The following is a 70,729-nucleotide window of genomic DNA, read 5'->3' as shown; positions in this document are numbered from 1 at the left end:
TTTATTTGACGTCCAAATACTATAAATCCAATTGGATAAGATTAGGGACGTCATGATCTAGAATTTCTATATTTAGAGTTTAATTCAGATTTAGACTTTATCTACGATGGAATGAAGAATTTATAGTTTAAGTATGAAACTCTAACTATTTAACTAATCATAAATTATCTCACCAATATCTTCCATTAATCTTTTAATCTTTCTCTATTTTTTTATACAATATCTAATCTTTATTTAATTAATATAGTAAGAAACTAATTAGACATAGTTGTGAGATAATTAAGATTAGTTAAATAACCAATAATAATATAATCCATATTTCAAAAAAAAGAGAATTATTTAATTTGAAATGTTTGATTTCCTCTAATAAAAACTTAACCTATATTGCAACTAAATTATAGTATAAGATATAACAAATTAGCAAGATATTAGTATTATAAATGTTTCTAAAAATTTGAATAGATTAGTATCTGTAACAACCTATCGCAAAAAAATAAATTAAAAAATTAAAAAAATTAAAATTAAATAATTCATGGCACAACGTGGCCGGCCTCGTGCTAAGAAATTTTTGTTGGCACTGGCGTGCGCTGAGGGCGCCAGGCGTCCTCGTCGCTAGCATGGCGAGCCCCGCCGCTAGCATGGCGAGCCCCGCCGCCACTGCAACCACCACCAATACCCCCTCACCGCCTCTCTCCGACTCTAAATCTCTCTCTTCTTTCTCTCTCCTCTCTCAGTCTTTCCCTTTCTTCTCTCTCAAACTCCCTTATTTCCTCCTCTTGCCTGATGCGGGCCTACAGCGGTCGCCGCTATCGCCTCTACCACTGCCATCGACGCTGGTGAGTCTCCTCCTTTCTCTCTCCCCCCTTTCTTTCCCTTCTTCTTCTTCTTTCTCTCTTGGGTTCATTAGAACTGAGCCATCAGCAAGAGACTAGCCGCTGGCTGGCCAGCAGTGGCCGAGCCCCTCCCCACCAGCCCAGCTCTCCTCTTTCCCCTCTCTCTCTCTATCTCTCTCTCTTCTTCTTCTTCTTCTTTTCTTTTTATTCTTCCTTCTTTCTTCTTCTTCCTTTTTACTTCTTCTTCCTTAGGTTTCTCCTTTTTTTGCAACAGTGCTGGACTCGGCCTAGCACTGCTGGTAATGATCTTTTTAATTATTTTTATTTATTTATTTATTTAAGTATTTCTTTCTTAATTAATGAAAATTTATTATTTAGATATTAATTATTGTAATATTATTATAAATTCTTTAGTATGATTATTATTAAATATAATTAGTATAATTAATGATTTTACTATTATAAACTATTACACATAAATAAAGGTAATACTTGTATTTATTTATTTATATTTCTATTAGATTAATAGATAGATTTGTAAATTATAACTATTAGATTTATATACTAATATTCTTATGATATACATTTTAAGTAATTCTAATAATTTATTATATATTATTATTTTGTAACAAATGAAATACTAGGCTTATTTATTTATTTATTATTTTATAAAGTAAAGATTACAAAGTCCCTAATTAATCAAGATAAAGTGAGAACCACAATTTAATTATAATTAGGTTTTTATCTATATTTATATTTTTATTTATAATTATAAATCTAACTAGTTATAAAGATAAGTAGAAATTTTAAAATCTAATAAATTGTCATATTTTATATGAATGGATTTTAATTAGATAAACGGCTAATTTCGCATTACTTGAATATTTTCAGATCTCGAACTCCTTATTTGAGATCCCGTGGACCTTACTAGCAATGAATGATGGTTGATTGACGAATGTGAAGTATACATGGTTTATGTCTTCTGATTAGATGTAAGTAGTCTTTTTTAAATTAAGATCTGTTATATAATTGTACATACATGTTTTGGCCTACAACATAATTATATGACCTTATTTAAAGATGATTTCAGTTGAGTATATTTTATCATGCATTTTATTAGACTGATATGGGATATGAGTATACTGGTAATATATAGAGATAGATAATTGGAGATGATTATACTATTGAAACTTTATGTCGAGATGATCTCTAGTATGAGTATGCATGTGATAGATTAGTAGGGGTATGTGTGTGTTAGATATATTGTTAAAGACTGCATTGCATCATATTTCTCTTAGCTTCTTTACCACATAAATTCTTGAGTTGCATGATTTGTTATAGTACTGAATAAAATATATATGATCTATCATTTAGAAAAAAAAATATGAAAACTAATTGATAGGATAGTTGATAGAAAGCGTGAGGATACCCGAGTGGGCGTAAGGGTTAGGACTTACTTGGTGGATAACTGATCGCTCGACGTAGTCGCGATCCTGTGGCCTTAAGTCCGAGGTTGTTAATCTATGTGTGCAGAAGATATTCGGATATATGCCGTTCGCTAGGGCATATATGGCAAGTTATCTTCATGTAGTTTCTATCAGTTAGAAGGGTGCCCGGTCTAAATGGATGTTGATACCCTTTGCGGATGGCAGGGTATGATTATGATTGAGATACCTTTTACGGATGATAGGATATACTCTAAGCCTTCGGGCATGTTAATGAGACCGGATACTAGGTGCTGATTGTGCACAGTGGTCTAGTATGATGATGACATTTAGGGATGACATTCAGGGATGACACTAATGATTGAGATGTTGAGAAATACATATGATTTTATTATCATCTAATATAACTAATTATTGAATGGTCATTATGCATCATGTGTGATTGCATTTGATATCATAACATGGTCATAGTCACCATGCATCATATGTGTCATATTGATAGAGTTATGATGATGGTATAATATGAAGATTTTTTTAATTCATTGTTGACATTTATATACTTTTATTAATTATGACATGATATCTACATTTTATTTATATATTATTGATGACACATTCATATACTTATTCATAACATGATACTTTTTTTGATTCATATTATCTAGTATATGATTTACTTTCTGTTTGACATCACTGATTCGGGATAAAGTCTATTCACTAAGCTTTTTGCTTATGACTCTTTATTTCTTTTCTAACCCCCATATATTGTGGTTCAAGATAGCGACTTGAGATAAACTATAATAGTGAAATGGTATAGAAGATAGGTTATCTAGATATTGAGTTGTACAATTATTTAATATTTGTACTCCATTGTATAAGCAATTATTTGTATAATACAAATCGGATTATAGTGTACTCATGTATCAATTATTTTAATTATATCTTAATGGTTTGTCGTAGCCTGTGTGGGCCCTGCTAGATTATGTAGCTGTCTAGTATGATTGTTGTGAACTTAAATATTCATATGTTAACATGTTTATTTAATTGATAGTATGATTTATCTCTAAGATGGTTTATGTTGAGTATAAGTGTATCTGTGCGTGACGGACCTCGCTCGTCTTGTCGCGTGTGACGCGCGTACCGTATGGGCTTGTGGCATGCACATGTCTGTGCCGGGCGAGGGCATTACAGTATCTATATTACTCTTCTTATTATATCGCTCTTCTCATTCACTTTTTTTCTAACTATATTTCATAGTTAATTTAAAATTTTTATAAATTAACGATGAATTTAAAAAAAAATTGTGAATTACATAAAAAATTTCATACTTAATAATGAAACTCAAACTAGGAATTTTTTGTTTCATCGAAGATAGTCTAAATATGAAGAATCTCTAAATTTTTCATTCTAGATCATGACGTCACTGATTTTATCCAATTTGTTTCATAATATTTGGACGTCAAATGATTATCTTTTTAAAACTATGTAGAATTGTAAGTTTATACTTAAAAAACTTGAAGGAGATGCAAACTTTCCTTAATAGATTAGATTTAGGCCTTAGCATAGGCTCTACTAGTTGCCCACCACCCTTCCTCACCATAGTTGCCAACCACCACAAGACTGTCACCATCATGGCCATCTCCTTCAACCTTTGAGGGAAGTGGAGAGGAGCCTCAAATCATGACAACTACCACTTCTCTGATTGCGGTAGAGCACCCTCTAGCCCCTGCAAACCTATCCTTTCGTAGCAATGATGCTGGAGCAATCCCTAGCGAATAGTGTATGTTCAAATGTTTATTGCACATACAAACTATTGACCTCTTTTGACATTGGCCAAAGAATCTTAATTCTAACAATCAAACTCTCTACAGGTACTTCTAACCCTAGCGCCCACTTCGATATCCTAATGCTTTCCATTTTTAGAGGGAAAGCATGTAACTAGGCAAGGTATTTCATTCAAGCAATTAGATGTTTACAAGCAACAACACGACATGAAAAGCCTAGTATCAAGCCCAAAAGCATACATAATATAGCAAATTAAATAGCATAAGTCTCTACAATATCCGAAAGATCAAGCTCTGACGATTCTGTCATAATTACTAGAATCTAGGCTAACAAATGAGAAAATTTGCAGAAAACATAGAGAATGAGAATGAAGGTGCTCCTTTGGGTCCTTTTAAGCCTAGATCATAAACGGGGTGTTCGAACGTGACCATCAGAAAAAATTTTATTCCAAAAAGAAAACAAAAGAAACTTAGCTCGAGATAACTAGGTCTCAAGGTGTGAAATGAGGGAAACGATCAATAATGTTCGACTCAAGATCCCATGTAGACTCGTTGGACAGCTTGTTAAGCCACTCCACTAGGGTCTCTGTCTCTAGTCATCTTGCTCGCCGTCTCCGACGACTAGCCAGCACAGGAATTGGCTCTAGAATTCTCATCTCTTCAATCGGCTCTGGTATATTTGACCCTTACTCGAGCCCACAACAAGGACATGTGGAATATGGGATGCACTTGCGACCCCTCTGGAAGCACCAATCTGTATGTGATGGAGCTAACTCACTCTAATACATGAATGGGCCTAAAGTAGCGATGCGCTAACTTTTGATTATGCACAGGTCATAGCATCACTTGCCAATAAAGCTGAACACGCATAAACACAAGATCTCTGACCGCAAACTCCAACTTGCAGTGTCGGCAGTCGTAGATTTGCTTCATGCAGTTTTGTGTCGATGCCAGGTGAGTCCTAAGCCTCCGTAAGGTCACGTCTCAATCAATCAACTTTAGATCTGCCTCCGTTTGCACCGTTGTTACCTTTGTGTCATATGTCTGTAGGGAAGGTGGGGGTCTACCATACACTGCTTCAAAGGGTGTCATCCCTATGCTAGTGTGAAACGCAATGTTGTATGACCATTCCGCCTAAGGAAGGTAATCGCGCCATCTCCCCGGACGCTCTCTAACAAAGCATCGCAAATATTGCTCAATGCCCCGGTTAACCATCTCGGTCTGGCCATCTGTCTAAGGGTGGTAAGCTGAATTTATGTTTAACCGGGTCCCTTAACGTGTGAAGTACTCCGTCTAGAAGTTGCTGATGAAGACTCTATCACGATCAGACATGATCGAGCGCGGCATGCCATGGAGCTCGGCCACATCGCGCACAAACACCTCTACAACTACCTTCGCCGAATATAGGTGCACTAGGGCTAAGAAGTGAGCATACTTGCTCAACTTATCTACCATGACTAAGATGACAGAATACTCACTCACTAAAGGTAGCCTCTTAGTGAAAGAAAACGAAAATTTATGCTATCCAAAATAAGATACACATCAAGACTTAAAAGAAACGAAAATATCTATATACTAAGCAACACATATCTAGACAAATTAAAAGATATGCATTGTTTAACAAAAATTAAAAAATAACTAATAGAAAACTAAAATATAATGCACTCATCTTGAAGGAATTATTGTACTAAGATTGGATAAAACTGGATTGCAGAAATCTGCATCCATTTTGAGCAATAAAAAATTAAAGAACATCATAATATCATGTCCTAAATTAAAAGTTTGCATCTATTTAACAAACTAAATGTAATTTTCTAGAAATTAAAAGAAAAATTCAGAATAGAAAACTAAAATATACTGAGTATGTTGCACTATAAATCACTATTAACATAAAATAATAAATCATAGCACCACAACAATAATAAATTATCACTTGAATAACAATAAATTATCACTAGAATTTGTATCAATTTTCAAAACAAAACACTATAACCATCATTGAGTATATTACACTATAAATCATCACTAAAGTCATCAATAATATAAAATAACAACTTATAACAACACAATAATACAAACTAATAATAACAATCAACCATCACTGAGTATATTACACCATAAATGTTACATCATAAATATGACAATTACACTCCAATTACATATATATATAACTTCTAGCTACTGCCTCCTCTATGCACCAACCCATCATAGGTAATCTTAGTAGTTATCTTTGCCCTAATTTTCATAATATCTCACTAGTGAAAATCACATTGCAAACGTCGTTGTATGCAGTTTTCATATTATAAGACAAATATGCCATAATCTTGCCTATTCATATAAGATGATATTTTTAATTAGTTCATATTAAGGAATAATAAGGGCTTAGAATAATAAGGAAAATAAATAAAACACATACATTCCTCGTTGTTGTGGAATATTTTCAACAGAAATTATATATCAATTGCTTTTTTTCATCAATTTCACATCGGCTGTATATCTCTTTATGCTAATTAGAAAGATTATCCTTTATAATATGTGCCTGCGCAAATAAATATATTTATTAGATTCTAATAGTCATAAATAATTTAACTTACTCAAGTTACTTTATAAGTTACGATATCGTTGGCCTTTTTTATGTAGTTATTACTATGTAGAGAAGTATAATGAACCTTTTTTGCTTCTCTCAAATCAATAAGGAGAAGATGCTAATGCATATCTATGTATAGCAGTAAAAAGCAGTAATCCTTCTCATGAAAACTTTGATCTTCATGAATTGGCTGCATAAAAGTTACAAACATTTAAAAAATTTTGACCTTGGCTGCCCTTTACAAAAAAAAATTGTTATAAATAAATTATAAATATTAAATATAATTATTTACTATAAAAATAACTTATATGGAGTTCAATATTTATAAATAAATAAGGGGCATATATAGCCAAATCCGTCAATCACATATTGTAGAGCATATGTTGGTGTAGACAAATGATATCTTCTCCAACCATATGATGATGAGTGAGAAGATGAACTAACCTCCTTTCTTGACAGTAGTATAATCATTGCACTATATGATCGCCGCATTGCAAGAAAAAATATTATAGGAGTATAATGTACCAAAATATAAATAAGATTTATAATTACATATTTATCTTATATCTCTAGCATTCTTCTAATGTTATTGTACTTATCTTTGGTGACAAATTTTCTCCAAGGGTATCCCAAAATCTTAGGTACTTATTTTTTAAGAGAGGACATTTCAGGAGAGCTTATTGAAATAAGTCCAAAATTTTTTTCTTTTCCAAAACTTTTTCCTTCTCCAAATTCTTCTTCTTAGAAGATGCCCTTTTGTGCTCTTCTTTTTTACTTCTACTTCTCTTGTACTTGGCTGCTATTATATTCTCTTATTACCTTGCTCTAAATTCATATGAACTTTGATACAAAGTAATAGTTTTTGTTTGCACTATTAGCTCAGAGAATTTTACATGTTTGAAAATGCTATCTTTTTAAGCTAATAAGTCACTCGTCACCTTGCCAACTGATAAGTTAGTTGCTGCCAGCACATTAGATATAACATGAGAAGCTTTTGCATGCTTTTCAGTGGCTAATTTGCAAAATTTCATTATTTTTTTTTTCTTTCTAGTATACAACCGATAAAGTTTGTGTGTGCACTTTAGTTGCCAAGTAAGACATTAACAAAGTATAAATCTTGTCTTTTAGCATCTTTATAGTAGTCTCAGTGTCAATCACACGTCGTGTCAATTCAGTTTGCCCAATTACAAGTTTCTTTATATCTTTAATCAATAGCTGGATATAAATATTTGAGGACTCCCCCACCTTTTTTTGACCTTTTTTGGCTATCCTACATTTCAAAATGGATAAAATATTTGTTAGTATATAATAAGAATTGCATATAATTAGAAATACACTTATTATATACCATTCCTTTTTCTACACACCTCTTCTTTTGCTCTTTCTCTTCACTCCCTTTTGAAGCCACCTCTCTGCCTTCCATGTCTCCTAACCACCATTTGGAATAATTGCTATTCACTAGTTTCTCTATTTTATTCGATGCACCATGCTCGTCGATAATTAAATGCATATATCAATGTCTTCTTAACCTATTGTAACACCCAATCCCTAAACATGTGCATGGCACGAGCCTATGGTGCATGTTCAAGGCACCTACAACTTAGTTAGTTATCAATAATCTGATATACTTAGTTAGGATCTTTTCTTATTGCATTAGGTGTTTATTTTCATTAAAATAAAATTTTTGTAGATCGCGTTCGAACGCAGGTGGAGTCGCGTTCGAACGCCCTTGTGAATGCCCGCGTTCGAATGCCTGTGTCGCGTTCGTAAATCCAAAGAAGGGGCTTTTTTGAGTGTGTTCGAACGCAATCGGGCGCGTTCGAACACGATCGACGGGAATCCTCTAGAATTAGGGTTTCAAATTATTTTAGGACTTGTTGGCTAGCCTCTATAAATATGTGGATGGCAACCAACTTCATTATGCTATTGGATTCTTGATTTCTAGCCTCCTATCTTCTCTCTAGACTTCTTCCTCCTCCCTCTTTACCATCCTTCCATATCTACCGTTGGTAAGGTTTCTCTTCGCCTCTAATCTCCCTCGTCTGTCGAGTCATCCCTCTTCTTTGGGATCTCGACCACTTTGTTCTCTTCATCTACTTCCCTTAATCACTTCCATAATCCACCCTTATCTCCATACCCATCCATAACCCTAACAACCACTCCACCCGTCACCACCACCATCACCAACGTTATTCCGTATTTTTGTCCCTGCTACCGTTTGAATCTACCAAGGGCATAAATACGAAAGTTATAGAACAGAAAGTTAAGGATCCAACCCAATTGGTTTTATAATTTTTTGACTACCGAAAAATATCTAATGAATATTTTTCCACGGTTGTGCAGACTGATTCTTGAATAAATTCAGATCTTGAAGGAATCTTAGCGTAGCCTATCTTTGGTTTCAGATCCTATCACCAATATTTATTGACAATGTGGTTATTAGAACTAAAAACCAGAAGAAAAAAGATGGTGAATTGTCATGTACAAGGCATGATAATTAGACCGATGAAGAAGATGCTATTTTATTGGATCTCCTACATTAACAACATGATGTAGGGAGGAGTGCTATGCCCTTAGCAAAACATCGTTGGAATAGAGTACACATTGGCTAGATACAAAAAGATGTATGATAAGATAAGTAGATAACAAATAAAAAGTATATGAAAAATGCTATGTAGCCTCTTCGGACAATACAAGACCCTAAAAGAGAAAAGTAAATGAGATTTGAATGATACTTTGCACAAGCCAGTGGCACCTAGTGAAAGAAGCATGGGAATATATGATACAAGTATATATTTGTTTTTAATATTTATATATGATTTATATACATTGAATGGATAAATATATGTATCTGATATTTTTTTTAACCATTGACTAGTTTAGGAGATCTTATGGGTAACAACACTCCTACAAACAGTTTTGCTTTTGCCTCTAGCAAACTATTTGTACAAAGAACTATTGGAAGTAGTGATTCTTTTGATACACCAATAATGAATGACGTAATATTAGAACATGATGACACCTTGCAATGTGGTGATGACATGTTAAATTTAAACTAAGGGGCTTCTTCTAGGATAAAGAAGCAATATCAAAGTGGATCACGTAAACAAGGTAAGAAGAAAAAGTTGACCCTTAGTGATGATATATGCCAAAAATTAGCAGAAAGCCTTTTGGAAAGAAATAGAACAAGTGATAAAAATGCGAAATATAAGTTGAAGATATTTTTTGAAAAGATGAAGTTTGAACAACATGCAAGCCTAATTTAGGACATACAACTGATTATGTCATAGCATAGCAATTTCCTGGTATGGATATTAAGAAGATCATGTTTCTTTTAGAGACTTTGTTATAAGATGAGAATAGAGCAATTGTCAAGAGCCTACAATCTACACATGAAAATATGTTTGACACCATGATACGATCTCCCCGTAGACTAAGGTTAAATTTCTTTTAATTCTCTGATCTGGATTGGATCTGACACGGAACTTTGAAATAAGATCCCAAAAGATGTCACCGTCGAATCGATGTGAAATTTGGATATGTTATAGCCCCAGAAAAGAGCTTTCCAAAAAATCAAGTTTCAGACCAATCGGATGTGGAGATCTCGAGATATTATCCAATTAGTGGATGAACATCAGGATGGTCTGTTTAGGATCTGTGGATGGAGGCACGAGATCCTAGGTGATGGTGGTTGGAGGCGGACTGATGTTTGTGGGGTGGCATCGGTGAAAAGTGGTGATGGAAAGGTTATGGTTGATAAAAGGGTTAGGGCAAATTTGGATAGATTGGAAAAAAGGGGAGAAGAGGGCCGCCCCTAAAGGTCTAGGGTGATTGGCTGGTCGAGAGAGGTTAGAAGCGGCGTCGCCGGGGATTAAGAGAACGAGAATGAAGAAGACGAAGGAGGCAAGGCAAAACTCAACCGTCGTTGGGTTGGGGTGTGCACACGTTGCTTCATGAAGTAAGGTAAGCTACGCTAGTCCGTGCGAATAGTAAACCGTTGGCCAATCAAGTAGGGTCGCCATTTGGTGACGGCGTGTAGAATCGCTAACATTTCACGCTCGTAGGTGGATAGCTGTCGCGTCTGGTTTGACAATGCTTTGCTCATATATGCCACGGGTCTACCCTCTTGCATCAAAACTGCTCTAATGTCCTCACCCGAACCGTCGCATTCCACCACAAAGGGCTTGCTAAAATCCGATAGTGCTAGAACCGGAGTGGTAGACATAGCTATCTTTAAGGCTTTGAAGACCTCCGTCGCCTTGCCCGTCCATTGAAACCCACCTTTTCTGAGTAAGGAGGTCAGCGGAGCAACAATTTTGTCATAGTTGGCAACAAATCGCCGGTAGTACCCCGTCAACCTAAGGAATCCCCTCAATTCTCGCTGATTAGTAGGAATCTGCTAGTCCACCATATTCTTGATCTTGCTTCGATCGGCTTCCACTCCTCTTGCTAAGATTATATGCCCCCAACAACTCTACTCGTGGCTCTCCCCAATGACACTTGCTCGTCTTGACTTTTAACTGGTTTTGTCGCAAGATATTTAATACCTCCCGCACATGCTGCAAGTGCTTGCTCCAATTCCTGCTATACACTAGAATATCGTAAAAGAAGACGAGCACGTACCGACACAAGAGTGGGCGGAAAAGGTCATTCATTAGCCCTTGGAAGGTGGCCGGTGCATTAATGAGCCCAAACGACATGACTCGAAACTCATAGTGTCCATCGTGAGTTCGGAACACCGTTTTTTTGTCAACATCTTTCGGGTCAATGCGGATTTGATGGTACCCCTCTCTTAAGTCAAGTTTGCTGAAGTAAGCCGACCCTGTGAGTTCATCCAGCAACTCCTAGATCACCGATATTGGATACCGGTCCTTGACGATAATTGCATTCAAGGCTCGGTGGTCGACGCAAAACCGCCAACTCCCGTCTTTCTTCCGAACCAGCAGTACCGACGATGAGTAGGCACTTCTACTCGGTTGAATAATCCCTTGCTCGAGCATTTCCACCACCAATTTACTTATCTCTTCCTTCTGGATATGCGGGTACGATAGGGCCGGACATTTGCTAATTCAACCCCTAGAATGATCTGGATATGATGGTCTGCCGACTGGTCGGCGGTAGTCCTCGGGGTTCCTCGAAGAGATCTTGGAACTCCTGCAGCAGCTCTTGCATGTCAGTGGCTATTTTCCTTGGTGGTGGATGTTCTGGTTCAGCAATAGTCATTTGCAATAGTAGAGCTCAGTCCCCTGCACAAGGAATGCCCACAAGTGGTTGCAATGTCAGCCCTTGCCGCAGTTGATTTCCATCTAGCAGCACCTTTCGACCATTCCTCCGAAATATTAGAGTGAGGTTTGAGAAATCAAATGTTACGGGTCCCAAATTTTGAAGCCATTGAGTCCCCAAAATAATGTCGGCACCTTGCAAGGCCAACGGATAAAGATCTAATGTGAAAGTTTGGCCTTGCACCTTCAATTCCACACCTCCATAAATAAAATCCGCTCGTAATGTGGTGCCATCTCCAATCATCACATCGAACCCTTTCGTGGGTTTCGACTCGAGTCCAATCTTCCTAAGGAGCCTCTTGTCAATGATTGTGGGTGGACCCGGTGTCAATCAAGATTCTCACTATGATTTTCTTGACTACACGGTTCACCCGTAAAGTCCTTGGCGCAGCTGTCCCCAAATAGGCGTGGAGGGAGATTTCGGCTATCATGTCCTCCACAGGTTGCTCCTCAGCCTCTTCTTCTTGATGTCCAGCCACACTTGCATTTTCAGCTGCAAACTCATCCTCAGCCTCCTCTAATCCGTTAATTAGCATCACTGATCTTATCGGTTTAGCGCAGCGATGCCCGGGTACAAACTTCTCATCACAACGGAAGTATAAGCCTTTGGCTCTTCGTTCTTTCACTTGAGCATGTGTGAGTGCTCATCCCGAACCTCTAGGTGCATACTTCACATCTTGGGATGGCTTCAAGGGTGCTCAAGGAGGCACCATCGCAGCAGCGGTTCTTAGTACTCCAATAATATTTCCCACCGCTATGGTTGGTTGAGCTTGATTGCGGCTCCCTTAGCTCGTCCAATTCTATTTTAGGTGTAATTTCATGGCCCTATGTTTATCTTCCATAAGCACCGCATCTTTGAAGGCCTCCTTTAAGGATCTAGGCCTTAAAGCCCTCACATCGGCTTGTATGTCTCCCCGCAGCCCGGAGATGAAGGTGCTGTGAAGTTGCTGATCCATCCATAGTGGATGACATCGGCTATTAATCCTCTCAAATTCTTCTTGGTATACCCCAATCGTGGTCTTTTACACCGTCTTTAAGAGGAGAGCATCAAAGTCTTCATACCCCAACGCTCCAAATCGCTTTGTGATATCGGCGCAAAAGTCAGCCTAAGTTTCTATAGCCTCAATGGCACTGGCTGCTCAAAACCAATGATGCGCCACATCCTCAAGGTGGAAGCTCGCAAGCGTCACCTTGTATTCTTTCGCCGTACCTTGGTATGTGAAAAATTGCTCCGCCCTGTACAACCAATCGATCGGGTCGCCACCTTTGAACTTGGGAAATTTGAGACGCACAACTTGTCCGCGGATGCCGTTGTCTCGTTCCGGATCATGTCTAAGTCCTTGTTTAACCGGGGGAGGATGCACCATGAAGGGTTGATGATCCCTCCTTCGGTTTTGATTAACTTGCCGTGGTTCCAGATCGTATTGACCCGCCCACGGATCTTGATCTCCAAGGTGATCTCCATAGTGGTTCGCTCGTCGGATGGGTTCACCTGCAACTGGGCCTGGTGGAACCATCCTTGCCTGCCTCTGCCCATAGGGTGGTGGCAGTAGCGGCTCTTGTGGTTGCAAATTCTGAACCGGTGGCGGTGGGTTCATGGAAGTGGACTCGCGTTGTGGAGTCGATGGTGCGTTCCCGTTCGCCATGGCTTCCCTCGTCGCCCGTAATTCCCGCATCATCTCCATCATCATCTGGTTGTTGATGGCTATTTGTTCGGAAAGAGACCCCAACATGGCTTGAACACTAGGTTCTTTCGTATTCCGATTAGATCGAGCGGTTCCGCAGATGGAAGTCCCTGCAACTATTTCCCCCTCCTCTATTGGGAGAATCCCTTCTTCTTCATCTCGCCGTGTAGCCATGGATCTGGTTGTTGTCATAGAAAGTGCATGTCTGAGGAACGGCGGCTTTGATACCAAATCTTTGATACGATCTCCCCCTAGGCTAAGGTTCGATCTCTTCCAATTCTCTGATCTGGACTAGATCTAGCACGAAACTTTGAAATAAGATCTCGAATGATGCTGCTATCAGATCGACATGAAATTTGAATGTTGTAGCCACAGAAAAGAGCTTTCTAACAAATCAAATTTTAAGTGAATTGGATGTGGCGATCTCGAGATATTGTCCGATTAGTGGACAAACGTTAGGGTGGTCTGTTTAGGATCCGTGGATGGAGGCACGAGATCCTAGGTGATGGTGGCTGGAGGTGGACCGACGTTTGTGGGGTGGCATCGGTGAAAAGTGGTGATGGAAAGGTTATGGTTGATGGAAGGGTTAGGGCAAGTGTTGTATAGATTGGAAGAAGGGGAGGAGAGGGCCGCCCCTAAGGGTCTAGGGTGATTGGTTGGTCGAGGGAGGTTAAAAGCGGCGTCGCCGGGGATTGAGAGAATGAGAGCGAAGAAGACAAAGGAGGCAAGGCAAAACTCAATTCTTTAATAATTATCTCTGGTTGCCATCCACATCTATTTTAGGGGCTAACCAAATAACCCAAAAATAACGCTAAACAATACAATTTTGCCGACCGTGTTCGAACGTGCCCGACCGCGTTCGATCGCACCGAGTTCGCTCTTCTTTGGATTTGCGAACGCGATGCAGGTGTTCACAGTGCATTCGAACGCGGCGTTTGAACGCACAATGTACACTCTCACAACCACTCTCACAACCGCGTTTGAACGCACTTCAGCCGCGTTCAAACGCGACTTACAAAAACCTTATTTTCTTGGAAATTAAACAATAAAACTAGAAACAAAGACACTCCTAAAGTGTATCCATGCTCGAGACGACATCGGTAAATTCTGAATTGTATCTACCTCATCTACTCCACTAGAATCTAGAAATATAGGCGCTAATTTGCACAATTTACATTTAGTTTATGGATTAGATTGGCTTATAACATTCCTCTATTTACCTTGTCTCTGTAATAAACTTATTAGGTTCTTATTAGTCTCTCTTAGCAATAAGAACTTATTCATGTCCCTGTATTGTTGGATTGTCATGTTGTAGTAGTAATAATGTATTAATTAGAGAGTTATGCATGTCTTTCGATATTTCAATTGGGAGTTTAATTGTTGTTTTTCTCTGGTTATTAATATTGTGGGAATGCATATTTTTATTTCTATTTGAAATATGCAAAAAAAAAAAAAAATGCATGCAATGAGTTGTTTTACATACATGGTAAGTTGTTCACATATATATGAAAGTGATGGAAAAGTTTTATCCAATTAGATTGAAAGGATTATCCATTACGGATAAAGATATTATTGATAAGATTAATGATGTCCCTAATTAGTAATATTAATTTATCCCATCTATTATATTTTTATGATTATGATTGAGTCAAATTATGCACGAAGCTATAATCTTCCATCTTTTTAATGATGTTTATAATGCTGTCTTCTTATTTGATAGTTTGGATTATATTTAAAATGATGGATTCATGAATTGCAGAAGGAAACATGTGATGGATCAGCTTTACTTGATTGTAGATGATGTTATTTGTATAAGGCAAAAGATGTGCCACGGTTGTGCTAAGTTTCAGAAGAATATGCTCAATGTTGTTTTATGAATATAGACTTATATGTAAGTTATTATTAATTTCTCATTTTTTACTTCTTACAATATATTTGAACTGAAACATTGTAGAGGTCTTTGAGCATGAAGTCAGATCTCTCAACCAATCATTAAATAGGATTTATGGCTACACAAACCGCAGAGGATAGTTCTAGAACTGGGGCAAGGCCAAGACGAACTAATGTAGGGAGTTTATTGAAACCATTGAATTCAGAATATGCTAAAGTAGCTCCGGGCAGGGGGACTACACCACTTATGGGAGTCACAATGGCAATGGTTGAACATTGTGTATCTAGTGCTCTTGAAGGTGGAAGCCTAAGGAAATGTACTAATTGAATGATTCCATTGAATACAACTTGATATGATCCAACCACGTGAGTTAAGTCAGTCAAGTCAATTGAGTTAAGTCAAATTGACTTAGTTGCTTAGATTTATTTTGAAAAAATCCTTAGACACACGTATGTATCTAAACACTACGCAATGATATCGCTCGTTCGCTTAAGTAAAAGTCCGAAGAAATATTAAGAACGAAAGAAGAGATGAACGCCAAGATTTTAACGTGGAAAAACCCAAAACGGGAAAAAAAAAACCACGGATTCAAACTCGGATCAAAACCAATCACTATGATAGTAGCAGTTACAAGACTGACTCACAAAACAACCCGTCGATCCAAACGACTTTGTTCCTCTCAGTCTTGATCGCTAGAACCCACGATTCACTGCTTCTTGTGATTGAAGTCCAATCTCAGTAGCCCTCGACATTGATCTTTCATCTAGATAGCCATTAAGACGAAAGATTAAATTCTTGTAGATGAGTAGAACCTTGTTCATTGAAGAACAGATGTAGCCTCAAGAAGTCTCATTCAATAATCTTCTTCCACTACCCTAGAGATAGGGTTTCATAATCCTTATATATGATATTCAAGATAGAGCCAAATCCGAGTCTTATCCGTACTCATGATCTTCAAGATAGAGCCAAATCCGAGTCTTATCCGTACTCACGATCTAGATAGAGCCAAATTCGAGTCTTATCCGTACTCATGAAAGTCCAAGATTTTCAAACTTCGTTGGTATGACTTGATCTCATCAACTTTGCTTCAATAATTTTGCAATTCTTCAAACCAGAGATTTTCTAGATTTGTGTAAAGCTCATATACATGTAAAAATACACTTAGAATATTTTGTACACAATTGCCAACAATTAAAAACCTAACATATTTTATTACTTTAAATTTTAAATAAAATAGAAAAATCAGTATGTTGATCCGATCTACTAGGATTTTCTATAAAATAGGAGTGGTCATGACTTATGAGTTGATTATTATCGTGGAATGAAACTTAAGTTTAGCCAATTTATTTTTATTGTCTTTATATTTTATTATGTTGTTAGATGGTATTTATCTTCGTAGGAGTATATGGTAACCCTAGATCTACCTTTAAGCACCGAAACCCTAGCGACTATCCTCTACTATGAGCCACCCTACTATGTACACTATTCCACTACCACCCTAGGTCGTCTGCCACCCTCTGACGATCGTCGTAACATCAGATATTTATTGATCTATCTCATTGGGATCTACTTCTACTATTTTATCTTTAACATTTCATTCCGATCTTCAATTTATGGCAAACCAAATGCATTAGAACGCTAACTTTTAAGGCCACTACCAATAATATCATAATTTTCTTACTTCCAGATCAGTCCAAATATGGTTCATAAGATTGGTATAAGAGCTAACATTCCTATGGGAGTTTCTCTGGCACCTCTACTACTAGTAGCCACCAGCGCGGGCAAAGATATTTTTTAAAGAATTTTCTAGTGAGGTCACTAGATCCATTGCAAAGAGTGCTAAAAGGATGGGATAGGCTATTCAAGCATAGTGGTAGCCTTCCTAAAACAGCAGGCCACCCCGTTGATGGGATGGTACCAAAAAATAGGCTACATAACGATTCCTTCAAGATCTAGATTTATTACAGAAAATAGTCCGCGCAATTGTAGAAAATATTCACCAAATATTCTCCAATAATAAAAAAATTATGAAAACTAAGTTAATTAGATTCGTAACTCCTTGATCAACAATTTTTATATTTATGCCCTTCACAGATACGAACTACAACTAAGACGAAAATATAAAAGAACGTGGGTGATGATGATAGTGATGGGTGGAGTAGATGTTAGGGTTATGGATGGGTATGGAGATGAAGGTGGATAGTGGATGTGGTTAAGAGATATGGACGAAGGGGAAGAAGTGGTCGAGATCCCAAAGAAGAGGGAGGACTCGACAGACGAGGGAGATTAGAAGTTAGGAGAGACCTTGCCAATGGTTGAGGTGGAAGGCTGGTGAAGAGGGTAGTGGGAGAGAGAATAGAAAGAAGATAGGAGACAAAAAATTTATAATCCAATAGCATAATAAATTTGGCTGCTATCCACACCTTTATAGAGGCTAACCAAAAGCCCTAATAATAATAATAATAATTAACCCTAATCCTAGTGCAATCCTGCCGATCGCGTTCGAATACGTCCAATTGCATTCGAACGCACAAAAGACGTTCTCTGTATGTGCGAATGCGATGCAGGCTTTTGAATGCACCCAACCGCATTCGAACGCGCTTTTCGCAATCTCTGTATTTGCGAACCTAATGCAAGCGTTTGCAAGGGTGTTCGAACGTGACCTCTCCTGCGTTCGAACGCAACCTATAGGAATTTTATTTTAATAAAAGAAAATAATTAATACAGTAAGAAAAGATCATAACTAAATATATCAGCCCATCACACTTCTCCCACTTTGCCTTTAAGGTGAAAAATTGGGAAAACACTCCAAAATATCAGTCTCCAACTCCCAGGTTGCCTCATCAGATGGCTTGCCAAGCCACTCGACTGGAATCTCCATCTCTAATCTGGTATTATGTCATCGTTGGCGCTTAGCAAGTACACAAACTGGCTCTACAATCTTTATCTCCTCCAATGGCTTCGGTAGAACTGATCCAACGACTTCATGATCTCCAATCCGCTCCCTCAACAATAAAACATGGAAGACAAAATGCACTATCGACTCCTCTAGCAGCTCCAAACGATATGCAATCGGACCGATCCGCTCCAACACCCGAAACGGACCGAAGTAGCGATGTGCTAACTTCTGGTTTTGCATCGGACACAAGGTCACCCGTTGATATGGTTGCACCCTCACAAACACCCAACTGCCAATGTCGAACTCCTGCTCCCTATGGCTATGATAATATCCGGTCAGCCCCAAAAAATCCTCTTAATCCGGTGATGGTAGTAGGAATAGGCCAAACGGTCATACATGCAACCTTTTAAGGATCCGCCGCTACACCATCCGTTGAAAAGATATGGTCTAAATACTCCACTTGTGGTACTCCCCAAAGGCACTTGGACTTCTTTATCTTCAATTGATTTTGCTTCAATAAATTCAGCATATCCTCCAAATACCGCCAATGCTCCAATTATGTCCTACTATACACCAAAATGTCGTCAAAAAATACTAAGACATACCTTCACAATAGAGACGGAATTATATCATTCATGAGGCCTTGAAAAGTAGCAGGAGCATTGGTAAGACCAAAAGGCATCACTCGGAACTCGTAATGCCCGTCCGGAGTCCGATATACAATTTTGTGCACATCCGCCGGATGAACTCTAATTTGATGATACCCAGCCCTCAAGTCAAGCTTGCTGAATATAGTCGCTCTTACAAGCTCATCTAGTAGCTTCTCTATAACAAGAATGTAATACCGGTCCTTGACGGTAATAGCATTTAGCGTCCGATAGTCGACACAAAAACACCATGTCTCATCCTTCTTTCGCACGAATAGCACAAGCGATGAGTATGAGCTATGACTTGGTTGAATAAGACCTTGCTCCAACATCTCGGCTACCATCTTGGAGATAACTTCCTTTTGTATATGTGGATACTGATATGGCATCACATTCACCGGTGTAGCCCTAGGTACAATCTCTATGCGGTGGTATGCCGTTCTCATTAGTGGCAACTCCTTTGGTTTCTCAAATAATCCAGCAAATTTGTCTAATAAATTAGATAACTCAATAGTAGTATCTAGACTCATTTGATGCTCATCTCCTATTGGTCCTAATTGAAGAAAATAGGCCAAATCACTTACACATGGCAGCCCCACCATAGGCTGCATCGTAGGAATCGACGGAGATCGAACATCATTAAGTCGCACATCTTTGTTTCCTTATTTAAATTTCATCCACATACTCTGAAAATCAAAAGTGATGGGTCCCAAGCTTTGTATTTACTGAGTGTGAAGTACAATGTCGACTCCTCGGAGCGCCAATAAATACAAGTCCATAATGATGTCGTGTCCTTGCACCTATATACCGACCCGGCGACACAAGCTCTTCGCCTCAAGCTTCGTGCCGTCTCCAATAGCAACGTCAAACCCCGTGGTCGGTTCATCACGTATTATGGCACGTCTGACTACTAGAAGTGAAACACCCAAACCTCCAAATAAACGTGTAAACCACGTGGGTAAATCACTCCACGCGGTGCATCACATGACCTGTCAGTACAAAGATTTCACAAGGCATACAATAGCATAATTTCACCATAAATAAACTCAACTATAAGAGTTCGGATACAAGTTCCACAGGCCACAACAAGCCTTCCAAATATACATCCAAAATACAATGCTAAAGTCCAAAATACAACATCATCATAACGCCCTCTTAGGGGCTTAATACAACTAACATACATACTGAAAAAGAAAAGCAGTTACTCCTCGCTACCCGCGCCTGCGTCCCCCAGCTCTGAAATAATGCCACCAATCTAAAATAATGAAATCACATGTGTATATCCAATATATGCCTATATTTGTTAACAATAACAATACGCTTGTTGAAATGACTTACCACAAATTACTAAATCAATACAATTGATAAAGATTACCAGTCACTATCCTGGAACATGCTAGTTCCTAAACGTATCACGATAAGTCCACACAGATATAAAGCTTGATACAATTTCTTATTCGTACACATCTCAATCATAGGGTTTACATGTTATGCATAGCAATAAAATAGCAGTTTAGCCATCTCATGCCTACCAAAGCATTAATCATACTTATCATCGCTCATCGAGCTATTCACCACACAGGGTAAATACTCTCAAGAAATAATCATCCATCATCTCATACATCGAGGGGGGATATATACACATCTATCGGTAATGCCACCTACACGTGTATGGTGACACTACATGTGACCGGTTGTCTGTGGCCATCAGACTAAGGACCCCGGTCGTAAGCCTATATCTCACTCTCTCTAAATCATCATCGCCCTCGGCGGGAGAATCGGGAGCCCTCGGCTCATCAATAGACGCCCTAACCCTACGTCGTCGGGTACCGCTAGAGTTATATCCCCGCCTCACAAACATGTTCTTCTATCATCATAATCTAGTCCTGACTATGTAGTATAGCTACCTGAATGCCACACAGGCTCCTGACCTCAGGTGTAGACCGCTAATAGTATATTCATATAAGATACACTCTACCCTTAACCCTGGGCTGAGTGAGTAAGGGTACTGCATAGTCAGAACCCGACTACTAATGATAGGTGAAAGTGGTGCAGTGTCTATGAGTGTATAAAGCATGTCATAGTCATAATGATCGTTACATTCTATATTCACAACAAATATACATCTATGCAAGGGTATACCATACAGGATACATGTAGAGCATTATCACACTAATGTTTATGCTACATTAACATTCTCCTAATATTATGATGAGCAAGTTGTCAATAACTGCATATGTAAAGATATAACATGGTGTATTTAATACATGCATTAATACCGATATTTCCTACAGTGTCATGATAAGTATAATGACTGTAATTATATTATTCTAGATTTGTATAACTCTACTCGCCTGGGGGTTCTCCACAGTGTAGTAAATCTCATCAGTTAGCCGGCTCCTCCGGAATCCCAAAATCCTCCTCACGCGGTGTCAATCCTATTAATTCATGCAAGTAACGCCATATGTAAGATTAGCAAATTAATAGAATTAATTATCTTACTAGGGCATTTATGTTTGGCACATACATGAGTCAAGGTCTCTTAGGGCTAGTCCTATGTTATCATAAAATTCACATGATGCTAAATTGTCATTACGGGGGGTTAGGCTAATTAAATCAGGTGGAAAAGATAAAGGTAATGGGTAGGCTCAAATCCCACCCAATAAGCAAGAGGGCCTTGGTGGGCTGCAGTCTAATTGTAGCCCACAAGGTTGCAAGAGGTGGGCTGGGGGTCCAATCCACAGTCCACCAAGGCTTGCTGTGGCCTGTAGTCCAACCGCAGCCCACCACAATCGAGCTGGTGGGCTGCGGTCTGCAGCCCACCAAGACTGAGCTAGTGGGCTGCGGTCTGCAGCCCACCCAAAACTAGCTTAGTGGGCTGCAGACCATTGCAGCCCACTAAGGGGGAATGGGTGGGGGTTAAAACCCCACCTTTCCACCCCATCTCCTCTTGAGGGAAGGAGATCGAGGCGGAGAGAGGGATCCACGGGGTTGTGGGGCTGTGGGCGGCGCAGCACGAGGCTGACGACACGGCCACAAGGTTGGCGGTGCAGCACAAGGCCGGCGGCGGCCACGAGACCGACGGGTAAGTGAAAGGGGGAAAGGGGAAAAAAGAGGAAGGAGGTGGACCCGATGGCGACGACCGCGCTCCATGGCCGGCGGCCATGGGGAGTCCATCCTCCCTCCCTTCACCAAGGGCTCGAAGCTGTCTTAGGGAGGGGGGTTTCTTTCCGTCCACCGGAACCCTCAGATTGACGGTCGGACGCAAGGCCGTCGGCCGCCGAGGTTGATTATGAGAAGGAACTAACTACCGAATTTAACAGGGTTGAGGCTTACCGTGATCCGCGCGCTTGGCTTCGTCGGCAACGGCACTTTGTCGGCTCCGGCTTCGGCAACCCGAGAGAGCGAAGAGGAAGAGGTAGTGAGGTGGAGAAAGGGCGCAGTCGAGGAGGGGAAGGTGGGGATTAATGGAGGTGGGGGGAAGGGTAGCGTGCACGGCAAGGGAAAGGGAAGAAGAAGGAGAAGAGAGGACGCGGGGGGTGGGGGTGGCAGGCGCCTGTGACGCACGCGCTAGCATCACGGGATTTTTTTTTCTTTAAATTTGGGGTGTTACAAGAAGGTCTAGCTAGCATCATTTCACTTGGAGGGCATTGCAATTAGGTGGTACCAATCGGTTGAGTGAACTTGACCATTCAAGTCTTGGTAGGACTTTGCTGATGCGATTTGTGCTAAGTTTTGTCCAACCTAATTTGAGAAATTTTAGACCATGTTAACTAAGCTGACTCAGTTAACAACAGTTTGAACTTACCAAGGAGACTTAGTATGGATATGCAACCGAGTCACTAATTGGTCTAACTTGGCCCTGAAGAATACCTTTATTAGTGGGCTTAGGCCTGACATTCATGTTGATGTCAAGGCTTTGAGGCCTACTACTTTTGATAAGGCCTTTTCAATAATTGTTTTAATCATGGAATCTAAGTTGCATTAGTTGAACCAAATCTGTAAGGAGGGGAGAAGAAAGATGGCCTAAGCCTATGACCCACTATTTGTAAACTTTGTAGATGTTGACATTATTTGCTAAGGGTTATCGGCATGAAATTATTTTATTTGTTGTTGTTGTTGTTGTTAATAAAAGGAGCTTTCATAATATACTGTTATTTCTTTGATGTGGTTTTTAACATTTGTTTATTGTTTAATACTATTTGCTACTGTTATTTCTTTTATGTGTTGTTAAGCTTTCTTATTCTTATATCATCATTGATAGGTGTTATTAAGATTTGTTAAGAAATTTTTATTTCCTTTGAAAATCTGAAGCTTTTAATGGGGATAGATCTTTAATTATGTTCCATTTTCTTCATGCATATTATCTCAGATGATGGTGCACAGATATCTAGCAAGTTGACGTAATGTCTTATCCTTGCTTTACTTCTTTGAAGGTTGAGTATGAAAAATCTCTCTAGAAGTTAGCTGTAATTCTTATTGTTAACTTTAATTGCAGTTGTGTCTGCATCTTACAAGATATTTTGTTGAATTTGGTGCAGCCATATGTAGCTATTATGGAGAAGTGGATTATGGTGCAGATATTTTGGAGGAGTGGACTTAGATAATATTTGTTTTAATTCTTTTTCATAGACGAAGTGCTTGTTGTCTAGTAATCATTTATACTTTATTATGATAAATATACATTTCTGGAGTTACAGTGTTTTGAAAGTTTGAATGATTAGTGCAATATCTAGTAACCTTGAAATAGTTTTGAATTTTGATGGCTAAGAATGTTTGACATTTGTCTTGTATCAAATTTTCTTATTTAGTGCTTATATTTTACTCTGACTTATTTTCAACAGAATATATATGCTGAATTAGAGAATATGTCACTGAATATAGTAAATATAGCTTGAAGAATTACTATATATAAAGATTGTCAATTAAAAATTATTGGTTTTCGATAATTTAGTAATGGTTAACTATAAACTCTTGCACGAGTTGGATAACTTTGTTGTTTTTATATTATTTTTTAAGAATTTTACTATAAATGTTTAGTGTAAAGATCTTTTAGTTATATTTATATTAATATATATTACATAATTTCAAATATGACAATTTGATTTAATGGCCTAGATATAGGTATTGCACTAATTTCAAACATAATGTTTACCTACCTGCTGGTGCATAATGCATATGTAGGCTCCACTAGTAGGTGAGAAAAAGCATGATAATGTTTGCTACACACATTGCATGTATATCTATAATATATTACTCTTTTCTTTGTCTATTCTATTAATCTATTTTTAATTAAATTAAAGGGTATTTTCATAATTTTATATTATTTCTTTCTGTTTATATCATATCAAAAATAATTATTATAACTTTATTTAAAAATACAAGTAAACATAAGATTAATAACTATTCCTAAAATAAATTCCTTATTTTATTAATAATAAATTATCCTATGCTATTCCTATTTCACTCTATTTTGCTTGTGGACACAGCCTACCATTTCATACTTGGGAATTGGGATTAACACCACATAACACATGGTCCCGTCCCTGGGCCTGGGAGGTAATCCGACACCATCTTGTAGGCCATGCGAGAGGGTTGAATCTCAGAATACGACGTACCAGATATTAATTCTATCATCTCTGTGTCTTGTGGCTATTTGGCTCATTATCTATGCTTTAAACAAGACTGCTACGTGAACCAAAGAAGTAGCAATTTACGAACTCAAGATGACGATGCTTATATATATATATATATATATAATAAATAATTAAATTGTGCTCCATTAATACCATATATATATATAAATATAATATTAATAATTAAATTGTGCTCCATCAATACCTTGTTAATTTGCATTCTAAAACTGCACCTAAAGTGATAATAGTATTTTTCTGTTACAATTATTTTATGTTAATGAATTATTAATTTAACTATTATGATACCACTTTATCCGTAAATCCGGTATAATAATGCTGCTTCAGCTTGCATGTTCTACAAATAATTCAAACACTCCTACGTAAAAAAAGAAAAGGAAAAAAAAAAAACGGCGGTCAACATCTCGAGCAGTGGACTTCATCATCCATGCTTTTGTCCGTTCCTACGAAACCTACGGTCTATGCTCCGAAACGCAAGAAAAGAAAGACTACTCGAATCTAATCCAACGGTGCAGTTAAAACCAAGACGTTCTTTTCGTGGAGAAGAGATAAACACATTTTTCGGTACATGTCCCGACACGTCGCATTAACATCCAGACGAGAAAGAACAGAAAGACTGGAAGGAAGAACTTCTTTGCAGAAATGGACAGCTGCGAAGCGCATTTCTCGTTTTTGTTGTCAAGTCTCCGGCTGCGCTCCAAGAACGAGAAAAAGACGGAGAAAAATCCTGACAATCTCGTAGGAATTGAACTCCCGACTCAATCGGATCCGGCGGCCGCCTGCCTCTCTTTGGGAGCTCGGGTTTAGTAGTGGGGCGGGAGGAGATGAGGCGGGTCGGGAAGGCGGATTCTCCAGGGGTGGTGAGGGTAAGCGACTCCTCACCCGAGTCCAGCTTCCGCGAGCTCGACGACGTCTTCTTGCAGGTACTGTGGTTTGGAAGATGATCCTCTGAGTAATTTGTCATTATTTTGTGATTGGATTTGGACTGTTCTCCTTACTTGCTTTTGTGTTTGAGGAACTTATTCTTGATAGGGGTAGTATTAGATTGATCGGTTGTATGGAGATAGTGTGAGAGTAAGTTGATGGGCTTAGATTGATGCTTATAGATTTCTTCCTTCCATTTAGGAAGTATTTTATTGGGAAGTGATGGAAAAATAAACCAGTAATGACTATTTTGAGCAAGATGATTTGTTGATAGTTTTGGAGCATGCATGCAAAACAATTGAAGGGAGACGATGAATGTGAAATTTCGTAGCCTTTTCTCCGTCTTAAATCTTGGTGTCTGTAGGGGATTGTTATCCAACTTTGTATGAACACCAAAGATTCTGCAAATAAGTAGATAGTTTTAGCTTGTTAGATTCTTTCTTGATTTTTATGTGGTTATATATGAATTTAGCATGAAATTTTGAGGGTTGAGATCGTTGGTCGAAGATCACGACGTTGATGCAGCAAATTTAGGATCTTTGATGATGACTGGATGACAATTTGCTGGGCTGAAGATGCCTAACTCGAGGTCGATGCCGAAGCACAAGAATTGGGCAAGAGTATCACATGAATTCACCCCTCATACCCTCAGGTTTGAGAGTAGAGATGGAAGGATCTACAGATCAAAGGCATCTCTCTTGCAGTCCACATGCCACAAGCACCACAATAATACATAGGCATCCAAGAGGAGGGATTTAGGTACAGAGAAACTCAAACTGAAGAGTCCTATCCTAATGTTATAAGGGGTACCACTAAGAAATAACCCTTAGGAGCATCTAATCTGATTCGTATAACAGAATTTACGCAGATAGTTGACAAAGTTCGCATCAAGTATAACCCAAAAATTAGTTACACATAATCATATTTTGTCGAGAACTCGTTAAAATTAACTTAAGAAACATATAGCACACCATAAATCATTTAAGGTTGTGGCTTGGCCACTGTTATTGCCCATGTACACTGCTTAACAAGGCAAAGCTTCTTTAGGGATTATCATGTTATTACTTGACACTTCATATCTCTTGACATTAAGATTTCAGTCTTGATTAATTAGCTTTTCCACAATTTTCATATCCTGCCATCATGGACAAAGCTCATTGGCTCTAAAAGAATCAGAAGCCATGATTAAGTTGATGATACAAGTTCTTGAAGAATGCAACAACTGAGGGATACCCTGAAGGGCATAATTGGGATTTAAAGATATAGGGAATCAATGATAAAAGAAAATGCTAGGAAAAAGGTTGTCTGTTCTGAAATATAGGTCATCACTAATGGGAAGAGGTAGTAGCCTGCCTGGAAAGAAGATTTGCCGTTCCACTATATAATAAGGCCTATAGACTGACAGAAAAAATTCTTCTCTCCTCTCTTTCTCTGTAAGGGGGATATTAAACTGTGAAAATCGGGACCATCTTCTAATAGCATTAGTATGCCAGGTTCTCCACTTATAGAGAATTTAGGCTGCATCAAGAACCCATGGAAGTAGAATATTATCCTGGTCATTGACTATAACAGGAGGTAAGGTCCGTATCACAAGAGACTTCATATGTGACAGTGTCTAGAGATTTCTCATCAGGCTCGAAGAGTTTTACAACATGATCCCTTCAGGAACCATATTCCATCCAGATAACTACTAGAAATCTTGGTAAAATATTCTCTCTCTTTGTCTCTTGTCAAAATAGATTAATAAAACACAATTTTAATCTTCCAACATAATTGCTGGAAAAAAATTCTTCTGCCTAATATTATTAGACGTAATAGCATACCCATGTACTCTAAGGTGACATATTCCCAAATTTTCTTCTTATGGTTGAGAAATGTGGGCCATTAGATTATTTGACCCATATAAAAGTTTCCAACTAGATATAGATATATTAAGCTATTATAGACCATAAAGTCTCTGCCACTATATTCAAGTGACTGAATTCGTTGTGCAGGACTGTTTCAGACCAGATCTGGAACGATCCGTCCGTTGGATGATTATGAAAATTTAGGTGGAGGTAGCTTCGTGAGTTAGTGTTCTAATGGCTCTGGTTTCATCTAAATCGGAGGTCGGGATGAAAAGATAAAAATAAAATAGTGGAGATACGCCAGGGAAGGCAGAACGGTAATATCCGACGTTGTGGCGGTCGTCGGAGGGTGGTGGACGGCCGTGTAGTAGGGTGGCTGCTGGAAGTAGGAGGTGGCTAGGGTTTGGAAGCTTAAAAGAGATCTACGGTTATGATCTACTCCTATGAAGATAAAGACAATCCAACGATTAATGTAAAAAGATAAGGACGAAAATAATAACTGGCTAAACTCAGATTTCTCTCAATGATGATTATTATTAACTCATGTCCACCCCTATTTATAGGAGTAAAATCCCTAATAGATCGGATCCACAAGTGGATTATCCGATTTATTTGAAATTCAAAACAGAAAGATAAAGTTAAGTAATTAATTTGACTCGACTCGACTTGATTCGACTTAACCCATGTGGTCGGATCGTAACAGGGACACATCAAAATAACCGAATAGATATGATATATTTGAATTCCAAATATTCTAATTTAAAACCTTTCTTTATTTTGCTATTGTTGTTGGATATTTTCACAAACTCATGACCTAAATTTGGATAGGCTTGAGATACATGAAAGCCTTAACAAATAAATTTTTTTAAATCTATAATATAAAATAATTCAATATGAATCAAGTCAATAATCAATAAAACTCTAAAGGGGTAATAATGATAACCAAATTTGACAACCAATGTCTTTCCAAAATAAGGCAACAGATAGTTTTCAGATGGAACAAAAGCAACTAATACAACTGAAGGTAGAAGATGCAAATCCTAAGTAGAGATAGAGTCCCAGTGCATCGTGCTCATTTGCCATACTAACTAGCATATGAAATATTAGGAAATTTTTTTTAAGTCAACAACTATAACTTAGTGAATGAGGTGAATCCATCTAAAATCTAATAAAATCCATAATCCATAAGCATTGGTTTAAAAATTTAAGGCTCAACAATTTATAATACACATATAACACTAAGCATGCTTATAATAAGAATAATAAGACACAAGTAATAATAATGTGAATAATAAGCTGATAACATGCTTAAGGTTTCATTCTATGGAACTTTTCAATCTCTATAAATGCCATTCTCATTTCGATCTGTGCCTATGGATTATTTCGAGATGATGCTTAAGTATTTTTTCTTTATAGTTGATTCTGTTAGGGTCACCAAACGGCATCACTATATAATTAATGCACTCTGACATCTTCTAAGAGTCACTAGGAGGTGTCGCTGTGTATTGAATGCCTATATTTTCTTTTACTATTGAGAGATATTAGGGTCACTTTAGAAGATTGTTGTTTAGTCTATGAATATTTCTCACCAAACGGCATCACTATATAATTAATGCACTCTGACATCTTCTAAGAGTCACTAGGAGGTGTCGCTGTGTATTGAACGCCTATATTTTCTTTTACTATTGAGAGATATTAGGGTCACTTTAGAAGATTTTTGTTTAGTCTATGACTATTTCTTTGACCATGCTAGAGTTTTCTAAATGGATCATCATATGATTATGAATAGATTTGCTTCTTGGATTTCAAAATAGATTTGAGTCACCATAGAAAAATGCATTAAGAACATCTAGCTTGCGTTCTAAAAGTCATATTTATTCATAACAAGTTTTTCACTAGTCACTCATTCACTAGTGACTCATGATTCATATACTTTCTATTTGCACGGGGAATCGCAATGTACAAACAATAATATTGCATGAAGATAACATGATATTATAATAACACAAAATATGAGACGAACAAAACATGAGTGAACCCTCACTTGTGGTCCACCTAGAATAACTCAAATCAATGATCTAGTATGAGTATAAATCTTCACCTTTACCTAATTACTTTAAATTAACACTATATAATTTGTAAAATTTTTTACTAAATATATTTGGGCCAAAAGAAAGCCAAAGACTTAGGTTGATCCACACACTAAGCTAGCAGACTAGGCTAAGGCCCAAACCTAACAAATCGCTGAGCTCACCTGACCTAGAAACAACACAGATTAGGAACAAGCTCAAACTATCTCCCTTGAAGGTTGTCATCCTTGGTAACAACCAAGACCAGAGAGGCCAATAGGTTCGCCACGACAGAGGCAACATATGCGAGGTGGGTGAGGGAGGTAAAGGCGACCGGCGGTAGAAAGGATATCGTCCATGCTTATGGCCATGGTGATTGTCGATGTCACGACCCGAAATAGGAATCATGATCGGCCATGCATCTCAATATGCTTGAGATACACGAAGCCTTATTAATACTTTCTACGTGTACGATGGCAAAATAAATAAATAAAATGAAGATCTGCTTTATTAAATTTAAAACTAATTGTAATAAACATAAATCAATGTTAATGTTTTTGAGTCTCTAAACGAAATAAATAAAATTTCTAATCTAAAGCATAAAATCTAAAAGAACGGAAAAGTAAATAGGTGAATCCTAAGTGGAGGTGGAGTCCGGGTACATCTCGCTCAGTCGCCCCGCTGACTAATAACCTGAGATAGATAAATAAATATAAAAAAAATAATCCATGAACCAACAACTATAGCTCAGTGAGTGGAATCTACTCGAAAACCAAATAAATTCTAAATTATATTAATGCTGAATAAGATTAAACTAAAAACAACAATATTTATAACAATTTGCAATAAGCATGCTCTTTAAATAATGACAATGATAACAATAGAGAGTCACAACTTGTAACCTTGCACAGTTTTAACGTATTAACATCTTTTCAATATTTATACTGTCATATGTCTCAATGGGTCTAAACCCTGTGGATCCACATCAATTAGAAGTCACCTCGAGATGATGCTTGAGACTTTTCTTCATAGCTGATCTGGTTAGGATCATCAGATGGTATCACTATGTGATCAACACATTCTGTTTTTTCCACTAACCGTTGAGAGAAATTAGAGTCACCTACGAATTTCTCATTCATCCTAGGACTGTTCCCTAACCCCGCCAGAGTCACCTAAGAAAGTCACCATAGTGATCTGATTTAGAACTTTCCCCTGGACTTTCAAATAGACTTGAGTCACCATGAAAAATCGCAAGCGATTTATACTGGGACTGTTCTTTAAGTCTTACCAATATTAGTCTCGTTTTTCTTTTTACTAATTTCAATATTTGCACAAAGTATGCTAGTCTTACCAATACTAGTCTCTAAGCAATTTATACCGGGACGGTTGTCACGACCCAAAATAGGAATCATGACCGACTATGCATCTCAATATGCTTGAGATGCAAGAAGCCTTATTAATACTCTCTACGTGTACGATGGCAAAATAAATAAACAAAATGAGAATGTGCTTTATTAAATTTTATAACTAATTGCAATAAAAACAATGTTAAAGTTTTTGAGTCTCTAAACTAAATGAATAAAACTTCTAATCTAAAGCATGAGCGGAAAGGTAAATAGGTGAATCTTAAGTGGAGGTGGAGTCCGGGTACATCTCGCTCAGTCGCCCCGCTGACTATTACTTAAAATAGATAAACAAATACAAAAAAAAAATAGAACCCATGAGCCAACAACTATAGCTTAGTGAGTGGAATTCACTCGAAAACCAAATAAATTTTAAATCATATTAATGCTTAATAAATTAAACTAAAAGCAACAATATCCATAATAATATGCAATAGGCATGCTCTCTAAATAATAACAATGATAACAATAGCGAGATGTCACAACTTGTAACCTTGCACGTTTTCAACATATTAACATCTTTTGATATTTATACTGTCATATGTCTCGATGGGTCTAAATCCTGTGGATCCACATCAACTAGAAGTCACCTCGAGATGACGCTCGGGACTTTTCTTCATAGCTGATCCGGTTAGGGTCATCAGAGGGTATCACGTTGTGATCAACACACTCTGTCTTTTCCTTTAACCGTTGAGAGAAGTTAGAGTCACCTAGGAAATTCATCCTAGGACTGTTCCCTAACCCCGCCAGAGTCACCTAAGAAAGTCACCGCAGTGATCTAATTTAGGACTTTCCGCTGGACTTCTAGATAGACTTGAGTCACCACGAAAAATCGCAAACGATTTATATTGGAACTGTTCTCTAAGTCGTACCAATACTAGTCTTATTTTTCTTTTCACAAATTTCAATATTTGCACGAAGTATGGTGATGCACTGAATATAATAATTAAATGCACATAGAAAATATAACAATTAAATTTTCGCACGTACGGATGAAATAAATAGATTTGCACATAGAAATTGCAACAATTTAATTTTTACACGTAAGGGTGAAATAAATAAATTACACACAGAAAATTTACATGGTCTGACAAAGATACAAAATACAATAAAATAAATATATGAGTAAACCCACTCACTTGAGTCTAGGCAAGACAACCGAAATCTCAAATCTCTAGCTCACGTACTAAAAATCACCACCTTAAATAATAAATAATAATCAAAATTTTAATTTGAATAATAACAATATTTTTAAAATTTAAAAACCAAAAAGAACTAAAATGGGTTTAAATTTACCCATTGGATTGGGCTGGGCTATTGCTGGCTCGGCCTATTCCAGAAAATGAGCTAATTGAGCTGGGCCAAAGCCCAACCAAAATAATGGATTGGGCTACGGGTCAACCCGCAGCCCATCCTAAAACTAACTAGTTCGGGTCGGATCTGTGGATTCGAAATCCAAACCCGACTCGAACCCGAACTGAATTAAAAAGGGGTTGGCTCAGGTTAAACCCGAGCCCAGCCAACCCCTTCTCTCCTTTCTCGCGACCGACTCGAGAAGAGGACTGAGGGAGGGGGTGACCGCCGGCAACCCCTCGCCGGCGATCCTTCATGACCACCTTCAACCTCTCCTCTCTCTCTCTCTCACTCTTTCTTTGCCGTCCTCACGAGGTGGAGGAGAACTCACCACCGACGGCCGACGCGGAAGCCAACGCCGATCGGAGCCATGAGGGCTTCGTAGAAGACATCACCGACACCGGGCTTGGAGCACGAAGCTTCCGGTGACGATACGGTTGCGACCCGAAGCCGCCGGCCGGCGAGAGTTGCCGGCGAGAGTTGCCGGCGAAGCCGAAATCCCCAATTTAGGTATTTCTAATTTACTTTATTAAATTGAAATTAAACTTGAGGGGTGGGAGAGGGCTTACCAAGGAGTCGCGTGGTGGTCTCCGATGGCTTCGGCGGTGCTCCGGCAGGCCAATTCCACGACGTGACTCCGACGGTGAGTAAAAGATAAGAAAACGAAAGAGGAGAAGAAGAAGAGAGAGAGGGGAGGGGGCTAAGATGGTTAAGCAGAGAGAGAGGTTTTTAATTTATAGATTAAGGATAAAAAATCCTAATCTACTCCGATCCGGATTAGGCGCGATTCTGCCCTGCACCTTGTCGCGTGCCAGAGAGTGAGAGGGGAGGGGCTGCACGTGTAGAGCATGTGCACCCTCCTCTCTCAACCCCAAATTTTTTTTTTCGATTCTGACAACGGTCGACAGCTTGACTCCATGGCCGGCGGCCATGGAGTTGTCTCCTCCACACCTTGAGCCATGAAGACTTCAAGGGAGTGCGCCTGCGACATGACATGAGGTCGATGACGCGAGACTTTGGCACACGAGCAATAGCGACCCGAAGCCGCCGGCTGGCATGAGTCGCCCGTGAAGCCGAAATCCCAAATTAGGTATTTTCATTTTACCCTATTAAACTTAAATTAAATTTGAGGGGTGGGAGAAGGCTTACCAAGGAGTCAAATGGTGGTCTCCGATAGCTCCGGCGGCGCTCCGGCAGGCCGATTCCACGATGTGACTCCGACGGTGAGGAAGAAGAAAACGAAAGAGGGGAGGAAGAAGAGAGAGAAGGGGGCTGAGGGTTTTAATTTATAGATTAAAAGAAAAATCCAGATCTAATCCGCCTCCTCTCTCAACCCCTAAATTTTTTTTTTCTGATTCTTACAGTCGATCTTGTAGCTAGAGTAATGGGGATCTCAAAGTGAAGAATCAAAAGCTTCAACATGACGAGGCAAACATGCTAAAAGGTTTAGACATAGCCGAGGTTGACGATAGCGACTAGATGCGAGTTGAGAAATCGACCCTTGGGAACCTACTCATAGCACTCAGGACATGATGGCAACTATGGAGCTTCCAAGATTGTTCACCGGTGTCTTGAAGTTGTTGGCCCATGAAAATTCGCCGTCGAGGCTACAAATAAAAAAATGAAGTTGTAACTTTATTTATTCTATTAAATAGCATATAGAAGAGGACTCACAAGCATACCTGATATGGTCCAAGTCTAAATTGAGCCTGAGTCTGATTTAGCTCAAGTTCCTGAATTGTAAGTCTTTGCAGTTCAGGGAGAATAATTAGCATATATTCATATAGTATTAAAAAAATATGAAACTAGATGGATTAGATCAATGACGTCATTATCTATGTTTTTCATGTTTGGACTTTCAATAGATTTAGATTCAAATCTAGGGTGGAATCACGATCAAATCCGACGGAGAGACAAAAGTTGGATGTATAAGATTAATTTTTAGTTTGTTTTAGTCATCTTATGACTTACTCTATAAATAAGGCCTTATGGCTTGAATGACTTTCTTTCTTTCTATATAGGTTAGCCTATCATAGCCGCTGACTATCTACTTGCAAGGCCAACCCCTTTGCACGCCAGCCATCATCCAATCGAGAGCCCTACCTATTACGAACTGATCATAGTTGATCCGAAGCAAGGGGGTCTAGGTTTGTTAGACAGAGGAGGCCAATGGGTGGTGATGAATGTCGAAGGTGGTGGAACACGGTTGGGAGAAATGATGAGCGGTGGTGGTGGTGATAAAGGGAGATTAATATACATCTACTACTAGAATACTTTTACTTTTACTCCTAAGATAGTCTAAGGCTAAAAGATAATCTCGATGCTTCAATGTATGCCTAAGATATAAGTTATAAGGCCTTATTTATAGAGAATAAAACAAAAGAGTCCTAAACCTAATAAGACACAAATTGATAAACTTAACTAAACTAGTCTCCATAGTTTCCTCGGATTGGTTCTTTGTTCCGCCCCAGATAGTGTTTGAATCACAAGAAGTTTCAAATATAGGAATTGTAGATAATGACATCTTTGATCTTATACATCTAGTTTCATATTATTTGGACATCTCATGAATATTTGATAAAATTTTTCCAATATTATACAAGTTCTAGCTTAGGATTCTAACTAAATCACATAAGCTAATAAAATAAGTAAGGTAAATAGACTCGATATATCGAGCCCAATGTCCCCATGAGGCATTTCGGTCAGACCCAGATTACAAGCCCACCATGGTTCTCAATTTTGGCTGATCTCGAACCCACCCCAAAACTAGTCTTTTTGGTGGGGTATCCACTGATCCGTATCAGCTAAGTTTTGGCTATTTCGGTTGAAATGAACCAGATTGGCCAAGCGAAAGGGAGAAAGTGAGGGGAGATAGCAAAGAAAGAAAGGGAGAAAGAGAGAAAAGAGTGAAGAGCTCATCGGACATTGATGGAATTATATCTACGTTGGTTGAGTTTGCCAGAGGTTAGGAGAGGAAGAGTTCGCTAGAGGTTGATGGAATTGTATCTACGTTGGAAGAGTTCGCCGAAGGTTGATGGAGTTGTATCTACGTCGGAAGAGTTCGTCAGACGTTGATGGAGCCAGATCTATATTGGAGTAGTTTGCCAGACATTGATGGAGCCAGATCTACGTTGGAGAAGTTTGCCGAACGTTGATGGAGGTTGGAACTACGTTGAGAAGCATCATTCAAAAGAGAGAGGGAGTGGGACTGTAGGAGAGGAAGATGAGTGCGTAGGAGAGAGAGAGAGAGAGAGAGAGAGAGAGAGAGAGAGAGAGAGAGAGAGAGAGAGAGAGAGGGTAGGAGAGGAAGTGGGAGAGAGAGGAAGGGAGAGAAAGAGGGCGAGGTTAGGATCGAAGGTTTTTTGGAGAGGGAGAGTAGACTAGAGATAATGATGAGATGAGAGAGAGTTAGTGGGAGATTTAGTAGAATAGTTAATAATAGAGAGAGTGTGAGAGAGTTAGTGGAATAGTTAATAAGAGAGAGGGTGGGAGAGAGTTAGTGGAGAGAGAGTTAGAAAAAAAATTACTTATATGAGGGGGGGGGGGGGGAGAGAGTGCATGAGTGGTAGAAAATAATATTTTTATTTTTTAGACTTTATATGTGAATAATTTATATTTATAACTTATTATTATTATTTCTAAAAATTTTGTTATTTTTCTGTATTTTAAAGTACAAGTCGATACTGTCGATATGGTTGATATATGTTGTTTTTTAAGACGGTCGATTAAAAATATCCTGATTTCGATACTTGGAACCTTGATCACCAGCAACATTGACTCTCCTCTCTTCCCTGGCTCAACGTCTATTCGCTGACTTCCCCTTTGTGCGCCGCACCTATTTGGTTTGCATTAATGGTATCATAGCTAATGTTCCTCGGCATGGCCATCACACTGGATCCTGATATCAACTCCTGGCCGCATCAATGGTATCATCCCCTTCCCCAGCTCGCATGCATGCACTTGCCAAGCCTCGGTGTGCACATGTCAAACTAGGAAAAAGACCTATAGCTTTGAAAGCTTGGTCCAGCCCTAGCCCTAGCACATTGATAGCCTCCAGCTCTTAGTCGCAGTCTAACCTAGGTAAGTACACCATAGCCTTGCTCATGGCTAGCCCTTGGCCTTTCTTAGCTGATCTCGATTACAACCTCATTGGTAGACTCTATTGCAACATACTAGTTGAGGTGAAGACGTCTCAACTTCGTTCTTTTGCGGGTGCTTTCAACTTGGTATAGGTGATGGAGGAGAAGCTTTAGGAGCCTCGGACAGTCTAAAAACCAAAATAGACATCTTTAGAATAAGGTGGTCGGAAGGGTGGTGGAATGATATGGTCCAAGGCTGAATTAATCCTAAGTCCAACTTAGCCCAAGTCCGTGAATTGCAAGAATTTACAGTTTGCACAATTCAGGGAGAATAATTAGTAGATATTCATATGATGTCGACAAAATATGAAACTAGATGGATTAGATCGGTGACGTCATCATCTATATTTTTTGTATTTAGACTTTCTACATATTCAGATTCTATCTAAGGTGGAATTGCGATCAAATCCGAGGGAGAGATGGAAGTGGGATGGATAAGATTAATTCTTAGTGTATTTTAGTTACCTTAGGATTCTTACTTTATTTCTCTATAAATAAGGTCTTATGGCTTTTATTTTAGGTATCATTAGTGATAATTTAAGTTAGATTAATCTTCTCCCTATCTCTATCATTTTGAGTTTTCTCACTCCTCATCCCTCTCAGCCCTAATCATCCCTTCCCCTTGCACGATTTTCTTTCTTTTCTTAGCCAATTGATCTTATCATAGTTGTTGGCCATCTACCCACAAGGCCAACTCCCTTGTATGCTGACCATCATCAAACTGAGAGCCCCACTAGCTGTCCTCCCTTCCTTCACTATCTCAAACATCTATCCACTGACCTCCCACTCGCTCACCCACCTGGTCCGCATCAATATTGCAGGGTTGTCTTTGCTTGCTCCTGCGATGCTCCAACGATTAGATCCGATAACACACGCTCTTGCTGGGAGGAAGAAAACGAAGACGAAATAGGAGCACAGAAAAAGAGGTTATGACATGAGGAGAAGAGGAGGATGCTAGTGTTTTATAAAGAAGAAATTCTAATGTGTGCTCCAACAGCATTCGTGATGATTTTGGCAGGATTAGTCGTGATCGTGGAATGGGTCAGTTAAGGAAAGAAGAGAAGAAAGGAGAAGGCACGTGCATCGCATATGAACTTTCCTTAATCTTTTTATTTTTATTTTTTTATTTCTGATTTTTACATATACTTTCTAGAGCATAACTATATACTTTATAAATTTGTAAACTTTTGTTGAGTGGTTCTACTAAGACAAAAACCTCGACCTTATTGATGAAATTTCACTAGTATAGAATCCTAGATTCTAGTGTTTTTGTAGCTATATACTTACCATTATGTATGCTTGGTCAGTACTGTTGATATGATTAATAAACTTTATATTATAAACTGTATATTGTGTTAGGAAATCCAGAAGAAGCCAACATAACTCTTCATATAGTTGAGCATATCTTGTTCTGCCAAAACCTACAAATTTACCTAAAACTAATCTATATCCTGGAAATCTTGTGGCAGCATATGTAATCTGGATCATACTTTTAGTGGACCATTAAATTTATAATCAAAATCTGTTTGTTCTGTTCTCCATCTTATATTTGTATTGATTTTTTGTTTCCATTTTGTTCATTAGTATATCATGATAGAGCACTGGAGTCGTCATGGAAGAGCTTAGGCCATGCCTATGTAACTACTAGTTACATCACATCAAGACTTGGTTGAATAAACTCATTCTGTTTTCTCCCTTATCTCCTAATTTTAAGTCCTTCATATGCCCTATAATCCTAAGTAAATTTGTTATCTGGAGTGAGAAGTTTTTGGTTGACTAGTATGCCTACTTGAGTGCATAAAGCGTCATCCCATTATTGTTGGTGACAAATAAGGTGATATTTGATCAAAGTTGCTATTTGTCAGCTGCTCATATAATTTGTTTTTTCATGCATTAGACTCAGGCGAGAATCTGGCTTGGGGAGGTTCTCCACCTTAGATTCAATGAAGAGACATCTGTTGCTGACCTTCTTGCTGATGGGGAACTACTGTATGCTTATTTTTTTCCTTGATCTTGTCCTATTATCAAGTGACTTTCTTCTAGTTTCAGTAATTTCATTTAGTGTTGCTAGAATACTATGTTAACTGACAAACTATACAATTTAAATTTTTAGAGTAGTTGGTAAGTTAATATGGCTTCAAAACAAAGGTCCTGGGTTCAAATTTTGTCTTAGCCTAAAAATACAAAACCTGTACCCATTCAATTTAAGTCCACTTACTGGGTTTATAATAAATTCTCAAAGTAGAGGTGAGTGAGAGTGTTAAAATATAAAATATAAAAACTATCAAACTCTAACAACTTAAACTTTTAGAGCAGTTGATGAGTTAACATATTTTTCTCTAAACAGTTAAAAGTTTCTAATCATGACATGTCCATTATTTGATGAGTGAAATGATAAGTTAGAGTTTTCGATAAAAAAAATCCAGTTTTCAAGTGATTGCTCAGTTAAGTAAATCAAAACTACAACTGAGAATACTGTAATCATACAATTCATGGTACACAACAAAAATAATGCAGAAAGAAGGTAAAAGACCATAAGGGTAGGACTTTCACATATTGGAGTTAAATTTCATCGTTAGGAGTACTTGTTAAATGATATGACAGCTGTCATACATGTACAAGTGAGGTTGTAGAAGTTAGTACTATTCTTAGTGGTGCATAGATTACTAAATAATTTAAAAAAACATTTGTTCTTATTTATTGCTTACTTCTCTTTACATGGCCAACAGATTTCAAGTATCAAAAGTTGTGTGGAAAATGCTGTTGAAAAAATATGCAGAACTGAAGCATTCAAAAGTATACATCTACGAACGAACATCTTTTGGTAAGAGTGATGGAAGATACATGGCTTATCCTAAGGTTGACTCGTTCCTAAAGGTACAGTAATTTATTTGTTCATTTACTCACCCTTTTCTTAATAACTCAATGATTGAATGGCATGTCTTATTTGATGCCCCACTAGATCATTTATTTTACTAGTATTAGTCAATAGTCTTCTTTGTGAAAAGTTAGTTGTCTTTATAAAAACTCCATTAGATGGCTGGAAATAATAAGTATGGTGGTTTGCACCATAAACCAAGATAAATTATAATTCTGCATTCCTACTCATTTTAGTTTTTCTTTGCATTTTTACCTATTTCAGCTATAAATTGACCAAAATGCCCTTACATCTATTAAGTGGACAAAGTCGCATCACCTGCAACATTAAATGACAAAATCATATTACCTATTTTGCCCATCTCTCTCTTTCTAATTTTATATTCACGAGGAAAAATAATATATATTTGTGAAGAGATAGGCAAGAATGGAGAGATAAAATATAGATAAAGTTTCTGTTCTTCTCCTATGGCAACACAACACTACTTTATTCATTTTTTTTTCAGTATTAATAAAGAATTCTTCAACAAACTCTCTCTTTCACCTTTCTAATGAAATCTTTTGCTAAAACTTTACATCTATACCACTATGTTATAGTCATTTTTTACATAGAAAGTGTTATAAGAATAGATGAGTATAAAATACTTTTTTTCTATGAAAGTGGAAGTATTCGTCTTTTATACATTAAAAATAATTCCATCGTGCTAAAAATGAAGGCAACAATTTATAAATTAATAATAGAGCATCTAGATGAATATGCTATTGCAATTAACTATCTTTTCTCATCGAAGTAAGTTAATTCTTTTATCGACATTATTGAGGTTGAAGATCTCTTAATGTTTGAAATATGTCCAATATATTAAACAACTATATATTTAGTTAGTAAAATTTAGGGATATTTTCCTTTTCACCTCCTAAACTACTATCATTTTTCATAATGACTCCCTAAACTATTTTTTGGTACACAATGATTACGAATTATAAAAAATACTTCACCCCCTTAACGTCGTAGATGGAATCAGAAAATTGACCAATTTGCTCCTCCATTTTGGTCAATATAAAATTTTCTTTTGAGTTGCATGTAACTTGCATGTGCATATAAGGGGTAAATATGTCATATTTTTGTCACATGACTATCACATAATAATTTATGGATAGAAATAGTTAATAAAAATCTAACGGAAGTGATGGGGAGAGAGGTATGTTTTATAGTTTAGGTGGTCATTGTGTACTAAAAAATAGTTCAGTAAATCATTATTGGAAAATAATGATAGTTCACTGGATGAAAATGAAATTATCCCTAAAATGTATAACCATAAGAATGGACTAAGGCAATATTTGTAAATTCCTTAGATATAGTTACAGATTTTATAAATATTCATCTTTAGGTTATGTAAATATTTATTATTTGGATTCCATTAGTATAGTTATGGATTCTTTAGATATATTTGTAGATTCCTAGATATATCTAAGGAATCCATAGTTACTAATTTTAAAATCTATAATTAATTCTTTGAAATTCATAATCAGTAACTAAAAAATCTAAAGTTAGTATACACAAAATCTAAAGATATGAACTATGGAATCAAGAGTTAGTATCATTGAAATCTATTATTGTCACTATATATAGGATTAAGTTCAACTAAATAAGTCATTTTATCAGTCAAAGTGTGTTTAGAATTATCAAATCTGAAATCCATAGTTATAATAATAGAATCTAAAATTAGTAACTACAGAATTTGGAGTTGGTATCTATAAAATTCGTAGGCAGCATATATGAAATCCTAAGATACTAATTGTACTTGGAGCAATTGTGGCTTTATTTATATTCTCTCCCTGTTTTGATATCATGATGATCCTTCCTTCCTTTGACTCCATCAATTTCAATTTTCGCCGTAATTCTCACAGGTGTCATAATCCTCAATTAGTCATTTACTCATTGTGCTTGTAGAATATTTGTGTGTAATTATTAATCATGAATACGTATCCATGAATTCCATCAATATATCTATGAATTATAGAAATAGTATTAATATTTCCCTAGTTAAATGTATGCTGAAAGCATGTATAAAAATTGTATTTTATTTATATTTAGCACCATTTAATGAGTTGTAATGTATTCATACCCAAAAGTTAATAGTGATATTACTATTAAACATTATATTAAAAAGTAGTTTTACACCCATATTACAGGTCATGTTACAAATTGGAAAAATACAAATAATCATGACCTACAAGATTTAGAATTAGTTTCTGTACAACAAAGAAATGTTTTCATATAATTTACCAGCATAAAAGAATAATAGAGTACAGATACAAGAAAACATGAAAAAATTGTTTTGACCACTTAGGGTTCGACTTGACCGAGTCCAATATATGGTGAAGAGCACCTTAGGTTCAGCACCTAAGGTTTAAATTCAGGAAATGCAATTAGGACCCTAGAACTCGTCCTTGAGAGATGACCCAACCTTCTTGCCTATCCCTTTCTCTACTACTCGACACCTACACTCATGCTGCTCACTATCTCAACTCAAACTGCCCTACCTAGGTTGAGTTCCACCACCACCATATCGACCTTCATTCCACCATTCATTCCGATAGATTCGTCCGTCATTCCGAATCTATCAACTCCCCAAAGCTATTCATTGATCCAACCATTGAATCTCAAGGACCTACTTAATTTTAAAGGTTCATGATAGACCTAGTTTTTACCTCAGAGATCAGATCTCATAATCCAGGTTATAGTTAGTCTCGTGTGGATCATGGGATTTGGTAGACATCTTCGGATTGCCGATCGAGGGGTGTCTATTGGTAGTATCAGAGTTGGTCAACCTCAGACCACCATTAATGACTAACACCAGATCCTAACACCAGATCCATGGACCTGCTCCTCCTACGAATGTTAGAGGAGATGTGTGCGGATTGTGAAGCACATAGAGCATCTCTAGAGGTGGCTCGTACATCGTAAAAGAGATTGATAAAGCTTCTCACCCAGACGATCGCTGCTGATCCTACAAACCGAGAGCCATCTCCACCAAATCCACTTCCCATGGAGCAACCAGAAGGACAACTTCCTTTCGGCCCAGCAATTCGATCTCCATCGGTGGAGAAGTATGATATCCAAACCACTGCGGCTAGACTTGAACTTCCCAAGTTCGAAAGGGATGATCCGATAGGGTGGCTATACTGGGTAGAGCAATTTTTTGCCGCCCAAAGGACAGTGGATGAGGCTAAGGTACTACTTGCCAGTTTGCATTTCAAAAGTCTTGCATTGCATTAGTTTGGCTTTGACCAATGGAAGACTTGCGAGGTGGGCCAATTTTAGTACCAGGATTTAATAGCAGTTTGGAGCAGAAGGATACGAGGATTTTGATGCTCTCCTCACAAAGTTGGTACAATAAACCACTATGGCAGCCTATGAAGAGAAGTTTGGAAGAAGATAACTAGAACCATTGCTATGAAGCTCTTTCATATCTAGGCTACAGGGAGAAGTTCAAGCGGATGTCTAAGGCTTTTCGTCCAACTATGTTAGATGATGCTTTTTTGGAATGCTATATTGATAGAGAAGAAGCATAAGGAGCTAAGGAGAGTCAAGGCAAGGCACCACCGATGGAACGGGACAATCGACACTCGGTTCAACTGATTGCAGCCTTGGTAAATCCTACTGCAATACTAGGGCTAGCCCAGCTTGCGTGGTCCTAGAAACCCATTTCGACCCTCAGATGATGTGCAAGCAAGTGTGGAAGTAACTCTGGACCAGATCAGGAAGGAACCCGTCAAAGAAGAAGTGCAAGCGGAGATATTGAAGTAGCTTATTTCGGAACCACTGCGTCAAAAACTCTTCAAGTGGACGGCGTAATCAAGAAGCATTGTGTACATATCTTTACCGATTCAGGTGGTACACATAACTTATTAGATTAGAGGTGGAGCCAACGACAGGGTTTGTAGTCGCTCTTGGTGAAGATTAGTTTCTATTCGAATTGATAATCTGGATAGAAATCAGCATGAAACTTGCGAAGGTAACTGGGATTGATTTAATCGTTGGATTGATCTGAGATTTAGATACTTCCTCTATGAGTTAGAAATCCAACGCAACTGGAATCACGACAATCAGATGAGTAGATCAAAATTTACATATGAAATAGTGATTGAAGGTCAGGAGATAACGGGATGGACGTGGAATACGTGGTTAGGGTTATGGAAGATGATTATGGTATGGTGGATGGGTTAGTGCATGGAACTAGATGAGGGAGGAGAAGGGAGCTTTTAGGTATGGCTGGTTGCTAGAGAGAGGAGAGAGAAGCGATGGAGAATTAGCCTCAGCCGTAGATGAGAACTTGGGTTGGATACCAAGGGGGAGGAAGGAGGAGGGAGAAGATGGCTTAAGCCTAAATGAAAACCAATTCTAATATTCAATAATCAATATAGGCTATTTTTTTACATATATAGAGACTAGCCAAACATCAAAAAACCCTAAATAAATCCTATTACAATTCAACTTTTTCGTCGTGCGTTCGAACGCACTCCGATCACATTCAAAAGGCCAAAACGCATTCTCTGTATATGCAAATGCGAGATCAGGTGTTCGAACGACTACATTTGAATGCACTTACCAAAAATTATTTTATTTTCCTAAATTATATATAGAAATTGATACAAATTGAAGCAGTTTCACTATGCACCTAAATTAAGAACCGCAACACATTGTCCTAGGCACCTAATGGTTATAGAGGTTAGGACTAGTACTCTTTGATTTTAGAGTCTTATGGATGTCCTACCATCGAGAAGGGCGAGAAGTGCACTTTGATGGTGTCTAGGGGCAGCCGATCCCTGCCTTGCAACTAATGATGGGGCTGCTAGGAGCACACAAGAGGGCCTACTTGTAACAACCCAGAATTTTAAAATATAAATAAATAAAATAAATAGAAATATATAGTTTAGATAACGAGGAATTTTACTTTATCTCTTATATTTTAGAATTTTTATTAAATTTTTAGATATATCTTTAAGATATTAGAATCCTTATTCTAATAGAACTCTTATTATATTTTTCAACTATAAAAGGGAGGCCTAGAAGAAAACCATAGAAGGATTTTTTAGATAGAAGTTAGGGGCATTGCTATAGTACCAAAGAAAAAAGAGAGGAGATTATTCTTGGGGGAGATTCGAGAGAAAAAAAAAAGAATAGAAAATAGAGGGAAAAAGAGAAGAAAAGGAAAGAGGAGACAATCTTGGAGTGTTTTGGAATTCGTGCAGATTACGATTAGGATGCGAAAATTAAATTATTTTGGATTGAGCGATCCAGGCAAGTTCCCACTCATATTTTCTTAAATTTTTATTATATAAAAATAGAATTGATGAATTGTAAATATCTCTTTATGTTTATTCTTATTATGTTTAATTTTATAAGATAAGAAACTTTACAATATGATGATGTAAGAAATTGTTGTTTTAAGGATTTTTAATAAGGAATAAGAAATATTAATATTTTGTATTCTATAGAAAATTCGTATTTATCATTCTTGGGAAAAAAAGGATTTTATTACTTATTATTTTTCAGATTTCAAAGTATTTATTTTTACTTCTGAAAATAAGAAATAAATTAGGAATATTTATATTTAAATGAATTTTTAGATTTCTGAAAATAATTAATATCTATTTCTACTGTAGAAAATAAGATATAAAGTAGTAATATTTCAATTTATATGGATTTCGAATTTCTGAAAATAAATAATATTATTTTATTTCGAGAAAATAAGATATAAATTATAATTACTTCAATTTAAAGGAATTTCGGATTTGTAAATATATATATATGCTTATATATATATATTATTATATTTTATTTTCATAAAATAATAGAGGAGATATTTATGCTAATATATTTAATTTTCTATGAATAAAATATAAGAGATTGTTATTTTTTAGAATATGATCAAAAATAAAATATTATTTTTGAGACCTGAAATTTTGCAAGATTGAATATGAGATTATTATTTATTCGTGTTTTCTGACCCATTAAGAATGATTTATATTTTATATATATTGGAGGAAATAGTAGTATTTGAATTTATGAATTATTCGTGAAAAACCCTTAGACACACGTATGTATCTAACCTCTAAGCAATGATATTTGTCGTTCGCTTAAGTAAAAGTCGGAAGAAATATTAAAAACGAAAGTAGAGATGAACGCCAAGATTTTAACGTGGAAAACCCAAACGGGAAAAAACCACGGATCCAAACTCGGATCAAAACCAATCACTATGATAGTAGCAGTTACAAGACTGACTCACAAAACAACCCGTCGATCTAAACGACTTTGTTCCTCTCAGTCTTGATCGCTAGAACCCACGATTCACTACTTCTTGTGATTGAAGTCCAATCTTAGTAGCCCTCGAGATTGAACTTTCGTCTAGATAGCCCTTAAGACGAAAGATTAAGATTTGTAGATGCGAAGGGCCTTGTTTGTTGAAGAACCGATGTAGCCTCCAAAAAGTCTCCTTGAATAATCTTCTTCAACTGCCCTAGGTTAGGGCAACACTATTCTTATATATGATCTCCAAGATAGAGCCAAATCCAAGTCATATTCGTACTCACGAAAATCCAATAAATTGCAAACTTCATAGGTGCATTTGAACGCGGCCCGAGTGCGTTCGAACGGCCTAACTTAATCTCAGGTGCGTTTGAACGGGCCCAAGTGCGTTCGAACGCGACAGCTTGAATTCTTCAGCTTGCGTTCGAACGCGTTTGTGAACGCTGCTCTCGGTCTGTGTGAACGCAGTATCCGCGTTCGAACGCGTTTGTGAACGCGGCTCTCTGTCTGTGTGAACGCAGTGCCCGCGTTCGAACGCGCTTGTGAACGCGGCTCTCTGTCTGTGTGAACGCAGATTTCGCGTTCGAATACGTTTGTGAACGCGGTGAGAACGCGACGGCTTTTCTCCAATGATCTTGCAATTCTTCACACCAGTGATATTCTAGACTTGTGTAAAGCTCAAATACATGAAAAAATATACTTAGAATATTTTGTACAAAATTGCCAACAAATAAAAAACCTAACAATCTCCCCCTTTGGCAATTTGTGATAAAACACCTAGGTTACAAGATATTACAATGACTTCAAACTGAGCAATCAACAAGTCTAGAATATTTTGCACATCAATCCCTGCAAGGAAACATATACCAATCCAAGATCAAGTGAAAGTTATAAATAAAAAAATCAAAACACAAGTTATCACAAGAGCAAAAATTTAAACAGATAAAGATTAAACACACGTTATCACAATTACTTCAAGTTAAGTTCAAATGCCAACGACACTAAGACAAAGCAAAGTTCAACCATCAAGTAAACTCCACTAAACTCCCCCTATGCCCATACTCCCCCTACACACCTAGACACCTAAACACTGAGACACTCTCCCCCTTTTTGGCACAAATGCCAAAGACTAGGAACTCGGAGGAAACTGACGATGAAGAATCGTCAACACGGAATCAAGTACAGTTCCCTGACGGACTTGCTCAGTACGTAGATCATTCACCGCGAAATGGAGATCCTGCACTTGAGTACTAAGTTGATCGAACCGGTTCGAGTACTGTGGTAACTCCCCCTCAGTGGGAGATAAGTCATCGGCAGAGCTATCATCAGAACTGTCGAGATGCGATGACCGACCAACGGCGGAAGAGGATGGTTTGAGAGGAGACGTCTGGTCGTGAGCTTGACTCCGCTTCAGAGTAATCCGATCCAATGGTTTCTGCGAAGTAAGAGAAGGTTCCGAAGCATCTACTCGCACCCCACTCTGAGTGCACAAATTGGTAAGAAAAATGCCAAAAGGTAATCCCTCACGAGGTGCTTCTTTCTGTGCAGCTGAGAGAATGGAATCATAGATCACTGCAGCTAAGTCAATAGAGACTCCCGATAACATGGCATGAAGAAGGAACGCACGATCCAGACTAATGCTGGAATGTCGAGTCTTGGGGGTGACATTGTACAGACAAAAGAGGTGAAGCATGCGATCCACAGATGTCAGCCTTGCATGCGGCATCATGTTACCTTTCCAACGTTCCCCTTTGATCAGGACTGTACCGGCATAGTCATTTATATCAGGGAGTGGAGCAGACGTCGGATACTGAAACTCACCATCAGGCAGACTCAGTTCAGCACGAATAACATCGGAATCCAGGTATATAGATACACCACGAACAGTAGAACGTATACAGTGATCGAAAATCGTGGCATTACTAAAGAATTCACGAACAACTTCCACATAAGCTGTCCCGCTCATCCGACACACTGATAACCATCCTCGTTCAGTAAAGATCTGTTCAATCCCCAACTTAGAAAAATCAGATATAACCACGGGTCTTTCACAGATAACAGGACGGGTGCCAAAATTATGCTTGTAACGATCCGCAGCCGTTGTTGAAGAAAACTTGGGAGCCGAGGATGGCGAGGAAGGCGGCCTTGGTTTCTTGGTCACCGTCGTTTTCTTAGGCATTCTTGAAAAGAAAACACGTTTCAATATTCAATACATGCCGAAAGCAACCAAAAAATAGCAAGAAATCCAAAAAAAAATGGTAGAAACCATGAAGCCCCAAAAGGAAAAACATCTTGCACTTGAAAAACGCTAAGATATCACGTTCAATCTCACAAGAACCATCATACCTTGCAAATGTGTGATGGATGATCATACCTTGCAAATGTGGGGAGAAACTCAAAATTTTGGTTGAAAGACACTAGATCCGGAGGAGATCTACCCACAAAAAGGATTTGAAGTGAAAAATTCGATGAAAAACACCAAGATCTTGAAGATTTGAGAAGGGGAAAATGAAGGGTTTTTAGGGTTTGGAGAATGGAAGATGAAACCCTTGGGTTCGGACGCAATATTTAAAGAACCCACGCGTGCGTTCGAACGCACCAGTCCGCGCGTTCGAACTCAAGAATCCTCGTTCGAATGCCCCTTTTTTTTTTATAACTAAAAACAAGTTAAAAATCTTTTTGGAGATGCACTTCTAGAATTCCAAAATATAATCAAGATATAGAATATGACAATCAAATGAAATAAGTCATACAAGATCAATCAAATCATCAAAAGCATATTATAATCAATTCGAATGCATCACTCAAAATTACATTAATCTTGATTGATCATAACGATATGCATATCCAAGATGAGCATAGATAACATGAACCAATCTTCTTAAACAAACTTTACTATATAAACAATGATGCAACACAGTAGTCAAACTGACTTAGTATAGAAATTTTGCACTTTTCGACTTATTCTCCATAATACAGTAGGAATTTTTCCTGTATTTTTTTTTTATTGAAACATATATGTGCAATGATGGCTTTCACACATGAGTAGGTAGCCCTTTTCTTGTAGTACAAATCAAACGATGTGCAAGAAGAAATTCACATATATCATTTTTTTTTTAAAATTTGCAAATAATGTACTGAGTCAAACTGGACTCGAAACAAGACAGCTTTCACACTAACTCATTGTAGCCCTTTTCATTGATCTTTTATAAAAATATATTTGATAACTAAGCATGAGGTCAAACTGTGCAAATCAAAGTTAATAGAGAGCTATTTAAAAAAAAATATTCATGATATCATGCTCACTCAAGAATACACATACGTTATGAGGCATTAAATATTTATTATTATAGAAATCGAGGTAGTGACAAAATCAAAATTGAAACAATATACTACAAGATGACAAAATTGACTATAATAACTCATAATCAAGAGAAAAATCATATTTTTATGTCAAGAGTATATTATTGAATCTAGGAGTGCATCAAATTTTTTTATTTTTTTATTTTTTTTATGACAAAAACTCTCGATAAATCTGAAACTAAAACCAAAGAAAATTTCAGAGTAAATGAAAACCTAAAAAAAACGAAACAAAAGAAACTCGCAAACTAAAAAGAACACAAATCCCAATAAAATCAGTCCAAATCACAAATCCCTAAAGAAGTACAAAGATACTCAAATCTCTGTAAATCCAAAGGTTTTGTAAACAAGTCACCCAACTGTTTCTCCGTCTCAACATGTTCTAGTGCTATTGTTTTGTCTTCAACTAACTCACGTATAAAATGATGTCGGATATCAATATGTTTTGTACGCGAGTGTTGAACAGGATTTTTCGATATATTAATAGCACTCATGTTGTCACAATAAAGCACCATAGTATCTTGTTCAATGCCATAATCCTTGACCATCTGTTTCATCCATAGTAACTGAGAACAACAACTTCCTGCTGCAATGTACTCGGCCTCCGCAGTAGATAAAGATATCGAGTTTTGTTTCTTACTGTGCCAAGCAACCAGATTGTTTCCAACATAAAAACATCCACCTGAAGTACTTTTTCTATCATCACATGAACCTGCCCAATCAGAATCCGTGTATGCCGATATGATAGCACCCGAGTCATAAGTAAACCAGATACCTAAATCAACTGTGCCACTGACATTTTATGATACGTTTCACAGCAAACAAATGTGACTCCTTGGGTTCAGACTGAAACCTAGCACACACATCGACACTAAATGCAATGTTAGGTCTACTAGCCGTTAAGTACAAAAGGCTACCGATCATACTCCTATATACTGTCTGATCAACACTTTTTCTTGACATGTCCTTACCTAGTTTGGTAGTTGTACTCATAGGAGTTGTAGCATGTTTTGCATTTTCTAAACCAAATTTAGTCACAAGATCCTTAGCATACTTGGTTTGAGCGATAAAAATCCCTCTCTCCAATTGAGTAATTTGAAGACCTAAAAAGAACTTCAACTCACCCATCATACTCATCTCAAAATGACTGTGCATGAGATCAGCAAACTCCTTAGCTAATAATTGACTCGTCGCCCCGAAGACAATGTCATCCATATATATTTGTGCCACAACTAAACTCTTGTTTTCACGTCTAATGAATAATGTCTTGTCCACTCCCCCTCGAGTGAACCCCGCATCCACTAAAAAGGTGGTCAACTTCTCATACCAAGCTCTTGGAGCTTGTTTTAGCCCGTAAAGAGCCTTTTTCAATTTAAAAACATGAGAAGGAAATTTTTGATCTTCGAAACCCTTAGGTTGTTCCACATAAACATCTTTATTCAGGATATCATTTAAGAAAGCACTTTTAACATCCATTTGAAACAATTTAAATTTTTAATGACAAGCAATGGCAAGCAGTATACGAATAGACTCTAATCTAGCAACAGGAGCAAATGTCTCATCAAAATCTATACCCTCAACCTGAGTGTATCCCTGTGCTACTAGTCTGGCTTTATTTCGAACTATAGTTCCATGTTCATCACTTTTATTTTTGTAAATCCATTTTGTTCCAATAACGTTCACATTTTTAGGTCTAGGAACTAAATACCAAATATCATTCCTAGAAAATTTCTCTAATTCCTCATGCATAGCATTTACCCAAGAATCGTCTAACAATGCTTCCTTCACATTTTTAGGTTCAAAAGAAGATGTATAACAAATAAATGATACCTCACTTTGGATTTGTCGTCTTGTCTTAATTGGTCCATTCACGTCTCCGATCACTTGTGACAGTGGATGATTTGATTTCACTCTAGCAGATGGTTCCGGTACGTTGCAGTCATTTTTGTTCATTTCAACTTTGTCCTCGTCCTGATTCTCAATTTCCAGATCAAGCTCCTTTCCTATTTCTTCGTAATATGTATCTGCAGAAACAGAAATAGAAGTAGCTTTAGTTAAGTCAGTCGAGGATTCATCTATCATAACATTAGCAGATTCCATAATAGTAGAAGTTTCAAGGTTAAATACTTTATAGGCTCTACTATTATTCGAGTACCCCAAGAAGATGCCTTCGCTACTTCTAGTGTCAAATTTAGTTAAATATTCTCGATCACGCAAGATATAACATTTACTACCAAAAACTCGAAAATATTTAACACTAGGTTTCTTATCTTTCTAGATTTCATAAGCAGTCATATTTGTACCTGGTCTTAGATAAACACGATTTATTACATGTACCGCTGTATTGACCGCCTCTGCCCAAAACCTTTGAGTAACCTTTTTAGCATGAAGCATAACCATAGCCATTTCCTACACAACTCGATTTTTTCTTTCAACAATCCCGTTCTGTTGTGGAGTTATAGGAGCTGAAAACTCATGTTGAATACCAAGAGAATCGCAAAATATAGAAAAATTTTCATTTTCAAATTCTCTACCATGATCAGAACGAATCCTAACTAGGGTTGTAGATTTTTCATTCTGCAATTTTAAGCATAGTGATTTAAAAACTTCAAAGGTTTCAGACTTCTCATGTAGAAAGGCAACCCAGGTATATCTGGAGTAATCATCGACCATTAAGAATATATAGCGTTTACCTCCAAGACTTTCAGTTTTTGTTGGACCCATCAAGTCCATGTGAACTAATTGTAACACACGGTCAGTGGTAGCTGTATTTACCTTCTTGTGTGAGATACGAATTTGTTTTCCAATTTGACACGAACCGCACATTCTTTTTGACATTTCTTTTATCTTAGGTATTCCTCTTACCACTTTATGTTTGGACAGAGTAAATAATTCCTTGTGATTCACATGTCCAAGACGTTGATGCCAAAGATCTGCAATGTCGAAAGACGCACTGTTACATTTCAGTTTATGTGAAGTTCCAACGATATAGCAATTATCAGATGTTCTAGATCCATAACATATAACATTACCATCATGATCTAGAACAGTACAATCATTTTTAGAGAATTTTACCTCATAATCTTTATCACAAAATTGACTGATGCTTAGTAGATTTGCTTTCAAGCCCTTAACATAAAGAACATTTTCAAGACTAGGAATCCCTAGAGTACTTACCTTTCCTTTACCTATTACCTTTGATGAATTACCATCTCCGAATGTCACAACTCCCCCTTCATGTTTTTCAAGATTAGAAAATAACGACTTGTCACCCGACATATGTCTTGAACAGCCACTGTCTAAATACCATAAATCAGAATTTAAAGCTTTCAAGGCTGCATGCACAACATAACATTTCAAATCACTTTTCTTGACCCATATGGTTTTTGTTTTCATCCCATGAATGAAAGCAGTTCTAGGTTTTTGCAAAAATTTAAAATGAGGTCGAATATGCCCTAGAATGCCGCAATGATAACATGTCGGAACAAACCCTTTTCTACTCACCTTTTGTCGAGGAGTGTGACTAAAGTTTACCTTTGGTGCCGTCAAAGATTCATCAGTTTGTAGATTCAACTTCAATTTTGAAAGATTCATCCAAGATTGCTTTGAAAATACGATTGATGGCTTCAGGTATTCTTCCTTTTGTATACCTGCGGAAACAAAAACAGTTTTATTATTATTTGAATTACCAGTATATCCAACACCATACCTGTCTTTTCCAGAGATCTGAGCTTTTAGAATCTCGTCCAGTTTGTTCTTCCCTTTTAGAAATGTAACTTTCTTATGCAATCGCTCTAGTTCAATTTCATCAGCCTTCATTTTATTTTTCGCATTGTCAAGTTGTTCAGAAAGGTCTTTGACACGTTTAAACTCCAATTTGTACTTCTCCTCAAATTGAATTCTTTCTGGTTCAATTTCCTTGAGTCGTTGAAGTAGTCTAAGATTGCTTTTCTTGAGTTTAAACGACTCTAGGTACAAGTCATTATATGCCTTTTGAATTTCAGATTCATCTTCCTCAGCCGGTAGCATATCAAGATCATCTGTACTATCAGTATCATCAACAGAGTCAGTATTAAACAAAGAAGAGGCAAAGACTACAAAGTTTTCTTCGTCTTTTTCAGAATCATCATTAGATTCATCTGAATCATCCCAAGTAACTTTCATAGCTTTGCCCTTTCTCTTAAGACGATTAGGGCATTCTTGTGCGATGTGTCCAAAACCAGAACATTCAAAACATTGAACTTTATTTTCAGAATTCTTATTTTTCTGTTTGACATTTTTGTTGCTACCACCTGTATTCGAAGTCACAGTATTCTTCTTTTTCACAAAAGTTTTGTTTTTTTCAAACTTTTCAGTATTAAACTTGTTTGGCTTTCGAAAGAATTTATTGAACTTTTTGACAAACATAGCCAACATCTCAACATCTAAATCACCTTCATCTTCAAACTCCTCTAAATTTTGTTCAACAGTGGATAGAGCTATCCCTTTGGACTTCCTCGGTTTTAAAAGACTGGACTCAAATGTTTGTAGATTTCCTACCAATTGTTCAACTTTCATAGAGTCAATGTCCTTGCTTTCCTCAATAGCTATAACTTTCGCTTGAAACCTTTCTGGAAGAGACCTAAGGATCTTACGGACAATTCTATTTTCAGGAATTTTCTCTCCTAGGTTGAAACTGGAGTTGACTATATCACTTAACTTTGCATAGAACTCATCAAATGTTTCATTCTCCTCCATATGTAGGGTTTCAAAATTAGTAGTCAACCTCTGAAGTTTCGAAAGTTTTACAGCCATAGTACCTTCATGAGTTGTTTCTAAGATCATCCAGGCTTGTTTTGCTATTTCACAAGTAGATATTCTTCTAAATTCTTCCGAGGAAACACAACTAAAAATTGCATTTATTGCTTTGCTATTCCAGCCAACTTTTTCATAATCTGTTTTATCCCATGACTCAATCGGTTTCTCAACTAACTCATCATTCACCATGTACATTGGTGGACTCCAACCGTTCATAATGGCCATCCAAACTCTCTCATCTATAGACTTCAAATAAGCTCTCATTCTAGCTTTCCAATATCCATAATTTGATCCATCTAGAATAGGAGGTCTAATAGATGAGGGTCCATCTATATGAAAATCCATGCCTATTTGATCTCTCTCAAAGGGTGAGAGAACCCGCTCTGATACCAATTGAAAAACCCCTAGACACACGTATGTATCTAACCTCTAGGCAATGATATTTGTCATTCGCTTAAGTAAAAGTCGGAAAAATATTAAAAACGAAAATAGAGATGAACGCCAAGATTTTAACGTGGAAAACCCAAACGGGAAAAAACCACGGATCCAAACTCGGATCAAAACCAATCACTATGATAGTAGCAGTTACAAGACTGACTCACAAAACAACCCGTCGATCTAAACGACTTTGTTCCTCTCAGTCTTGATCGCTAGAACCCACGATTCACTGCTTCTTGTGATTGAAGTCCAATCTCAATAGCTCTCGAGATTGATCTTTCGTCTAGATAGCCCTTAAGACGAAAGATTAAGATTTGTAGATGCGAAGGGCCTTGTTTATTGAAGAACCGATGTAGCCTCCAAAAAGTCTCCTTGAATAATCTTCTTCAACTGCCCTAGGTTAGGGCAACACTATCCTTATATATGATCTCCAAGATAGAGCCAAATCTAAGTCATATTCGTACTCACGAAAATCCAATAAATTGCAAACTTCATAGGTGCGTTCGAACGCGGCCCGAGTGCGTTCGAACGGCCTAACTTAATCTCAGGTGCGTTCGAACGGGCCCAAGTGCGTTCAAACGCGACAGCTTGAATTCTTCAGCTTGCGTTCGAACGCGTTTGTGAACGCTGCTCTCGGTCTGTGTGAACGCAGTAGCCGCGTTCGAACGCGTTTGTGAACGCGGCTCTCTGTCTGTGTGAACGCAGTGCCCGCGTTCGAACGCACTTGTGAACGCGGCTCTCTGTCTGTGTGAACGCAGATTTCGCGTTCGAACGCGTTTGTGAACGCGGTGAGAACGCGATGGCTTTTCTCCAATGATCTTGCAATTCTTCACACCAGTGATATTCTAGACTTGTGTAAAGCTCAAATACATGAAAAAATACACTTAGAATATTTTGTACAAAATTGCCAACAAATAAAAAACCTAACAATTCGTGTTTATATTATATTTGAAGAATTGAGAATTTTGGTGATTGAGAAAATTGATACTTGAGATTCAGAATGAATCAGTATAGTTGAATACTGATAAAAGTGAGATCTGAAACCCAATTTTACTTTCAAGAAGATAAGTCCAAGGAAAAAATTCTTGGAATGTAACGTTGCGACGTGCTACCAAGTGACTCTGGCGGGATTAGGGAAAAGATTCTTGGATTTTCGTCCCGGTGACCTTAATCTTTCTCAACGGCTAGTGGAAAAGTCAGTAGGGCACTGCAGAGTACCTACTGTGACCCTAGACGGATCGACTATCTAGAAAAGTCCCGGGCGCCATCCCGATGGTGATTAGATAGTACGATGTGGCCACGGGTCAGAGTACCCATTAATGAGACAATATGACATTTTATCAGTTTTGGCGGGTTTCCATGATAGTACACTTTTGACAGATATCGACTGTTTTTATATTGATTTATTTAAATTAAGATATTATGAATGATTTATGATTCGATTCCCATGATAGTACATTTTAGTAGAGATTGATTTGTTTTATATTAATTTATTTAAATTGAGATATTATAAGTGATTTATGATTTGATTTCCATGATAATACACTTTAGTGGAGATTCGTTTTATGCTGATTTATTCGGATTGTGTTAATATGAATGATTTATGATTTGATTTCTATGAAAATATACTTTTGGCGGAGATTGATTCGTTTGATATTAATTTATTCAAAATTTGTTAATATAAATAATTTATGATGCCAATTTAATGTATATATGGATTTTGAAATTTAATATAAGAGACAAGAAAATTATTTATTTTTCAAGACGGCTTATATATTATTATTATGATTCTTTTCCTGCTACTATATGTATCACATGTTAATATTTGTCATTAGACATATTTTTAGTAGAGTGGGTTACTTGCGTCTAGCTCATGAGCACTTATTATTTTGCAGGAATTTAAGAAGCCGTTTAGTGAGAACTCTGAAGACTGAGTATCATTTTCGCTGTGTCAATCTATTTTAGGCTTTCGTGTATTCTCCGGGTTTTATCCTAGAGATTCACGGCCATCATGTTCCCGGATCGGGGCGTGATACTACTTGTTGCAGATAGGACTCACAAAACCTGAGACATCCTCAAGCTTAGGTATAGCTCCAGAGTTACTCTAATTGCTAACTGATTTTTTTGGTTTATTTGAAGAACCAAGGGGATTGCCATCGACCATAAATTCAAATCATCGCATAGAGATTATGCTCGAGGCCGAGCTAGCTAATGTGTGACCTTATAGGTACCCGCATGTCCAAAGAAGAGATCACAATGTTGGTGGCAGAGATGATGAAGCAAGACATAATACAACCAAGCTAGCTGCGTGCCAATTTGTGCCATGTGAAGCTTTTATTTTAAATTTTTTCTATTTTCATTAATCATTATCAAATCAATTGATCAGTTGATCATTTAGAAATAAAATCGATGATAATGAGACTAGAGATGATAATGATGATGGTGATAATAACAAGACTCAATCTATGATGATGGTGATAATGATGATGGTGATAATAATGAGACATGCGTTCCTGTTACATAACCTTTTTAGAGGTATTATTTTTATAAAGGACTTGAGTTTGTAGGTAATAGAACATTAAGAGAGGTGCACCCACAGGATGATATGAGTTTATCATAATTACAATCATATTAATCAACTCACTAGAGGCAGAACACCTGTATTATACTCTATATCCATAATCTATATATGTTTATGCTGTATTTGTACCTGTTCGGTGCCATTCATTCCTATATATGTTTAATGTCCATATTATATCGTAGGAAAATTATAAAATTTCTATTTGTATGAAGACTATGTGAGACATTACAATAGGCAATACTATCAGTGAATGAGTTCTGAAGAATATCAACAATATTTAATACAATATTCTCGTGTTATTCTTGTGCTGGCAAATGAAATTTTGATCCTTATCATTTTATGTTCAAATAGATATTAATTTTAATTATTAAACTATTATCAATTAATGTATGTCTTCAATTATATTATTGAGTATTCAATTATATTATAGAGTGTTCAATTGTTAATATTAGTTTTAATGAATGTCTTTAATCATAGTGTGTATTGAATAATATTTATATTTAATTGTTGTTTTATTTATAAAGATAATGGTAACCCTACCATTTAGTTCATTTTTATTTATTAATTTCATAGTAATAGAAATACATGTCCTATCGAGATAGAATTTATAACTTACTATCCTCTTGCCTAATAAGCAAATTAGACCTAGTGCTAAGGTAGTTTGGCTAATAGCAGGTCAAGAAATATTGAATAGTGATATGGGAGGGGGTTTCTGAGGAATACAAATAATTTCTAGTTTTTTTTTCCTAAAATAGGTTATTTACAAAAATAATAAAAAAATAAAGCATTATAATGTAGGTTCTAAACTTTTAATATATATATTTAAATAAAAAACCAAATATTGACATATCAAAGACTCAAAAACATATTTAATATCTTAAAATTTTTATTAAAAATATTATAAATACGTGCTAGTAGCACGTAGGGGTGTTCCACTAGCACGGTGGAGCATGTTGAGGTATGCCAATGGTGGCAGGGCAAGGCATGTGTCAGAACTAGAAAAAAAAATTATTTGGGGGTTGAGAGAGGAGGGTGCACGTGCTCTGCACGTGCAGCCCCTCCCCTCTCCCTCTCCGGCACGCAACGAAGCACGAAAAAGAGGGGATTTCATCTAATCCGAATAGGATTAGATTTGATCCTCTTATAATCTATAAATTTAACCTTAATCCTCTCTCTCTCCTCAACACCCCCCCAAGCTTTCTTCTCCTCCACCGTTTTCTTTCTTTTCTCACCGTCGGAGTTGTCGTTGTGGGATCGGATCGTCGGAGCATCGCCGGAGGAAATTGGGACCACCACACTCCTCCCCGGTGAGCCCTCTCTCATCCCTTTAGTTTAATTTAAATTTAAAAAGATAGATTAGAAATACCTAATTCGTGGAATTCGGCCTCGTTGGCAAATCAAGCCGGCCGGCGGCTTCGGGTCGCAACCGCTTCGTCACCGGAAGCTTTATGCTCCAAGCCAGTGTCGGTGATGTCTTCTAAGGAGCCCTCGTGGCCCCAATCGCCATCAGCCTCGGCGTGGGCCATCGGTGGTGACTTCTCCACCTCGTGAGGATGAAGAGAGAGAGAGAGCCGGTTGTGACCCGCCGCTGGCAGAGTCATCGGCGACCACTCTCTCTGATTTTCTTCCCTTCCTCGTGTCGAACGCGAGAAGGGAGAAAAAGGGGTGGGTTGGGCTCGGGTTTAACCCGAGCCAACCCCTTTTTCTTTTAATTTGGGTTTGGGTTCGGGTGTGGATTTCGAATCCACAGACCCGACCCGAACCAATTGATTGGATGGGCTGCGGGCTAAACCGTAGCCCAATCCATTTTCTCGGCTGGGCCTTAGCCCAGCCCAATTAGTTCTCTTGAATTAGCTTCTTTTTGGAATGGGCCGGGCCAATAGTAGCCCAGCCCAATTCAATGGGTAAAGTTAAACCCATTTTAGTTCTTTTTGGTTTTTAAATTTTAGAAATATTGCTATTATTCAAATTAAAAATTTGGTTATTATTTATTATTTATGGTGGCGATTTTTAGTACGTGAACTAGAGATTTGAGATTTCAGTTGTCTTGCCTAGACTCAGGTGAGTGGGTTCACTCATATTTATTTTATTATATTTCGTATCTTTGGCAGACCATATAAATTTTCTATGTGCAAATTATTTATTTCACCCTTGTAAAAATTTAATTGTTGCAATTTCTGTGTGCAAATCTATTTATTTCATCCGTACGTGCAAAAATTTAATTGTGATATTTTCTGTGTGCATTTAATTATTATACTCAATGCATTACCATACTTAGTGCAAATATTGAAATTTGTGAAAAGAAAAAATGAGACTAGTATTGGTACGACTTAGAGAACAGTTCCGGTATAAATCGCTTGCGATTTTTCGTGGTGACTCAAGTCTATCTAGAAGTCTAGGGGAAAGCCCTAAATTAGATCATTGCGGTGACTTTCTTAGGTGACTCTGGTGGGGTTAGGAAACAGTTCTAGGATGAATTTCCTAGGTGACTCTAACTTCTCTCAACGGTTAGAGGAAAAGACAGAGTGTGTTGATCACAAGGTGATACCCTCTGATGACCCTAACCGGATCAACTATAAAGAAAAGTCCCGAGCGTCATCTCGAAGTGACTTCTAGTTGATGTGGATCTACAGGGTTTAGACCCATTGAGACATATGACAGTATAAATATCAAAAGATGTTAATATGTTGAAAACGTGCAAGGTTACAAGTTGTGATATCTCTCTATTGTTATCATTGTTATTATTTAGAGAGCATGCCTATTGCATATTATTATAGATATTGTTGCTTTTAGTTTAATTTATTCAGCATTAATATGATTTAAAATTTATTTAGTTTTCAAGTGGATTCCACTCACTGAGCTATAGTTGTTAGCTCATGGGTTCTATTGTTTTTTGTGTATTTGTTTATCTATTTCAGGTAATAGTCAGCGGGGCGACTGAGCGAGATGTACCCGAAGTCCACCTCCACTTAGGATTCATCTATTTACCTTTTCGCTCTTTTAGATTTTATGCTTTAAATTAGAAGTTTTATTCATTTAGTTTAGAGACTCAAAAACATTAACATTATTTTATCTTTATTGCAATTAGTTCTAAAATTTAATAAAGCACATTCTCATTTTATTTATTTATTTTGCCATCATACACGTAGAGAGTATTAATAAGGCTTCGTGCATCTCAAGCATATTGAGATACATGGCCGGTCATGATTCCTATTTTGGGTCGTGACAGCGCGTGCCCTATCTAGGTCCAATTCTATCACCACCATATCGATCTCCATTCCACCATCCATTCCGATAGATTTGACCGTCATCCTGAATCTATCAACCCTCCAAAGCTATTTGTCGATCCAACTATTGAATCTCAAGTATCCTCTTAATCTAGAAGGTTCACTGTAGACCTTTTACCTCAGAATCGGATCTCATAACCCAGATTATTGTTGATCTCGTGTGGATCGTGAGAGCTGGTAGACACCTTCGGATTGTCGATCGGGAGGGGTGCCTATTACCACTATCATTGTAGATTATTAAAAATGGCTTCCAAATAAATAATATTTTAAAGAGAGATAAGTCATCCACATGAATTATATTTCAGAAATCTAAGAAAGATTTAGTTTTGGTTTTTCATCAAACTATATAGTGGTAATAAAATTATAGACACATTTGAATAGCAATGAGTGCTAAATCTTAGAACTTGATCTTTTTGTTCCAATATTTTATTTGCAGGTTGCTTCAATATGAAAGATTAAAACAATAGCAAAAGCCAATTTTCTTACTGACGATGAAGGAGAATGGAGGAATCCGAAAATAGAAAAGATCGAGCCATAGAGGCCTTGGTGGGGCATATTTGAAGTTCTTGTCATCAGAGAGAAAGAGATTAAGATTGTGGAGAAGAAATAAGAGGTTTTGGAAAGGTAGAAAATTTTAGTTTCTTGCCACTAAATTAGAAATTTTGTTGGAGAAGATGAATTGAGAAAAAAATTCAAGATCTATTAACATATAATTCCAAAGAAGGGAGAGATGTAGAAAAAAATAATTATTTATACTTTATTAATATTATAAGACCTCTGTGCATTTAATGAAATGAGATATTCTTAAATTTGGTGCAAGTACTATTTTGGCTTTTAAAAAAAATTTGGGTGAAACGACAAAGTAAAAGTAGAAAGGGTAAGGATGCAAAAATATAAATTATATTGGTTTATAGTGCAAATTGCTCAATAAGTATTGTTGAGGGATTTATGAATGACAATATTATTTGTCTAGGTATAGCTTGTTATCCCTTTCTCTATTTATCTATTCTCTATGCTTCTCAACATCTTCTACCCTTTCTACTCTCGCTAATTCTTCGATGTAGAGGTCCTCCATTACATACTAGGACTCCTTTGTCTTGCATTATCTTTTCTCATATGTGGCCTATATTCCTTGTTAAAGACATGGTATACATTGTGGCATATTATTTAAAGGCTTAAGCTTTTAGGTCAACTAGCAAACTAGTAGCTCCATTTTTTCTAGAGTTCATGTGTGTGGTATGGTGGGTCGCATATTCTATTATCAATCATCTATCTACATGTAGTATTAGGGACTGCACGTGAGAGGGCATGTTAAAAGCATAATATATATTATTGATCTATTACCTAATAACTTATTTTTTGGGCTAACTGGTTGTCTAACAGTTTTATTTGACAAGACATTTTTCTCGAACAGCTGATAAGCTTTACAAAATGTTGAAAGCAACTTGTTTTCTTTCAAATGGAGTAAAGCTTATCATCCCAGGTCAAAACAATTTATTTGATAAGATCCTCCTTTTTACATCCCCATGTCCTTATCATGTGGTGTGGTGACATGGCATCGTTAATGCTACCACTATTTGTTATCCTGAAACCTCCTTATCCTTTACTGTACCTTAGTACACATTCTATTCTGGTATCCAACGATGGTTGTGCTAGCGGCACGTGCCGTGCTATGCCACCATTGGCATAGCATATGTTGTCTGGTATGCCCTTGGCACTACTCAGTGTGCTACTAGGCACATATTTAACATATTTTTAATAAAATTTTAGGATATTTATAGATGTTTTTAGGTATTTAACATGCCAATTTTTGGTTTTTAGTTTAAATATACATATATTAAAACCTACAGTATAGTGTTTTATTTTTAGATTATTTTTGTAAATGACCTATTTTATTAAAGATAAAGTAATAGTCAAATATAAATATTATTTAACACATAATATGATTAAATATATTCTTTAAAACTAATATTAATGATTGAACACTTATCATGGATAGTTGTGCCGATCGGCATGGGGCATGCTCATGGCATACCGGCATGTAGCACGAGGGGTGCCGCACGACACTCCTAATAGCTCTGTCGCTTGCCATCGACCCCATCATCGAATTTGCCGTCGCCTTTCGCTGCTCACTGTCGCTCATGCTTGCGCCGGATGCCCTAGCCTCTTGATCTTTCTTCCTTCCTCCCTCAGACTAGGGCAGCAACTCGGCGATGGCAAAGGTGAGTAGCCCCTTATTATTTTTTCTCCCTCTCTTACGGCATAGCCAGCAGGTGCCGCGACACGTGCTGTGCCATGTTGTGCCGATCGATGATCGGCATGGTCCGTGCCTGTGACATGACCATCGTTGTACTTTATAGTATGATTAAATGTTTCATAATATAATTAAACACATGATAACATTCAATAGATAATATTAATTAATAAAAAATAATAGTTCAATAATTAAAACTAATATCTAATAGAATGTAAAATAACTGGATGATTAAAGACCTCATGTAATGATGATTGTACATGAGGATCGATAGAAATAAAAAAAAATTTAAAAAAATCGCTCCACATTGGCACGAAGATCGGTACACCCTGTGCCAGGTGGGTGTGTGCCACTGGCACATTCCGTGCCAGGTGTTGTGCCACCACTAGCACGGCTATCCTTGCTTGTATCCATTTAAACATTTTACTTTCTATTCAAATAGAGTATCTCTTTCTCTTCTGAAGTTAGCCAATTAATATGCAAACAATGGTTGGAAAGACAAGTTCATCATGGTCCATTTTCCTCTATTCCATTTTACAGCAAGGCTCAAGTTATTTTAATATTTTTTTAACTTTCAATGTTACTTTGATTTTAATTTTGCAAAAGTCATTTATGTACTAATGTTCGCAAAACTCTTTGGTTGTTACTAGATCTGTCAAATCCTGGGGCTAACTGGTGTCGATCTATTCTGCCCATCTGATGTTGTTGAGAAAAGGGATATCCGCAGAGTCTGTATGTGTATTCGTTCACTATCAAAAAGAGCAAGGTTGAAGAACTTAAATGTGAGTTCCAAATAAAAGTACTGTTGTAGTAGTCTGTTCTAAATGTATGACGTTTTGCTGAAGTTGTTATACAGGACTTTCTTTTACCTGACCTGTTATTTGTCTTGCTTTGGTAGGTTCCAGACTTTGATGTAGTTACTTATACTATAGCCATGCCCACCGATATAGTTGGTGGTATCTGCAGGAACTTGGAGAAATCAAGCTGCAGTTCGTTAAGTTCCAATGGATACAGTTATTCTGTTAAATCAAGAGAAATATATTCGCAGGCAAGCTATAATATAATCTTTTAAAGCTTCTCTAATTCATTGGTGATCCTGGTTAGTAACTCATGCTTATTGCAAACCTTATAATTACTGTAGAGAAGTTTCAGTGGACACCATGATCATCAGTATGATTCACATTATGATTCTGATGAAGCAGAAAGCAGTTTTACAGAGTATCATATTCCACTTGCAAGTGCTTCATTGGAGTCTTCGAAGATGTTCAATATAGTTGGCATAAATCCGCATGAGGACACAGTTAGTGGAAAAGATTCTGCTTTCTACTGGTTACGTAGTCCCCCCCACATAGATATGGAAGACTCTAATGAAAATTGGCATACTATTGATCATGGTGAACCTATGTTTGTTGAATCAATGGATTTATCTAATGCAAGCCCTATCAAAACTGGTAACCATGATTCCACATTTGGAATTTATAAGAAAGAGTTCACACCTTCTATTAACACAGGAAAGATAATGTGGCCATTTAAGTGGCTTAAATATGATGAAAAAGTCAACAATGTTAAAGTAGACTCTCTGTATGCTGCTTCATCTTCTGAGGGTTGTAAGAATGATTTGGATACAGAATTGCTAGAAAATGCAGAAGAAAACTGCACATTTCCTACACAGTGCTTCCCTAATCATGAAATTTGCTTTACTGATTCTTGTACGACTCTTGCTAAGGCAGGACAGGGTACATCTAGACGTGGAGCAACTGAAGTAACATGCCACAATCCAGAAGAAAATGACAATGTGGAACAGGAAGACATGGTCTCCTTTGAGGAAATCCAACAAAATGGTTGCATATGGTCCTATACATCTCATGAAAGCATTCCGGCGTGCAGCAATATCTCAGGACTTGCAGAAATGGAAAATGAGGAAACCACTCCAAAAGCATATAATAATAATGGAGAAAACTTTTACAACAATTCCATGAGCAGTTATTCTGGAAATCAGCTGAATGAAAATGTTTTGTTTGAGGATTCCGCCGGCCATCTCTCAGGTTTCTCAGACTTTGTATTTCACTCAGGTGTCAATGGTAGTAAGCTTTGTTCTGGTTCTGAGGTGTTAAGTGGTTCATATAGTCTAGACATGGAAACTGCAGATTCAAATGGAGGAAAAATTATATTTGGACTGAAAAGGAAGTCGACTGGGCAGACTGTAAATTATGAAGTACCCTTTACTACCTCAAATTCTATATCAGAGAATGGATCAACAGGAATTACTGAAGATAAAGTTTATTGTAAAAGTCCTACAGAATTCCATTGTCTCAAAGAGATTGGATGTGATATCGAGGAAGGGATTAAAATAAGTATAGTTAACGGAGAAGAACATGATTACTTGACAACCAGAAGTTGCATTTTATGTGTTGAAGAGGAAGGCATGAAAAGCAGCTCTTTAAATTGGATTAGGTCATCTGTTACGCTTGGTTCAAGAGACTCTGTTGATTGGCAAGAAAATGGCTCTGTACTAACAAGACATTGCATGAAAAATGAATATATGAAATCAGCAACATGTGTATCATCAAGTGTGGACAGACAGCCATCTCGTCGTGGAATTATGAATGATCTACACTCAACCTGTTATTGTACCATGTCTGTACATCCAGATTTACAGAGTGACAAACAGGCTCAACAGCAAGAGTCTAGTAGCGTTTGTCATTATATGACCAGGAAGTATGAGACAGACAGTTCTTTCACTTCCAGTACACTATATGAATGCAGCAGCAGTGAGCCTAGAAATTCTTGCCTACCTGATATATGTTGCAGCCCTACTAATGCAACTTTGGTATCATCACTAAATCTAATCCCTGATAACCTCATAGCAGAGCAAGAAAGTTTTTTCACCCCTGATCTGGAGTTGGTTGATGAAAATAAGCAACCTGACAAGCTGACTGAATATGTAGATTGCACTACAGCTTCGAATACACTATTAGATGGAGAAAGTAATACAGATAGTCCTATGGATAGTCAAACACGAATAAGCAAGACTAATCTTAAATTAAATAGCATTGAGGGTCAAATTACTGTTTGTTATTTAAGCAGTGAATTTGAAGGAAATTTGGAAACTAAGTTGGATAACCAGAAACGTACCTTTTGTCATAGTCAATGTGCAGAAAGTGGTTTTCAGATAGAGCTTAATGAAAATATATCTAAGAGACAATGTGCACAGAAGTTTTCGAATAGGTATTCTGAGGAGAATTATTCCTTGAAGTCCAGAAAATGTGGCTCGACTTCAACTTTAGTTGGGAGGGAGAATGAAGATCAATGTTGCACAAGTCCTAAGACAGGAGATAAATTTAAGTTTCTCTTTACTAACTCAATGGAACATGGGGAACAAGTTCTTTTACCTAGAAAAGACACCATTAAGCAACCTTCAATAGTAGATAATGGAATGCTATCTGTTTCAATAGCAGATTCTTTCTTCCTTCAGCAGATGCATCAAGTAAACCAATGTGCATCAGGAAATGCACCCATTCCAGTGAGGAATTATGTTGAAGAAATATTGACTATACTAGCCCCTGAGTATAAAGACAAAAGAGTGCTTCATGGATTGCTAAGTTATGGAGCACTGGAAAGTTATGCAGAGTGTTCCCCTATTTGCTTAAGAAAAGTTCACAGAAGGGAATCTACAGGGATATATGATGTTGTTCAAAGGGGTGTTCAAGGTTTGGATTATGAGTTGATATCTAATAATGAATATCTCCATTATGACTTTGAGAGAAATACCAGAAATAGGATACAATTGAAGGATGACCACATGCACAACCAGGAATTGACTCTCGGACATATAGAAGAAGCTGAAGGAGATACGACCACAGAGCAACCTAATGAAGTAAGTGGACAATTTGCTCATCCCGTTGGAGGTTTTATTACAAGCATCAAGTGTGAATCTGCAGATGAAACTGAAAGGAGAAAGGTGAAGCTCTAAAATAGTTACCTCTCAATTTAAGCAGTCTTATCTATTTATATAAACGTAATCATCAAGTGTTTTTTTCATTTTTATGAGAGAAATGAGAACTTTATGGTGGCTAAACAATTAGGTGTTGCTAGGATTCGAATTTACAGTATATGTGAGGTGATTCGGGTCTGATCGAATCAATTCACGGGGACATTAGGCTCGATTAATCAAGTCTATTTATCTTTTAATTATTTTATGATGTAAGCTTTTTAGGCAAGTCTAATTTAGTCATATAAGCTATTAAGACAAGTCAAAATAAGTCTTGACAGCCCTTAAGGTAAATCTAATTAAGTAAGCCTTTAAAGCAAGTTTAATTAAATCATGTCCTTTGAGGTAAATTCTAATTTAAGTCGAGTCAATGTTTAGAGCTAGTTTTAGTGGGACTCGTTATAACCTACCTTTATATATAAAGGAGTTGGGCTCCTTGTTAAGCATTCAAGCACTAAGAAAGTATTCTAGCTTTGAGTTTATTTTAGGAGTAAGAGTAAGATAACCTAAGAGTAGAAATAAATTAATCTTCCTTTATCACCGCCATCGCTGCCCATCATCTTCCTAACCATCACCACCACCATCATCCCTCCTTCCATCTTCTCCATCTATCGTCATTCACCCTAATTAAAGCATACACTCCCTTCTTGCGGATCATCTCTAGTCGGTCCGTAACACTATGTTAAACAATTGTACATTTTGTTGCTGTCATCTAGGATGTAGAAGAACATGGAGATGAGCCGACGACTTCAAATAATTCAACTCGGCAGGAGAGAGGAGATAACAACAGCAAGTTACACAATCCAGTCAAAAAATTGCTGAAATCAGTTGCTAGTGGAATTACAATAGTTGCGGCACTGTTTGTTTTCCTTCATCTCAGGTATGATCCAAAGATTAACCTGCACAAATTTATGTCTGTTAGTCATTTTCTTCAATGATTATTTACTGTGCAGAAAAATAAGTAAGGAGAAGAATTGCAGAAAAGTTGTGCCTTTGCAAGCTCATAAATCAAGCAAGGAAGACTCCAGACATAGGAAGGTACAGATGGGGAAGTCAGATGCTCTATACCCCAGAGAGTGGCTAAACTTTTAGGTGAACTATTTCATGCTTCGAAGAAGTTAAGAATGGAGAAATTAAAATATCTATACCCAGAAGAATCATTTCCCTATGAATCTTTTCATTCTTCTTTCAGCCATTACTCCTAAATTTTCAGGTTACAAGAACCTTGTAGGATTTTAGCTATCAACATCTTCCAAGTTACACTTGTATGCTGCCACAAGGCGGAAGTTTTCTATCTACAGGGATTATGTACATGCTTCTATAGGAACGCCAAATTATTCATTAATCTTGTATATAGCCTCCTTGAGAAGGAAAGAACAATAAAGTACCAAGCAATGAAATAATACTCCTTTTAGTTTACATGGTTGATAGTGAAATTTTATAGAAAGTGTAGCTATTTTGAAATGCCCCCATTTAGTGTATTATCATATAATATATTTTATTGATAGGGTTATTTCATTTTATTTGTTTTATTATTTTAAATATATTATAACTAATACATCTCATAGGAGTCATATAATATTGACATAGAAAATAACCAATGTTATTACTTTATCTAAGGTAATAATTACTTTGTGCTAAGTCTTAAAATGCACCTCAAGTTATCCTTAAAAAGTCTTTCGCACAAACCAAATGAAGTCTTATGAGTAGAATGTTTGAAACTTTATTTTATTGACAATTAAGTGAACAAAACTTATTTTATTTGTATTGATAAATTTTTTTAAAGAGTATGATACAATAGAAAAGTTTAAAGCCACTGATACAGTGTTTCAACATTTGAACGCCTCTAAAGGTTGTTTGAACACTCTTGTTGCATCTAATACTTTGCTCCAATGTTTCGGTGTTCGAATGTAAAATCCCGAGAGGAGTAGCACTTAATTGGTGTTCGAACAGTCTCTACAGGCATTCAAACGCAAAAGCCTGAGAACAGTGGTCTTTATTAGGCATTCGAACCCAAAAGCCTGAGAATAGTGGTCTTTATTAGGCATTCGAACGCAAAAGCCTAAGAATAGTAGTCTTTATTAGGCATTCTAATAGCCCCTGATGCATTCAAACGCATTTTTCTAGACAAGTAAATAATAGGCATTCGAACGGCCTTGGTTGTTTAGATTATTTTTGCTAAGAGCATTCGAATAGCTCTTCATATGTTTGAATGCTTTGACAAAGTTAATTTATTCTAGGTCAACTTAAACTAGGTTTATCATCTATCTTTGGAACCTATATAATTCTTTAAAGCATATAAGATTGGGATTGATTGAAGAACGTGAATTGAAGCTTTGGCAAAGATTTAAGTGGAAGTTCTTCATTAATCAAGAAGCTATAGGTTTTTAAGATTGTTTTTTTTGTTGTTGCAATATTGTGCAATTTGTCTCGAGGATTATTAAGATAAGATTTATTCGACCTCAAAGTCAAAGAGATTGATGCAATTAACCAATAGAAGCAACTCATTACGGGGTCTAGCGAACAAGAGATCTTCAGTTATTGTTGTAGGTTTCAGCAGATAATCTGTAAGCGGTTCTTGTACTTCCTTTTAATTAGTGGTTAATTTGATCCTAGCAGAAAGGATTTGTACTTTTTATCCTAGTTTGGGATTTTCACATAAATTATGCGTGTTTGCGTTGCTTACTATTTAGCTTTCATTATTTATCGTCAAGTTTACTCGTTAAGAGTCATATAGTTGAGATTAGAGTTTGCCCTAGAATTTTTTTCAATTGGTATTTGAGCAGGTCTTTCTTTGGTAAGGGCTGAAAATTCTTAACCCTCACTAGATAAGGACCACTACTAATGACATTTGCACTTTGCTGAGCAAAAGACAAGTATGAAACATTGACAAACAAAGTAGATTTGATACGGAAAAAACCCTTGTCAACCAAGGATAAAAAAATCACGCACTTTTTTCATGAGATAAAACTAAGTACTATGAATATTGCGGTTACAAATTGATTGCATTTTCACAATCTTCATGATAATGTTTTGCTTGACTCTCCCTCAATACACCACCTCTTATGCTTGGCTCACAACCTAGTTGTCTCTTAAGGTTGTAACTCAGCCTCGGTGACCCTTGAGGCTATCTTAAACGTTTTCTTCAATCTTGGACAAAATAGGTATGGAATGACCCCAATGCCTTCAAAACTTCAAGCACCTCCAAGAGCTCACCACTCTTCCCTTTGGTATCACTTCAGCTAGCTTAGAGTACTGCCCTAACCTTTTTCAAGATCTCCTTTTATATGCCCAGAAAGTTTGCTTATAGAAAAGCCTAACCAGAACCAATAGGAGTAACTTAACAATACTGTTCGAACGAGATCTGGTTTGTTCAAACAGTTTGATTTCCAACCAATGGCGTTCCATAGATTCCGTTTGAATGCTCTTCCAATGTTTGAAGTCTTCAACTAGTTCATTTGAATGCCTTCCCACGTTGGATACAGTGAGTTTTCTGGAAAATGTCATTCGAACGCTTTTCCAACTTCGGATATAGTGCGCTCTCTAGAAACTCTCATTCGAATGTTTTTTTAACGTTCGATAGGCACTTGTCTCTTGTTGCGTATCTTGTTCGAACGCTTTTCCAATGTTCGATACAGAGTGCTCTCTGGAGAATCTTGTTCGAATGCTTTTCCAACGTTTGATAGGCACTTGTCCCTTGTCGCGTATCTCGTTCAAACGAAACAACACTCTAGGAATCCGTTCGAACGACTTTCCCACACTTACGAAAATAAGTTACAACTTATATAATTTTTATTTTGTCACAAATTTGCCAATTACAAGAGCTAACAAGAGCAATCTGATGCACCTAGTTAGAGTATTTTCTTATTGCATTAGTTATTTATTTTTATTAAAATAAATTTTTTGTAGGTTATGTTCGAACGTCTTTGCGAATGCCTGCATCAGGTTCACATCCACAGAGAACGTTTTTTGTGCGTTCGAACACGATCGGGTGCATTCGAACGCAATCGGGGTTAATAATTATTATTTTGGCTTGTTGGCTAGACTCTATAAAGGTGTGGATGACAGCTAAAATCAGAATGCTTATTGAATATTAGTCTTTTGCCTCCTCTATCCTCTCTCTAGTCTCTCTACCCTAATCTCCTTCCTCTCTCTTCACCAACCAGCCACCGCTACCGTTGGCAATGTCTCTTCTAATTTCTAATCTCCCTCGTCTGTCAAGTCCTCCCTCTTCCTTGGGATCTCGACCACTTTTTCCCCTTCGTCTTTATCCCTTAAACAACATCAACCATCCACTCTTATCTCCATTATCATCCATAACCTTAACATCCACTCCACTCATCACCACCACCATCATCTACATCATATCATGTTTTTATCCCAATTGCA

General features: G+C 37.2%; 1 protein-coding gene across 3 annotated transcripts; it reads left to right on the top strand.

Moving 5' to 3' along the window:
* Nucleotides 1-25,309: 25,309 nt before the first annotated feature.
* Nucleotides 25,310-67,768, top strand: LOC140773819 (uncharacterized). Of its 3 annotated transcripts, XM_073116576.1 has the most exons (8): nt 25,310-25,630; nt 38,340-38,431; nt 39,172-39,319; nt 63,000-63,131; nt 63,248-63,397; nt 63,491-66,310; nt 67,057-67,220; nt 67,294-67,768. In XM_073116576.1, exons 1-8 carry the CDS (start codon nt 25,532-25,534, stop codon nt 67,430-67,432), a joined length of 3,744 nt encoding a protein of 1,247 aa, XP_072972677.1. In that variant the 5' UTR covers nt 25,310-25,531; the 3' UTR covers nt 67,433-67,768. The 3 variants fall into 3 exon arrangements, with proteins under 3 accessions (XP_072972677.1, XP_072972678.1, XP_072972679.1); XM_073116577.1 differs by lacking the exons at nt 25,310-25,630; nt 38,340-38,431 and adding an exon at nt 60,532-60,719 and having other exon boundaries at nt 39,181-39,319; XM_073116578.1 differs by lacking the exons at nt 25,310-25,630; nt 38,340-38,431 and adding an exon at nt 56,123-56,312 and having other exon boundaries at nt 39,183-39,319.
* The last annotated feature ends 2,961 nt before the right edge of the window (nt 67,769-70,729 follow it).

This window comes from Typha angustifolia, chromosome 13 (genome assembly GCF_048772165.1).
Source record: "Typha angustifolia cultivar Huaian chromosome 13, ASM4877216v1, whole genome shotgun sequence".
Taxonomy (NCBI): domain Eukaryota; kingdom Viridiplantae; phylum Streptophyta; class Magnoliopsida; order Poales; family Typhaceae; genus Typha; species Typha angustifolia.
The sequence above is the reverse complement of the archived record's forward strand: the minus strand, read 5'-3'. Positions and strand labels throughout refer to the sequence as shown.

What these genes read in the sequence shown, in the direction of transcription:
- LOC140773819 (XM_073116576.1), top strand. Translation starts at nt 25,532, where the DNA reads ATGAGGCGGGTCGGGAAGGCGGATTCTCCAGGGGTGGTGAGGGTAAGC. An exon ending in TCGACGACGTCTTCTTGCAG is followed by an intron (nt 25,631 to 38,339) that starts GTACTGTGGTTT and finishes TTCATGCATTAG; the next exon opens with ACTCAGGCGAGAATCTGGCT. An exon ending in CAAGAGAAATATATTCGCAG is followed by an intron (nt 63,398 to 63,490) that starts GCAAGCTATAAT and finishes TAATTACTGTAG; the next exon opens with AGAAGTTTCAGTGGACACCA.